At 38.3% G+C, this 72,089-nt stretch overlaps 2 non-coding genes across 2 annotated transcripts; both read left to right on the plus strand.

The window, feature by feature from the left end:
* Positions 1-34,106: 34,106 nt before the first annotated feature.
* Positions 34,107-34,244, plus strand: LOC119945327. Its single transcript, XR_005456196.1, has one exon. It is a non-coding gene; the product is annotated as a small nucleolar RNA SNORA7 (small nucleolar RNA).
* A 9,437-nt stretch (positions 34,245-43,681) lies between these two features.
* LOC119945314 lies at positions 43,682-43,820 on the plus strand. The gene has a single exon (XR_005456185.1). It is a non-coding gene; the product is annotated as a small nucleolar RNA SNORA7 (small nucleolar RNA).
* Positions 43,821-72,089: the final 28,269 nt, after the last annotated feature.

A 72,089-nucleotide genomic window follows, 5' to 3' on the forward strand; every position in this document is an offset into this window, starting at 1 on the left:
CATTGTACCAAGTAGTTGGGAAAAGACAGTGGGGCAAGTTATTACATTCAGTGAATTTGCAAATTGGAAGCCAATTCAAACTCAGTGATGCACTGGGTCACATACAATATGTAGTTTTCATAGATGCATCTTTGCAACAGTGCAAGTTATTGGAGAAAGGGCATCTGAAATGAACATAATTCATTGGTTAAAAATGTGTCGCCTTTTCAGTGGCGACCAACACTGTTTTGTTCTTAAATAAGAGTGAACTGAGGAACTGAAGGTACACAGGGAAGAGCATGGCTTTTTATTTTTCTAGTGAAATTTTAAGTTGTCTCTTCAGGGAGAAACCAATAAATACTGTAGACTGTGTACTGGCTGCAGAACACTCTACTAAGGACTTGGAAGAGTATAGAAGAAGGTATGTTATCGTGGACACAAGGAGCCTACATTCAAGTGTGAGGGCCTGAGTCCAAAACAGAGAAGTGTCAAAAACCGTAATAGGTAAAATATGTATAAAAGTGCGGTCTGAGTGCAGAAGTGCTGAGGTGATGATAAGGAAAATGTGGTAAATGGAGAAAAGTAATCGGGGAAAGCTCCTTGGAAGAGGTGAGATTTCAGAGTGCTTTGAAAAGGAGAAAACCTGTCATCTGGCTGAACTGAAGGAAAAAAAGTGTTCCAGGCAGGAAGAAGGGCTTTAGCCAGGGTGAAGGTAAGGGTGTTGAAAATTAAACTGAGTGAGCGGGTGAGTTTGGAAGAATTGGGGAGTGCTGTCCGGAGCATAGTTAGTGTAATGAGAATAAGTAGAAAGATTGTAAATATTATACCTAAGTGCTGTTGAAAGGTATAAATAAATATCAATCAGTAAATAGGATGTATTGAGCATCTGAGCACTCCCATAAGCACTTAATAAAACAAATATGATCCCTGACCTCAAGGAACTTGGAAACTTTATGGGAGAGGCCGAATCAAAAATGGATTACAGATAGGAGTAAGTATAAAGATATGTATGTAAGTACATATGTATGTAAGTCTACCAACTCTTATTGTATTGCACTCTCCCAAGTACTTAGTCCAGTGTTATTCACAAAGTAAATGTCAGTAACTATGATTGATTGAAGGGCTATGGGGGTTTAGAGAAGCAGCGAACCTTAGTGGAAAGAGCATGGGCTTGGAAATCAGAGGTTGTGGGTTCTCATCTCATCTCTGCCACTTATCAGCTGTGTGACTTTGGGCAAGTCACTTAACTTTTCTATACCTTAGTTACCTCATCTATTCAATGGGGATTATGACTGTGAGCCCCACGTGGGACAACCTGATTACCCTGTATCTGCTCAGCACTTCGAACCGTGCTTGGCACATAGCACAAAAACCGTCATTATTATTATGACTATCCATGTGCCTAGGTGACATGAAAGTGCTGATGTGACATTTTGGGGGAAATGAGAGTGGGAAGGTCTTCTGGAGGAGGTGTAATTTCCAAAAAGCTTTGAAGATGAGAACAGTTATCTGCCGGATGTGAAAAAGGAATGAGTTCAAGGCAGGATGGAGAGTGTGAACAAGAGGTCAGTGGTGGGAGAGACAAGAAAGAGACACAGTGGGTAGGCTGACTTGAGAGGAATAAATTGTAAAAGCCAAGATGTAGTGGGAGAAGAGAGAGGATATGTAGTAGAGAGCTGATTTAATACCTTAGAGCCAAAAATCAATATTCTACCGTGATAATGTGACTCAGGATTGCAAATTAATTGGGGATATGCTTTTAAAACTAGATACATTCATGCAATCATTTATTGAGAACTTACTGTGTGCAGAACACTGTACTAAATGCTTACATGCCTGATTCGTATTTTAACAACAACAACAACAAAAACAGTAGTCTCCTTATGAGTATATTAAAAAATGGTGGAATGATATGGAAATACTTTAGGCATGTAAGAAGAGTGCTGATCAAATTCAGAAAAGGTTTTCAGAAAAGTTAATTTAGTAGCAACATTCATGTTTCAACAGACTTTGCCATGAATATTTTGTCTGGTTATTTTAAGTGATTACCTAATAACAAGCTTAAATATTTCTGTAAGGTTGAAGCTAAATTAATTTCCATGGTATAGAGTAATTATCATCATGTACATATCAGCACTTCTAAAATGAATATATCATCATTCTCTGCAGCTCTTCAACTTCTTTCTGTGGTTAACACATTTTATAAAATATTTGAGTCAACCTTCTGACCCTCATGGTTGTATATCTGAACAAGCTGCAGAAAAAACTGTTAGAATCTTCATTTGTGCAGTCATTTAAAACCCATAAATCAGGTATTCACTTTGGAATGGCTCCAAGTGATCTTCTACAACACAGAGTGTACAGTTTGCTCCTTTAACACCCAACTTATTCACTGTACTTATTCACTGTATGACTTGACACCTGTCCACATGTTTTGTTTTGTTGTCTATCACCTCCTTCTAGACTGTGACCCTGTTGTTGGGTAGGGACCGTCTCTATATGTTGCCAACTTGTACTTCCCAAGTGCTTAGTGCAGTGTTCTGCACACAGTAAGCGCTCAATGAATACGATTGAATGAACAAATGAATGGTTGAATGTACCTCCTGATGCCTTGCTTAAGTCCCCCCTCCAACCTGGAACTTCCTCCTCCTTCATATATGCTAGATTCACCTCTTCCTTACTTCAAAGTCTTATTAAAATCTTACCTCCTCTAAGAGGGCTTCCCTGACTAAGCCCTCATTTCCCCTTCTCTCTCTCTCCTTTCTGCTTTGCCTGTGCAATCAGTAAATCAATGATGTTGAGTCCTTGTCATGTGCAGAGTAGTGTATAAAGTGCTTCCAGCGAATACAGTACAACAGAATTGGTAGACATGTTACTTAGAATAAACTTACACTTGGCTCTGTACCCTTTCAACACTTGATATTCATGCCCATGTCCCACCATCAGCCCCAGAGCATTTATGTACATATCTGTAATTTATTTTAATGTCTATCTCCCTCTCTAGACGGGTAGCTCGTGTCTCCCAATTCTGTTCTATTGTTTTTACTTGCCTTCGTGTTGCGCTTTCCATTCGACCTGTTGTTTTTGTCAAACCTAGTCTCTTGCTCTGTCCATGAAGACACTTAGAATTCAGTCCCCTCAAGTCATCCGATCCAGGTGTCTTACTATTTCTCTAAGAGTTGACAATAGCAGCAATTTTTAAAAAGCTAAAGCAGTGGCTGTGATTTCACATCTTTTCTGCTTCTTCATTCAGATGGAAATGTTATTCAAAATGTGCTTTTAATATGTATGATGTGCATATTAACACATCATTGACTATATTGCAGTTTGTCTTTCAAAAAAGTCACTCTTTCTAAAGGTATTTACTTAAAACCTGAATTTCCAGGATGAGTTTTTTTAGTTTCAAGCAGATTTTAGGTTTCTTAGCAACCATAGATACTTAAAGAATAGTTTCATTCTAATTGAATGAACTGCATGAACAGTCTAATACATTCTATGAAATGTGCATTAGATACAGAAAATTAATTAGTAGGCTCATCAATGAAGTCAAAAAGTGTTAATTGACCACCACAGTAATAACTACTAATAGACCATATGTTGTCAAGGAGAACATCCAAAGTAAATTGTATTTTCCCTCCACCGTATTAAATGAACATCAAATTAATTTGATATGGGCAGTTTCCTCATCAAATCAACTTTTTAGAAACAGATATGATTATTGTCCAACTAATGTTTAATCTTTACAGTAATTTTGCTTTCATTGATGATTTGTTACCTACCAAATAAAATGCTTCAAATAAGGGAATTTAGCGAGGAGCTGGGGGGATAGAAACAACTTTATTTTCCATTTTACTTATGAAATCTAATACCAGGGTTCCAGTAAAAAACATATCTGTTTTCATTTTTCAAAATCTGTGTATTACTTTCTTCATGCTTTATTATTGCCTCAAAAAAGGAGATGCATTGGGACAGAAAGAGGTTGTGAAGTGTTCATAGCTACCTTGTCATATAACTCAATTCAAAGCTTTAGCATACTGTGATCAACTCAGAAGCACAGAAATAAGCAAGTTTCATTCAAATGTATTTTACTGAAAGTATCTGAATTTTGAACAGCTGGGTTTGCTACTACATCATAGTTCTGCAAAATTAGCACTCTAGCCTGAAAGGTTTTCAGTGCTACTACTAGAGAGCCAGGAGAAAGTAGCTAAATACCTGGTAAAAAAAAAAAAAAAAAGAAATGTTAAGTAAATGAAAATATTTTGTTTATTCCTAAATTGTTCAGTTAACAACATTTTAACTCTCACCTCAATAATCTGGTTAACTTAACTTTAGGGACGTGGTCAGGGTTCATTTTTAGATTTTTCAGGTTTTTCAGCCTGTTCCAGCATTTTAAAATTGAAAATGCTATATTAACAGTCAGCAGTTATAAGGGCCTTTCCTTTTTCTCTTACCATTTTAGACACCAGAAATCTGAAGAAAAACAGAAAACGATGGTGAAGCACACTTCATATTTTCTAGTCCTCAGAATAAAACTGCAGTATCACCTAGTGGATGGAATAAGGGTCTGGGTGTCAGAAGGACCTGAGTTCTAATCCCACCCCACCAGTTGTCTGCTGTGTGACCCGGGGCAAATCACTTCACTTCTCTATGCCTCAGGTACCTCATATATATTTTCTAGTCCTATGTAAATCAACAATCCTAGGATACCATAATATCTTTCAATTTGCTTTTTCTGTGAAGCCAAAAATGTCCTATGGTGCAACTACATGAACATGTTTTATTAATTAACTCTTCAAGCTGATTTTACAGGGCATTTAGAAAGGTTGTCTAAAATCACCGGAAATAATTTTTTCTGAAATCTGACTCCTCTAGCAGTTTATTACTGGATTCTAATCCATCTATGCTTTTTTGTTTGCCAAAATGGCTTTGAGCTTTGGTCTCCCAGGTGAATGTAATATCCTTTTGCAAACCATCCTTGAATGATTATTGTAAATCTTGCTTGCAGCAGGTTTTGTTCCCGCTAGCATTTTCTTCTCTACCTGTCTATGCTGAGCTTTGTTTCTTTTCTCTTTCAATCCCCTGTTTTGTTTTGTACCCTGCAGCCTAACAGACTTTCATATATACTTTATTTCCCTGATGTCTGTTCCTCTCTGAATTGAAAGTGGAGCAGTGTGATTTTCAAACCTGGCACAAGTAATTTTGTGCTCAAATGCCAACATTAAAAAAAATCTGCAGAATCCACAGCAAACTTAAGCAAGTAACAATCACAATCATCTGGTATTTCCAGAACTGTATACTTCTGTGTACAACTGTTTTTCTCCGTAGGTATGCCTTGTCTATACTGAGAGAAATATACCACTGTGGAAGCCAACTCTTAACCAGCCTTACTCCATTTTGTTTTCAGTTTCCATTTTGCATTTATCTACCTTGTTTTCCTAAATCATGTTTCAACCACATCCTTCCTCTGCTTCCAATACCAGCCACCCCCTGTTGTCATTAAGAAAACTGGAGCCACACTTGATTGGATTCTGTTTTTGATGTGAAGGAACACCATGCCCATCACGGGCTATAACTAGCCACCTCTCTCACCTTAGAGAGATGAGGTTGAGCTAGCTTGTAGGCAACAGACTCTGCCTGTTCCCACCCACACAGAGCTGTGTTACTATTCCAATAAAACTCCCTTGCGCTGTATTGTTGTGATGGGATTTTTCAGTTGCAGTTGATACCACATATACCATGAAAATTGTGAGATACTGGATTAGTCAATAACGAAGATTGTGAATATTTCAAAACGTCTTAGCTGTCCAGTTTTCTGGGCCATTTTTCATTTAGTACCCAGTCAGGAAACTAAAGAATGAGCAACCTTCTCATAATATTTGCCCCATTCCTTCTTCCCTCCTGACCTCCATCTTTACAAGTTAACTTTCCAATTGCTTCTTCCCTTCTGCTTTATAACATACATATATCTCCCATATACTATAAAACTTACTCTTAACCCCATGGATCCTTCCATTCCTCTCCCAGCTCCTAAACTGAGTTGTCTATACATACTGCTTCCACCTTCTTTCCTCCAATTCTTTCCTTGACTCCTTCGAACGTGGCATCCGCCCCCTTTGCCTCAAAGAAACTCTTCCAAATCCAACAGTCTGTACTCCATCTTAATCCTCCTGAATGCCTCAGCTGCCTTCGACACTGCGAACACCCTCTTATTCTGGAAACATTATCTAAAACTGACTTCACTGACACTATCCATGTCTGGTTCTCCTCCTTTTTCTCTAGTCACTCATTCTCATTCTCTTTCAAGGCTCATTTCTGCATCCCCTACTATTCTTTCTCAATCTACACCTACTCCCTTGGAGAACTCATTCATTCCCATAGTTTCAATTACCATCTCTATGCAGATGATCCCCAATTTGACACGTTCAGCCCTGATCTCTCCTCTTTTCTGCACTCACATTTTCTCCTGCCATCAGTACTTCTCTATTTGGATGTCTAGCTGACACCTCAAAAATAACATTTCCAAAGGAGAACTCATCTCCACATCTAAATCCTCTTTCTTTCTGACTTCCCATTATTTTAGACAGCATCAATGCTCTCCTTACCATTGACTTTAAACTACTCCATCAGCTCTCCCCTCCTCCTATCTTACCTTCTTGATTTCCTGTTACAGCCCAGCTCGCTCACATCACTCTTCTAATGCCACCCTAACCACTGTAGCTCAGTCTCATCTATCTCACTGCCAACTCCATACCCACATCTTCCCTCTGGCCCAGACTCCCTCCTCCTTCATATGCTAAGGACCACCACTCACTCTACCTTCAAAGCCTTATTAGAATCAAATCTCCTCCAAGAGGCCTTCATTTCTCTTACTTCTCCCTCCTGCGTAGGCCTTGCACTTGAATTTGTATCCCTTAGACACTTGATATTCACCCCTCCTTTGGCCTCACAGCACTGATGTACATATCCACAATTTATTTTAGTCTGTCTCCCCCTCTAAGATGTAAGCTCCTTGTAGGTATGGGACATGTCTACTTGACTTAATTATATTGTGCTCTTCCAAGCTCTGCACACAGTAACAGCAAATATTGTTTGATAGATTTATGATTGCATGACTATTGCATTCTGCCTATGAAGCTTTCCGTTTCATTTGGACATATGATCTTTCAGCCTTTTTATAGGGATTTTCCCCAGTAACCCACAAATGTATAAACTTGATTGATGGATTTAGAAAAGAAAAGGAATGCTTAAATAAGTCTAGTGAATAATCCATATGTCTTTCATTTGCCCTCAAATGGAAGCTTTTACACCAAAATGGATTGGAAAGTGTTAGGTGATATAATCACCTAAAGTTTGTGAAAATGTTTAGCATTTTTCAGTTGAAAGAGTACCTACTGGGGAATGCTGTCCCATTTGGTGAAATTTGAATTTGGATAATTGACTTGTGACTCTGGAGGTTTGGTTCTATCTCATTTTTAAGCTGCAGAAAGGCAATTTTACTCATGAAGCTCCAAGACTCTTCTTAGATTCAAGGTCAAATAGCTCATCATGTTAATATAATCAGCTAAGCTGAACCATGGCTTTTAGGAAATTTACATGAATCAAAAAATATAAGATGACTAGACATTGTCATATGAAAACAAAACATACATACTCATTTCCCTGAATTGGCCTAGGAAGTATACACTAAATGATAATAGAAACAAATTGTTTACTGAGCCTTAAAGATCCTTTGTTAGAATAAGATTATGGCCCGATGATTGGGAGAAGAATATAATTTAGCTACACGCCTGTCAACTCTGGACCTTTTATGAACATGAAATTTCTAATAAAACCCCGAGACTATAGCTGTGCCTACTTGCTCTGAATTCTTTGAGCTCTTTGTACTAATGTCAAGACCAATTGCTTACTTCTGCATCTGAAAACTATCTTATACAACAGCCAACATTTTATTTAGCTGAAGTGCTAGTGTTGCATCAGTTTATTTGAAGTAACTGCTGACCTTTTTAATCAACTCTAGCTCTGCCCGATACATTCAAACAGTCTACACAGTCTCTAGTTCTGCATATTGCTGGGTTTCCACCTAATTTAGTCACCAGTTTATTCTTTAAATGAGACTGTAAATTTGATGTGCTCTCAGTTATTTCCTTTGGCTTATTTGACCTCCAGCAGAGTTAGCTGTTAGAATTAAACAGAGACTGCCTGTTTAGAGGGGACCTCAAGTAGAATTCTCTGCTGGGGAAGACCTTTTGTCCAGCTATATTCCAGACATTCCAGTCTTCAACTAATCTCTCATTTTCTGGTACTGATTTAGCACCAGAGGACTTTATGTCCAGGAGTGTTATTTGCAATTTCCATCTCTCCCCCTCAGTTGCTGCCACTAAGTTGGGTAATAATAATAATTATGGTATGTGTTAAGTGTTAAATCTGTTAGGAATACCCTAGTGCTAATTTCCACCAAATCTGCTTAAGTTCTACCCATGTGATTAGTTTGACATTCAATAACTCTCACTGACAGCACCCTCAAATAAGCAAAAGGAAATAACTGAGAGCACATCAAATTTACAGTCTTATTTTAAGAATAACCTGGTGACTAAATTATGTAGAAACCCTGACATATGCAGGACTGGAGAATGTATAGACTGCTTGAATGTATCAGGCAGAGTTAGAGTTGATTAAAAAGGTCAGCAGTTACTCCAAATAAACTGAAGCAACACTAGCACTTTAAATAAAATGTTGCTATTGTATAAGATGATTTTCAGATGCAGAAGTAAGCAAGGAAGTCTTTTGGGGCACTCTCTATCCTATGCAGCTCAACCGGTAGGGTGACCTCTGTTCCTTTTCAATCTCTGGCTCTCTTTCTTCTCAGAAAGTGAAAACTCTTCTGGATTCACTCCCTGTCCCCTGCCGATCCATGCCAAGTCTCTTCTTTCGACTTGCAGCTGGGGTTCATTTAGGCTATGAACATTCGATTCCTCTGAAAAGTTTGTAGGCTGCCACTATCTTGTCGCTTTCTGGAAGGTTGCTTTTGTCTTTTATAACTCCCATGTTCATGTGAACACCCAAGCGCTTAGTACAGTGCTCTGCACATAGTAAGCGCTCAATAAATACGATTGATGATGATGATGATGATGTGAAATAGTAAGATAATCTTCAACCTGATTTTCCCCTTCAGCCAGGTGCTCACCTAAGAGCAACAGTAGAAACATCCGGCTGATGTCCTGGGCTGCTCATCCTGATACCCTGCTGTGATGTTCACTGACTTTCCTCTGCCCAAATGCCAGCCAGTTGTGCACAGAGTCCTTAGAATCATCTTAGAACTTCTCAGGGTTGGGGGTTCTACTTATACTTCCCTCAACACTATCCTTCTTAGGTGTTCTTGACCAGGATTTTGCTTTGGTGAAAGGATAAAAGTTGAGCCTTCCCATCCAAGGATAGAGAGAAAGGACTTGTTGGACTACAGTGAAAACATGAAACACCAACCTCAGAAAATCAGTAAATATTAATCACTGATCCAGTGTGAGGGGGACAATCCCCAAGTCTCTATAAAAGCTGCCAAATATTCCTACCATAGTAGAGCCTTTGTCTAGCCATCTTTGTACTTCACCAGACCAATCCCAATTTTAGAGAGGATTTCTGTTTTCCAACATTCTGTTTTCTGAGGCAGAGTCTACATAAGCGATTTCATCAACCCTCTCTGCATTCCTTGTTCACTGATCTTTTCCCATCTTCACACATTTAATCAGCCTGGCAAGACAAAGGAGGAGAGGGTGTGAGGGAGTTGTTTTTATATCCAACTAATTTCGGCTGGAATTATTAGCAGAAATCTGTCTTGCAGTGAATTCAGATTCCTAGCTTTACAGCACAGAATAGTTTTCTGTTAGGAGGAGGGGCAAGGACTTTGGGAGGGGTAAGATCGTTTTAAGCAAAGAAATGGAGTCAGAAAGGTGGAAGGAGCCAAGGTAAGTCTGGATCATGATGATGAAGCTCTCCCAGAGTACTTTTTAGTCCAATCCCTATGTTGAACCCCTGTACCTCTCTAAGTCAGTAATCAAGGCATTACAATTCAATAGTGCTACTGGTAAAGAGGGCTAAAAGAAGAGGATTATAATGGGAATCCTTGAATCTTGAATCGATACCAACTTTTAATGGAATAATTGTATTAGAAAATATCTGTGCTTAAAAAGGAAGAGCTATATTTTTGCCCTATTTTAAACCTCAAGAAAGGGAAATGTTTTTTCTCCATTATATGTAGCCTGTTTTTGTGGGAGAGACAGGAAACCCATGCAGAATTCAATAAAAATGTTATGTTATTAGGAAACTGACTTCATTTATGGGAGTGACTTTTCATTCATATGCTATAATTCTTTAAGATTCTGTAGTAAGTGTTTCTGATGTGGCAGTGAGCCAAGCATGGCCTTTAAACCCGAGAATAGTTACGCCTTTATTTTTAGAGATGCTAGAAAAATATAAAAGTCATCCATAAAGTCTGTGTCTGGCAATATAATGAATATAAAGCCCAATATAGAAATACAGTCATTCAGTTTTTGTGGCAGCAGGGTATTAAAACCTTTCACCCACAAAGGCAGAATTGGGGGAGATAAATGAAGCAGTGTGGCTTAATTAAAAGAGCACAGACCTGGGAGCCAGAGGACCTGAATTTTATTTCCAGGTCTACTACTTTTCTACTGTGTGCCCTTGGTCAAGTCCCTTCACTTCTCTGAACCTCAGTTACCTCATCTGTAAAATGGGGTAGAGACTGAGCCCCACATGGGACATGGACTGTATCCAATCTGTTTAATTTGCATCTACCCCAGCACTTAATACTGTGCTGGGCACATAGTAAGTGCTTAACAAATACCAAAAAAGAGTCTTTATTATTACATTTAGCATATTTCCATTAAATCTGCATTTTATAAATTTAGCTACTTCAAATCCCAAAAGATGGAATACTAGACACGTTCTCTGTTGGGGGAGCAAAACCAAATACCCACTTCTTCAGCTTGCCGACTTTCAGAGAAATTGATTCGATCCAGTCCCTGACTCAAGTGGCTAACACTCCAGTGGTGTAAACAAGCATACAGAACTGCTAAAACCCAGCTCAATCCTATGCTTTCAGTATTTCAATCCTTCACAGATTTTGTTGACATTTGCTCCGCATGCCAACTGTATTTGAGAACTTCTGTCTACCCACATTACTGTGGTTGGTTGGAGGTTGCAGTCAGCTGGGTCATTCTGAGAATGAAGCAAGCACAGTCAGGACACTGTTCTTGGCTGTGGAGCCTTTGGCTCTCAGTGTTTGCTTCTTAATATCTCTCTATGCTATTAATCCAAGGGCCCCGTTTTTCAGGAAACGCCATTCTATATTCAACCGCATGGCTCAGTCATAGCCATTGAAACATTGCATTTGCAATGTCCCCCACCCTTCACACCAAGAAGGAAAAAGAAAAAAAAATCCACTGGATTCATTTTCTGCATATTTTTAGTCAGAGTCATTGATCCATCAAGAAAGAAGGGCAAGCTCGTTTCCAGAAACTTAAATGTAATAAATATGTGTGGGTGAGAGCTGAAACTCTCAAAGGATTAAAAGATTCTGGGAGATTGGAAGAGATTAAATAAATTGGATGAGTGAAAATGAACCCAAGACAAGGCAAGATAGCGAAAGCAAAGTGGGTTATTGAGCAGTAATGCTATTAATTTGGCAGATGCCAAATCAGATCACACAAGCCAAAGATGAAATATTTTTTGGATGATGAAGGGAACTGATAGAGGAGGAGGTAAAAAACTGATGAGGGACCCTAGTTGTGTGGTCCCTTCTTTATAAGTACAGTTTGCTACTTCATAATAGGAATCATAGCAAAGGTCTGGGTCAAATGGAAGGACTCCCTAAGGAGATCTGACATTATATTGTGGTTGAATTTTAGGAGTCTGCTATAGAGATACTTTTTCATGAGATTATTTGAGCATGATATGCATGATCACTGTAAAATAGCCACCTGGCTACTTTGTCCCATGTGGCTAAGGATATCTTCCAAGGGCTGAGGTTGTGGTGCCTTGGGAGACTTAGAGATCAGGGTCAACAACCACTTCATGAGGAAACCCTTCTTTAAGAGCAGCGAGTGGAAGACACACCTTCCAATTTCTCACCAGATAAATGATAAACTCTAGAAGGGCAATATTTTGATACTTGATTTTGTTGATAGTGGGGACAAACAAAAGAAAGTTTGTTCTTTTAATAGAATTACTGTAATATTGTCAATGTTTTCTTTGTTCACTGTACTTTTAAAGAGTTACAGTTTATATGCAATTGTCTCTCTCATCTTAAATTGTAATTCCTGAGGAGTGAGATCTGGCCTATTGCCATTCACTGTATTTCCAGGAGTACCTACAACAGTGATCTTCATACCATAGACACACAATAGATACATCATGGTAATAATGATTAATTAATTTGCTTACACTGTTTTAATTCTTTTTGCTCAAGCCAAAGAGTCCTGTTCAGATGGATTAAGGAAATGGCATAACTGCCTTCTCTTCTTCACTATATATCACTGTCTACTTAGCCATACTTTCTCTGATGTCTTCCATCTGCTAAACCCTTCAGCTGGTATTGGACCTAGTGAGAGAATGTAACTCCGCAACTGAAGAAAGGAAGCTCAATTAAAGATTCATCTTGCATAAATTTAATTTGGTAACAGTTGCTCAACGGTAAAAGCTCTACTTCCTTACAGTGATCTTGAAGCTCTTGAATCCCACTAACTAATGGCCTTTCTATTGCTTCACAAATTAGTATATGTTGTCCCATTTCTAATGTCATTAAATCCTAGTTTCTTTCCTCTGCCTTTTAATTTCAACATTCTCTCTACCTTTAAGATTCATTCATTCTACCTTATTTATTGAGCACTTATTGTGTACTACACTAAAAAGCTCTTGGGAGAGTACAATACAACAATAAATAGTCACGTATCCTGCCCACAATTAACTCACAGTCTAGAGTGGGGGAGACAGACAGCAATTCAAATAAATAAAATTACAGATATGTATGTTAGTGCTGTGGGGCTGGCCGGAGGAAAGGAAGAGCAAAGGAAACAAGTCAGGGTAATGCCAAAGGGAGTGGGAGTTGAGGAAAAGTTGGGCTTAGTCTGGGAAGACCACCTGGAGGAGATGTGCCCTCAGTAAGATTTTGAAAGGCAGATTTTGAAAGTTCTTGATATTAACCCCACGGAACTTAAGTAAGCTTTCCCTACATTCTCCCATTTCTCCAAGGGCAATTTACACTAGACTGCAAGCTCTATTGGTCAGAGAACATATCTACCAACTCAGTTGTTTTCTCCAAAGCACCCAGAGCAGGGCTTGGCACACAGTGAGCGCCTAATAAATACTCTTGATTATCACCTCTTACGGGAATACTACATTGCACAATTTACTGTGCTGACAACTGTAACTCTAACATACTTGTCATGCACAGAATTCTGACAAGAATAAAAAGTATTATTCAGTTAGGTTCAACTTATGACTCAGCCTCTAAACCCTGAATATATTAGCCTTCAAACTTTTATTTTATAAACTGTAAGTATGGTTCAGAGTCATTTCAGTGTAAAATCAGATATACAGAACAGATTCAACCAAAAAATAGTTTTCATTATTTAGTATCTGACAGCACTTAATAGCATTTTCCCCCTTCATATTGCACTTCCTATTCTTATCTTCTTTATACACTTATGGATGGTAATGAGCTTTCTTCATTTTCATTGTAAAGAGCGAAGGAATACAGTAATAATAATAATAATGATGGTATTTGTTAAGCATGTAATTATGTACCAGGCACTGTACTAAGCATTGGGGTTGATACAAGCAAATCAGGTTGGACATAGTCCCTGTCCCATGTGGGGCTCACAGTCTCAATCCCCATTTTACAGATGAGGTAACTGAGGCACAGAGAAGTGAAGTGACTTGCTCAAAGGTCACACAGCTGACAGGTGGTGGAGCGGGATTCGAACCCATGACCTCTGACTCCCAAGCCCAGGCTCTTTCCACTGAGCCATGCTTCTTCTCTACAGTAATTCTCAAAGAGCAATCTCTCATTTACAGGTCACTCTCTTTGATGATAGCCTAACATTGCTCAACATATATTTTTTTCTAAAATATCCAGTACCTTCAATCTGCTTTGTCTGATTAATCTAGTTCACCTGAATAACTACCTGTGATTTTAGACCACAGCAGTAACTTGAATTTATATATTCATTTTATTTCTGTGAACTGAGGGTACATACTATCAAGATGATAGTGCATCCTGATGAACCACATCCAGACATGAGGCAAATTATTGCCCATAGAGACAAAAACTGTACTCCGTAGGCTCTGGGTGGTGGTAAACTATGGTAGAAGGCTTAGAGTGGGGACCTTAGTATTATACACTTTGTTCCTTAATTTAAACTGGACTGGCAGGTATTTTATTTGCTGTTTCACTGTCCCACAAGGAAAATGCCTAAGAATTGGGTTCACATTTAGAAAGAAACTCAAGGAAGTCACCTCCTCTCCTCCTCTTTCCACTTAATAAGTTGGTATAAAGTGCTTACGATGGGCTAAGGACTAGGGTAGATGTGAGTTTGTTCATTCATTCTTTCAATTGTATTGATTGAGTGCTTCCTGTGTGCAGAGCACTATCCTAAGCGCTTGGAAAGTACAATTTGGCAACAGAAAGAGATGGTCCCTACCCAACAATGGGCTCACAGTCTAGAGGGGGGAGATAGACAACAAAACAAGTAGGCAGGTGTCAATATCATCAAAGTAGATAAATAGAATTATAGATATATACACATTATTAATAAAATAGAGTAATACATATGTACAAGTATACACATGTGCTGTGGGGAGGGGAAGGGCAGAGTTTATCAGAATAGACACACCCCTTGGTCCAAATCAGGCTCCCTATGTGTTTTTAATCACATTTTACAGATAAGGCAGCTGAGGCCCAGAGAGATTAACTAACTTGCCTAGGGTCCTACAGCAACACAGTGACAATGCTGGGATAAGAACAAGTCTTCCAACACCAGAAACTATGCTCTTTGTATGGAAAACCTCACTATCTCCCATTTTTCCACAGTTTTACTGCCATGCACATTCTGCAGAGTACAGTTTTCCATTCCTCCAATTCCATTAGTTGTGACCTTCTATACATTACCACATTCCCACTTAAGACTGAAGTAGGCTTCACCTTCACCACATATATGACAGGAATCTTGCAGAAATGCCAACAGCAGTTCTTGCCAACATGTGAGGACATAGTCTTTATTTCCCTCTGGAGGACTGTTGTATTGTACTCTCACAAGTGCTTAATATGATGCTTTGCACACAGTAATTGCTCATGTGCCATTGATTGACTGAGGAAGGCGTGAATGCAGTGAAAGATAAAGATACAGAATCTTACTTTATATCTCAGGAGCAGAACTTTCTATGAGTTGTTCTCCAGAGTAGAGACTACTGAGAAATTGCTACAGAGTGTTTTAAATGTCAAAATAATAATCACTTTAAAGACAAAAAACAAGGGAGTTCATTCAACTCTTTCCATGTTATTACTTTTGTGTACACAGTGGTTTTCCTTTCAATATTTTGCAGGTGGTTTCACAAGAAGATTGTATACAGTGCAAGAAACAGAGACTTTTATAATGACAAAATCATTTTCTTCTCCCTATCCATCCCTTATCATGCTCAGAACTGCAACTCCTGTCATCTCCCCATCTCAGGCAAGTATGAAGTCAGTGTTGTCAGGAGGTGATCATATATCCTACCCAGATAATGACACAATCCTTTTCTCATTTTAGCACATACTCACTTTATCAAAGAGAAAGTTTACTCCTTCCACACAGAGACTAGAATTGCACTGAACAGCCTACCATTTAGGCTGAACCATAGTGTCATATTCACTTTGCAGAAATATACAGAAATCAAAGCCAAAGTTAATTATTGTCCAAATTTTTCACACACCTTTCTATTGTTGATCTGAATATAGTTTCAAATTCATTGTCTGACAGTCAGCAACCTTATCACAATTATTTTGGTGTATGGACTTAAATACAAAGAAAATAACAATGCACACATACACTGGATACTTTACACTTCATGTTTACTTTTTCCATCAGCATCTGGCCCTGTGGGAGATGTGGTAGATTTGCCATGTAATATTTCTTGAATCCAGGAGCATAATAAAATGTTACATAAAACCTGTTCTTGAGACGTATTTTGTAGAACACATATTTACATGCTGGATTGCTCATCTGTGCAGACAATTTTAGCTGTCTTTATAAATATAGAATAATATGCACAGCTTCATCTTAGAAAAATGAAATGACCAGTCTCCCAAATGAAAATAGTTGCATTATAATACAGTTGGTGAAACAAAGTTCACTCACTGGAAATAGCCCAAGGGAATGATTGATTTTCCTTGAGAGAAAAAAAAAACTTTTACAGATACAGAACTATGCTTTCTTCCTGAAAAATTACTAGTGATATTGACTCTTTTTATGTCAAAAAGAGTCCTCAGAAATTCAGTAGATTCTAGGCATGAAATTTTGTAATTGATAGATTAAACAAGCTATAGGGAAAACTGAGTGCTATTTTACTATGTCCCCTTTTTTGAGAGAGCATGAATTAGTGACCACCAAGGCCCTCCATTTAGGAGAGTTTAGGAAATTTTCACCTTTGAGCAGTTCTCAAGATGATGTACCTGAGCTGAAATAATAGGACTGAGGGTCATCCTTTGTTGTGGATGGTTGTTGTCATCATCTTTGCTGAAAATTTGAGTAAGGCAGGTTCTTTTGGTGGGGTTAAGTTGTACCTGTTCATTTAATCTTGAAAGACTTTCATTTCTTGCCAAAAGAAATTTATGACTTTTAATGAGATGATTTCCCTTCTAGAAATGTTACCATCTCAAGAAAATGCCTTGGGTAAGAAAGCTTAATGTATTTCTCTGTGACTCTCCCTCATTGCTGAGTTGGGTAAGTACCAAAACACTTTCTATATTTCTGTATTGAGCAGATACATGTTTTTCACATGAACTGCCACAGAATTGTCTTTCCATATTACAAATGGAAGGAAGTGAAATCTGATATTTGAGGCAAAATTGAGATATGACACCATTTTTGTAAGATTGACTTGATTTGCTCTCAAGTGAAGCATTTATTTGCTTGTTCCATTATCTATAAAGTAGAAATAGCATTGTGTTTCCTATGAGTGATGTTTTCTAAAAAAAAAATGAATGAGATAATAGGATCCTTCTTCGCAGCCCATTCCTGACACAAACCTGCCGTCACCTTCTGGTGCCCGTTGTTTCCATCGATCAGCCCTTGATCGCTGACGTTATTGAGGACCTGCCACTGTTCTGTCCACTTGGAAAAGTCCAGAGGGAGCAAAGCAGAGGCTCCCTGTCCTCAAGGAGCTCCCAGTCCCATGGGGAACGGTTATTTTGTGCAGTGGGATTACATCCGTCCCCTCACCACTCGGGTGCGATGGATCTGACCCGATCCATCTTCCCTCCAAATCTGGCATTGCTGGCAGCCCGCCATGGGCATCCCTCTCTCCTCCTCATAGCCATCACCCAGCTTCATTCTCTTGCTTACTGAGAATTGGGCAGTAAGGTAAGACAGGGACTGTCGCCAAGCCGATTATCTTGTATCCACGCTTTGTATATGTAGTGCCTGGCACAAAGTAAGTGCTTATAACAAATACCATTGAAAAAAACAACAAAAAAAAAAAAACAGGTGGGCAGACAGGGGTGATCCTGGCCACTGGCTTAAAGCAGATATTCCAGGGAGAAAGCCCCTGTGGTAGAGTGTGAGAGCCAAGCCATCACAATTGTCAGCTGTGTGACTTTGGGCAAGCCACTTCACTTCTCTGTGCCTCAGTTACCTCATCTGTAAAATGGGGATGAAGACTATGAGCCCCCCATGGGACAACCTGATCACTTTGTAACCTCCCCAGCACCTAGAACAGTGCTTTGCACATAGTAAGCACTTAATAAATGCCATTATTATTATTATTATTATTTTAAGATAGCTAGCTCTGAGGTCTTATATCATTTCAGTGTGGTCATAATGTTTTGAAAAAGTTGAATATTATTAAATGAAAGTGTAAAACCCTGAACATGACACTTTCGTTAAAAATTATGCACACATATCTCTGTAAGAAATATGCTTTGAGTTTTAAAAAATACAATAAGCATTGCATTTGCTTTCAGTAAATTTTAAATTGAGAACTTAGAGTATTTGTTATCCCAAGCTAATGCAATTATTTCACTTAACTGAATATTTTGGTGAATACTGAAAGGACTAGATACAGTAGAGACAGTAACTCAATTCTCTACTTAGCTTCACTATTCGGAATTGGCTTTTTCATGATAGAGTTTCTCAATTGTGATGAAGGGGTATATACATTGTCTAAAACTCCCATAAGATTTATGAATCTTCCACAAGATATCTAAATCACCCTTGTGAAAGATTCATAGTCTTGCAGTATTTTTGCCACTGTTAGAAAATGCATTTGTTTGAAGTAGTCACAAGAGTGTGATGGAAAATGTTGCTCTTTTAGGGAAGCAGAGTTGTTACCTAAATAGAATTCCTGATGAAAAATGACTTTTATTGTTTTGACAGTCAAGGGTGCCAAGGATATTGAACACATTTTAACTTTTTAAAAATGTGGTCCTGCAGCTAGTCTTTAAATGGATCTTTATAAGGAGGCCAGCCTGCAGAATAATACTATTGTGAAGGTGTCTTTAGTATTGAATTTTGCTCCCTGAATGCCTAAGAACTAATTCATTTATATATATGTATGCACTTAAGAAGGGCATGTTCAAGCCTTTATCTACTGAAAACAACCAGGGATCTTAAACAGCTACAAATGGGAAATTTCAGATTTTATTTTCCATAAATTATTATTTGGGTAGCATTTTCCTTTCTTTTGCATAATCATTTGTTTGTTTACCCAGCCAGATTGGCGGCACTTGAATGTTCTTACCTCAACTGACTATGGTGTTTCTCATTAATTTATATTTTGGACCATGAATTAAGGTTTGTTTAAACCCAAATTGTTGTGACATTTTAATGTAATCCCAAACCCTGTCTCTGAGTCTCAAAGCTACAACCAACCTTAGATTATTATAGTTCATAATCATAATAATATATGGCTTTTAAGTGTTTACTATCACCAGACATTGCTCTATGTGCTGGGGTAGATGCAAGGTAATAAGGTTGGACACAGTCCCTGTCCCACAGAGGGCTCACAGTTTCAATCCCCATTTTACAGATGAGGGAACTGAAGCCCAGAGAAATGAAGTGATTTGCCCACAGTCGCACAGCAAACAAATGGTGGAGCTAGGATTAGAACCCAGATCCTTCCAACTCCCAGTCCTGTGCTCTATTCACTCATTCACTCAATCATATTTATTGAGTGCTTACTGTGTGCAGAGCACTGTACTAAGAGCTTGGGAGTGTACAAGAGAACTGTTCCTAGGCCATAACCACACTGCTCCTGAACAAAAGACCACCTACTGTGATTACAAATGGATAACTTAAGGATAATTGGTATTCTCGGTAATAAAATGTTACACTATAGGAACTTCAGAAGAGGTGATATTTCCTGCTTCCTCTTGGCAAAATGATAAAATCCCTAAGCTTTAGTACATCTGCCTAGTTGGTACCCAAACTGTTGTCATAGGAGGAATTTAGCTGTGCATGAAAGATTCTGCTTTACTGGATGAGATTTTTATTACAGTTGGGGACAGTGTTGTCTATTAGTGTCAGTGGATACTATTAGTGGATTTATTTTGGGACCTTTAATAAGCCGGTAACTTTGCAGTTTGTGTACTCTTGTGTGGATCCCTTTAATTTCCAGAAGAAATATCATTCTCAAATCATCAGTGAGCTTTTAAATACATGATGGTTGCCATTAATTCTTACTTTTAATTGTTTTAAGAACAGTGTGGACATGGATGAACAAATAGCAGTGCTAAAGTGTGGCCATGGAAGAACAAATAGCAGTGCTAAACTTCTGTACAGCTTCATCTTCGTATATACTAGGTTGCCTTTCTTGAATAGATTGCCAATTCTCCCTTTGGAATGCCTGTTCTTCATCCAAATAATTTATTTTCCAGTTTGAAATGCAGGATCATCTAAAGTATGCAAAGAAAAAGTCAGGCAAATTCCAGTCTTCCCCCTCTTGATAAATGTTATAAATATGGCATGGTAATTTGGGTAACAAATGAGAGACCAGAAAAATAAAATGTAATGTAAAGCTACCGTTGAATTCCTACAACTAGCATGATCCATGAGAATAAAAACTAAATTAATTTATATATTTCTTACTCTGATAAAATCACAAAGGCATTAGAAGTTAAATTTCCAGGATTCAGCAACACTGTTGACTAAAAATAGAAAGTGCAACCGTTGTGTAATTCATTAATGTTCAGTCATATTGACAGTTTAATGCTCTTATAGTCACCAATTTTCCACCTTATCAGCAAAGGAAATAAACAAGGGTTTTTCGGGGGGCAGAGGGATAGGTATGTGTTCTGTGTGTGTGACATTTAACAATGATCACCGCAAAGTACAGCATAGTTTGGGATTTTTTCCTAGGATCTGGAGGGTGCTATTGAAAATTACATCTTCATGAATGACTTTTGTGTTCTTTTTCATTCAAACGTTGATGCTCAGTTTTTAGGTTAGTCCCAAGTTTCCTTTTCTCTGGCCCTAGTAGTCAAAGAAAAATCTTTGGTTTTGTTTTTTTTCACATCACCCCCTTCCCTTGTCCTTCTTTCTTTCTGATTGAATATCCCAAACAATTTCAAGTGTTTTGTAAAATGTATATGATGTATTTTGACTTTTCAAAGTCATTTTCTCCAAAAAAAAAAAAATGGGATTCCTTAGGCAGACAGAAGAGTAAAGCCTACTTTGACAGTGTCGGATTTAGAAATAATTGTAAATTATTCTGGTAAACCTTTAGTAGAATCTGTTTATGTCATCTATCCACTGTCAACTAACTTGTGTGTTGATGAGAATGAGAATTAGTGATCCAAGCATCTTGTTTGCTGGTGCTCTCAACCACTGGGACTAACTTGATTTTAAATTTGAGTGAGTTTAAAACATGAAAGAAAAATTTCCACCTGTGTCCTTGGTTTAATCTGAAATCTTCTCAGGCACATTACCGTGCAGTGTATCCAGCAGTATGTCACCAGTAACTCTGACGGAGTTGAAGCAGGTCAGGGCTTTTGAAATTATGCTCGGAACAAATAGCCCAACAGATGGGACAAGTAGGAGGGCTGGGAGAAACGGCAGTATGGAGGTGAACCGAGGCATTGTCATGTAGAGCAGAGTTATGTTTTTAAAAAAGAGTGAATGTGAAGCCAATTGGAAAACATCTTTGATTAGTTGTCATGTGAGGGATGATTTTGTGGAAATTTATGTGAAAAGGCCATGTTGTGCTATTTTGAACATATTGGAGTTTGAATAAGAATGATTTTGGAAAGCAAAAAATATTAATTACACATTACAAATAGGTGTTTGGCTACTCATTGGGGATTCTAAATTATTGTTGTTCTTGACGGACTTTGAGAGGTAATTTTTTAGGTGCTAATTTCAAAGACCAAATACTTTTTCATTACGATGTATTCATATTCATTGTCACCTTCCTACGTTTCATTACTATGAACAACTTTGCAAATGCAAGAAAAAATACAGCCCATTTAGTAAAGGGGTCGTAGTTCATATTTTCTCAATTAAACCCTTTTTTTATAGTATTAGTTCAGTGCTTCCTATGTGTCAAGCTGTTACAAGTGCTGGGGTAGATATGATTTAATTAGGATGGACACAGTTCCTGTCCCACGTGGGGCTCACAGTCTAAGTAGGAGGGAGTACAGGTATTGAATACCCCATTTACAAGTTGAGGAAATCGAGACACAGAGTGATGTGCACAGCAGGCAAGTAGCAGAGCAGGGATTTGAACCCAGGTCCTCTGACTCCTGGGCCTATAGTCTTGCCATTAGGCCTCACTGCTCCTCAATCTAATCAAATCAATCTATGTAAATTAAAATCTCTGGGAGAAACCTAATGCTTCCTTAACCTTCCTTACCTTAAAACAACAGATCAGTAGTAATGAAAAGACTTACTAAATATACAACCATTTTCTAACTTTTGAATACACCTAGCATTTGTGGGGAAATAAATTATTTTGAAGACCTGCATTAATCATCAGAAACAAAAGTAATGATTTAAACCATTATATGTAGCAGACAATTAAATAGACAGCTTGAGAAACATAGTCGTTTGGGGCATGATTTTAAAAAAGAGAAAATAAAACAGTTTTTTGGAACTTAATCCTTTTACAGATTTCTAGTTAGTAGGTAGTGGGAAAACAAAAAAGAACGTATATGGGTCTCTCCTCCTATGCAACCAGGAAGGGAGCAATAGACCAGCTACTTAGTTAAATAAACCCCAGGAGGCCAGACCAACTAATCAATTATATTTAGCATTTATTGAGTTCAAAGCAGTGTACTAAGCACTTGGGAAAGAATAATAGAAGCAAAATGCATATTCCCCAAGCATCTTATCTAATGGAAAGGACAAGCAGACAAAAATCATTTGCAAACAGCAGGAAGAACTAGAAGAATGAAAGAGGTAGTTCATGTATATCAGGTTGAAATAGATAAATGTGATGTAATATACAAATATACGTTAAGTGCTAGAGATGAGTATCAAACAATTATTCTCTTGGCATGACTTTGAAGTTATGGAAACTCATCAGGGAATATTTCTTAGAAAAGGTGGAATTTGAAGATGGGGCTGACTAGTTTGACAGATTTGGGTTGGGAATAAGGGAGGGAATCGAAGATTGGGGCAGCAATCTGAAGCAAAAGGCAAGAGCTAAAAGGCAAAAAGAAATCTGGGATGGCAACAAGGATGCAGGTTTCTACAAACAGAAGTGACGATATTTTTAGAGGACTAGGTGTGGGAGGGAAAATGGATACTTTGGTTTTAGAAGTATTTAATTAGAAATGCTCTATGTGAGGAAGCAGATGGCATAGGTGTCAGGGGAATCAACAATTTGGAGATTGGCACACCCAACTCCTTCATATTTATGTTAAGGAAGTTGTTCATATCTCAAACGCTCGTGTATTAGGATGACTCCGTGCTTTTTGTCCTGAAGGATGAAAAAACAAAGATAGTGTGTTTCCAAATCCATATATCCACATAGGCTAGAAAGGTTATAGGTGAGGGCAATGGAATTGAAAGCCCTGAAATCCTTCCCACTCCGGCGATCTGTAGTCTGGAGTCTTTGCTTAGCACTGCCTGGAGCAGGGACCTATTATTTGTTTAGTCCTCAATTTATTCAGCTGAATGTGGTGAACAGTGTTCTCTCCTAGAGGACTTTAAAAAAGCTCTGTAAAGATGAATAAAGTAGACCTTTGAAATTCCCCTTTGATACAGATTCCTTCTAGCCTAAGCAAACCACTTTGGTAATATGGACTTTTTGTCCTGTTTTCTTGTTTCTTTATAAACTGAATTCCTATTCTGTCCTTCTAGGGTCATCCTGCCTCACATAATGTATTTATGACCCAACTGAGGAGAACTTTAAATTTCAAAAGTCTTAAAAGCTCTTTCATTCAATCTGGGTTGAAAGCTTCAATTGCTCTTCCTAAGTCATTCCATTAGGCAAAACAAGTGTTACTGGCTAAGTGCTTAGTACAGTGCTGTGCACACAAGCGCTCAATATATATAATTGAATGAATGAATGAATAACCTCACAAATCCTGTAATAATAATAATAATAATAATGATATCATTTGCTAAGTGTTCACTATGTGCAAAGCACTGTTCTGAGTGCTGGGTGGGGGGAGATAAAAGGTTATCAGGTTGTCCCACGTGGGGCTCACAGTTTTAACCCCCATTTTACAGATGAGGTAACTGGGGCCCAGAGAGGTTAAGTGACTTGCCCGAAGTTACACAGCTGACAAGTGGAGGAGGCAGGATTAGAACCCATGACCTCTGGCTCCCAAGCCTGTGCTCTTTCCACTGAGCCTTGGTGCTTTTCAGCACTTACCCACGACTAACAGTCTGTATTTCAGTGTTTTCTACCGTCTTCGTCCCCCTCCTACTCCTCTCACCAGGCTTGTGAGGAATCACAGGCCAGTTCAGCAGTGCTCTGAGTTGGAGGTCTTGGGTGATATCCTTCCCTGAACATGCCACCACTGCTGATTCTAACGTGACCGACCATCTGCTTTCATGCCAGTCTGTTCTTTCAACTGGTCCACCCCCTATCTCGAACGGATATGGAACTGGCTGCCTTCATAGCTGGAATTTTTTCCTCAGTGCCCACCGTCCCTACGTTATGGATCCTGCTGTTGAGTTGTGGTGTTCAGAGACAATGTCCATTAGGGAGAGTGCAATATACAGGTTTTCAATCTATCATATTGACTGAGTGCTTACCGTGTGCACAGCACTGTACCAAGCACTTGGGAGAGGACAGTAGACATATTCCCTGCTCACAACAAGCTTGATGATAGCCTTTATGCATTTCATTTGCTGTCTTAAGATTTGACAACAAATGTTCTTAGCTTGCAAAATACGTATTTCTGGTGAAGTTCATAAAGTTTTTACTACTAATTGCTACTCCTCATTGTGGCATTATACTGAACACATTTGTAATTATAAAGATGTCTGAAGTAGCTACAAATTATATGAACTTACACTAATTATGTACCATAATTAGAACAGGTAATTACAATGTTAGCCTATTTAATTACACAGTACAAGAATGTAATGCATACAACTTTTCTCCACATTCTCCTAATAAAGCCTGCTTTCTTGTAAGCACATTTTTTCTTTTTTACATCCAATCTACAATGAAATCAAAGGATATATTTTTATTTGAACACTTGGAAGCAACCTTAAGGTATCTAGTAAAGCAATGAATTAAATTAATTGCCCCTTGACACTGAATCTCCAATTTTTAAAGTAAATATTCAAGAAGCAACGAGTAGAGTTTGGAAGCCCTAGTCATTTCCTCACTAGACTTCTGCCTCAGCTTTCTTGTTGTTCTTCTTGAGACCAACTTTTTTTTTCCTTTTCAGTGTACCCAGTCTGCAACCTGGATCATGTTCCTAAAATGTCATTCGGCAAATGTCACTCACCAAAACACTCTCTTCCCATCAGTGAATCCCCTGGTAATTGGCTACAAAATTTGCCCCCCGCTCACACCTTTGTACCAGTCTCTTCACCCACTATACACCAATTCTCACTATTTTTCTCCGGTCAAAAATTCATCCTTTAGTCTGTCAGCTCCTTCTAGGCAAGAATCATGGTCTCCTACTGTATTGTATGTACTCCAGAACTTAGCACAGTGCTGTGTACATAATAAGTCTTCAATAATACCATTAATTGTTTGATTTTTCTCTTACTGTACCTTTTTCTCAATTCTGCTGCCTCAGATTCATTGCTTGTGCCTCTTCCACAGCCTCGACCTCCCTTCCTCTTCAGATCCACTGGAACCTATTTGTCCCCACCTTCACACTCTCTCCAAAACCTACCTCTTCCAGGTAACATATTTTCATCTGTGTCAACCCAATTTAGGTTTGTTTTTCAGTTTATGTACTCCATTTATTCTGTATGATCCACACTTTTGCAGTGAGTAGTTATGCCAATATTTTTCAGTCCACTTCCATTCTTTTACTAACATTTTTTCTTTGCTTATCCTCATGTAAATGTAAGTTACTTGTGGCATGGGGCTTTTATTGTATTCTTCCAAATGTGCAGAGCACTGTACTAAGCACTTGGGAGAGTACATTGGAGCAGTTAGACATGAATTCTGCCCACAAGGATTTTGCCAACTAGAGGAGAAGTTGTGAAAAGAATGAATGATGAATAAACAAATTATAACCACGACTGATTAGGTTTCCAGTGTGAATAGAGAAAGATTTCAGTATACCAAGATTCATATTTAGAACTTAGAATCGATAACATTTATTTTCAGAGTGGTACATTACAAATCATAAAAAATGTAATTCAATAAATACTTTTCTTTCTTTAGTATTTTTTGGTTATTAGAGAAAATCAAATTGACCTTTGTGGATCAAAATGTCATTTAATGTCGGACCGTAGTGGAAATTTCCTGTTTACTGATCTGGCTTTTGAGAGATAGGAAATCCCATCAGCTGCTGTAAAGCTACATAGAGGATGGTTATCAAAATACGTCTCAAGATTTATCCATTCAATAGTTTTCATTAATTACCTACTGTGTACAGAGCACTGTACCACCACATAAGTAAAATATTTGGTAGACATAATCGCTCAAAGAGTTTATAATATAAAAGGGGAGACATAAAATAATTTCCAGCTAGAAAGGAAGAAAAAGGGGGTGTATTTAAGAGTTAAGCGTTTATGTAATAGGAAAAATGCCGAGAGGGCTGTGAATACACGTGCTTGTTGGTGGGTCAGAAGTCCTGCAGTGGCACTTATCAAGCAATGGTATTTTTTGTGTGCTTAATGTGTGCAGAGCACAGTACTAAGCAGTCGAGAGAACAGAGTTGGTAGACACATTCCCTGCTGTGAGGGACTATAATCTGGGGAGATGAAATTTACCTAAGAAGACCTCCTGAAGGAGTTGCCGTTTCAGGAGGGCTTTGCGGATGGCAAGAGCACCATTTCAGGTCTCCCACCTTTTTCCCTTGCTTGCATTCTCCTTCGGGTCTGGTACCCCTTCCTCCTTCATATCTGACAGAACTTGCCACTCTTTCAAAACCCAGCCAAATTCCTATCTCCTCCAAGACGTCTTCCCAGACTATGTTTATTTCCCCATCTGCCCTTGCCTCTGCCTCAGCAACGCACTTAGCTGAGCATATCTTAAGCACTTTGATGCTCACCTGATCTCTAAAGTACTTAAGTAAATATTTTTATGTCTGTTATATCCCCTATCACCAATTTATTTTATATCTTTCTTCCCCTGTAGACTGTAAGGGCCTTAAGAATGGGACTCACATCCACTAACTTGGTTGTACTGAACTTTATCAAGTGCTCAGTAAATACTCTTGAGCGATTTGGATGAAGAAAGGTAATAACAGGGGGAAGGTCATGACCACCAGGTTGGTCATTGGAGAGACAGGAATAAGACTGAGGTAATAGTTTAGCTTGAGAGGTTGTGAGCTGGGATGTATTTGAAGAGTCGGTAAGCAGGAACAAGAGAGCTGTTTGAGTGCCTTAAAACCTATATCCAATGTATTTAGAAATGCAATTGCTGTACTTACCTTACTGTGTACTAGGTTAACATGAAATTCCTTTTTGTCACCTATACTGCAACGCAAACTATAACCGTTGAATATTTATTCAGGTAATTCAAAGTATAGCTTCACTTCATTAAATGAGGTGTTGAATACAATTGTGAGTTTTTTTAGGACATCACACAAGTAGGATTTTATTTTGCTGTTTGTGATGTTTCACAACTATATGGTGAAAAATGTCAGACAGCAGACTTTTCTTAAAAACCTGCTGCAGGTTATTTTTCAATCTTATATAGGCTGTTACAGATTAATTTGCTTTTTTGTAAGCTCATGCAAGGTTTTTTAATCCCCAAATTCATTCATTCATTCAATTGTATTTATTGAGCACTTACTGTGTGCAAAACACTGTACTAAACACTTGGCTTGAAGTAGAGAAAATTCAACCATTTATTCTTTGTCAATTACAATGATGCATCAGATAGTCCAAGTTCCCTGAGGGCCTCGTTAGACAACAGTTCCTTTTAATGCAATATAAATTACTCGTCAACATCCACAGTATGTATTTATAAATTAAAATTGCTTCCCCACTTCAACCAATTATATTGGTTACATACTCAGAAGTGTCTTAAAAACCTGAAGCAAACCGGATGGAGCTCCCCACTTTCAGCTTTCATGGGTGCTGTTACAACGATAGCAGTTATAGGAGTGATGGAAGCTGAGAGGCCTGTCAGTACTGGAACAACAGCAGCAAGAGAAAGAGGAGAAATGGGATTCACCATTACAGCTACAACCACTTGCTAAACATCTTCATGGTCTCAGATGAGCAATTTGTTGATAAGCAGTAGTGGAAATGTCAGTGACTCAACAGCTGTGTCAGCAGGAGCACTGGATTTTCTCAGATTTTGCTGCTGTTTTTGCAGTCTGCCTGGTGGATTATGGTTTGGTGAATCACTATGTGTCAGTGTGTGACCGTCTTGCTTCCCTCTGTCTTGTTTCCCTCAACTCTTGACAAGCCACAGGTAATTCTGCTAGTCATAAATAAATTAGATGTTTCACTATAGTCACTAGTAATATAAATCATGTGGTAAACCATGTAGAAATAAATTGCCAGAAGTCGGTTGGCAAATTAATTATATCTCAGAGCCTTCCTTTTAAAATCAATATCCTGAATGTTGGTCTTCCAGATTGTTTGATCAACAAAGAGGCTCTATCTATTTAAAAATCATGGCATTTACTTTTGAAAAATTGTGATGCAGAAGTGAACTGAAAAGGCTTTGTCCATGATCCCATTTCTCTTTATCTTAGATATCAAAGAATGATTTGGGAATTGTATTTTAAAGAGTAAATCAATTGGAGTGTAATTTGTTTTGCCAAGGGAGTCAAAAGCAATTAATTTTTGGCAGCATTTGTTGACAGTCTTAAAAAAAAAGAGGTCTCAGAAGTCCCAACTTCCAGGTCTGAGCCTGGCTTCAAAATTCAGGATGACATGAGACTAGGGAAAGATTGTATAGTTACATTGGTGCTAAAAACAGAGATAGAGGGACTCTGTTGCTGAGGATGGCAGAGAGATCTTTCAAACAGCCTCATCCTTAACCTGTTTTAAAACTTAAACACTGAAAATAATCCAGATGACTTTATACTGAAACCCAATATTTCTCTCTATTTCCCAAGACAACTACTGGCAGGAGTATAGGAAGAAAAACTAATCAATTTCTCCTCTCTTGCCCACTTCCTTTTCCCATCATGTGGCTGGCATACAGGGTAAGCTACTCTCTGCATTAGCAGAAAGTTCTTCATCTGAGATTTGGAATCCCTTGCCCCCAGAGGCATATTTAGCACTAGGGCACTAGTTTAATCTCTCTTCTTTCCTATAAAATACTTTATTATATTAGTTTCAAATTTCATCAGAAAGTGTGGTGAATGTGTGGATCAAAATGTTTTCTGTTCTTATCAATGTACTATTGTGTAAAACTTCCCTTTGTAAAATATGATTTATAGTGCAGAATTATTTTTGACTTATTAAAAGACATCTGAACAATTTCTTCATCAATAAATATTTTAAAACATGGGTTTGTCGGGTTGAAGCAGAGTTGCATTCAGAAACATCTTGCACAGAAACGTTTTGCACTCAGATCTGTACCCTATGGGTACTTGATATTCACCCAGCACTCAGCCCCTTAGCCTTCATGTACATGCCCATAATTTATTTCTATGAATTCCTACCTTCTCCTCTAGACTTTAAACTCATTGTGGGCAGGGAATATGTCTACTAGAGCTGTTTTATTTTACTCTTCCAAGAGGTTAATGCAGTGATCTGAGCACTGTAATTCCTTACTAAGTACCACTGATTGATTTTTGAATACCATTATGCACAATATTTGCTATACGCTTTTGACATATTCCACCCCTGTAAAATGTGACTATACAGCTAAGAGATGCATCATTTTTTCTACTCATCACAGTGTTGATTTTAACGTGCTGGTAACTTATCCTGTGAGAAAAGCATATTTACCTTTTTAAAGGTGCCAAGTTTAAACCACCTAGGAACACATGCCTCTTTCTAAGGCTGTAAATGGTGTAGATGAGGGCACTCAAATGGCTTTTGACTGCGAATTTACTTCTCATGTGTAAATATCTTAGAACTGTTTTATTTAGCCTAAAATATTAGGGTCAATAAATGCTCTATATTTACCTTCTCACTGAAGAAAAATATAATGTGGACTATACAGACTAACTGGGAAAAATGTTTTTAGACAATGGACTCAGTGATCAGTACCATCCCCAAAACACAAATTCAACAGGCAATTATCATAGATGGTTGACTAGGGTTTCTTTGCCACTGAATCAGGACAATTCCTTGATGGAATTTGAGATTTCATTGGCAAAGTGATATCCCAAATAATAGCATCCGCATCTCTCTCCCACATTCTGATTTGACTGTCGCTTTGCCGATTATCATGTTCATCGTCCTAGATGTCTCTGAGCACCCCACATGCACTTTGGAATTCAGTTCCTATTACTCCTATGCCTCTGTAAAGATATCCTTGGCCTTACTCCTGAAGCTGGGGATTGATGGGAGGTTCTACTGGCCTTCTAGTAGCATCTCCAGGAAACAGATGGAACATCAGCTTCTTAGTGACACCCCAAACTCTTCTGAATTCTGCTTTTCGAATGTACATTGACTTGTTTGATGCTTTGCCCTGAGGTGAAACACTGGCACTGTGATGTTGATGTTTTATCCTCCTCTAAGACAAAGTTTAGCTGCTGCACACCACATTCATGTACCCATCCAGGTGCACACACATGCATCTTCATGCGCCAACATATACTTAACCTTTCTTGGGCAATCGAGAGGCTTATGTACTTCTTTACACTCAGAATTTTCAAGCAATCAGTATAGGGAGACGTAATAGCCTAAAGACAAGTTTTTTGTTTCAGTGCCGTATTGCATGAGGGAAATGTCCTTGAGGGACTTAGCAGATTCATCGTGCTCTGGCTACGAGATTGAGTGAAAGATCTTGTTAATGAAAGTTGTTTTTTTCTCTCTGGGACCACAACATTCTTCAAGGCAAGAGTGAACTCTGTCGTACTGTACTCTCCCAAGACCTTAGTACTACTTTCTGCACAGAGTAAAAGCTCAATAAATAGCATTCATTAACTGACTGATGGATTGAAATTTGGCTATATTTGCTCTAGGTTTCAACTTTCTCAAACCTTCAGCTAACCCTGTTCAAAAATTTTGGATGGAATCATTACCTTCGGATGGTTCGACCACAGTGGAAATGACACTGGCTGTCAATTTCTCTTTGAATGACTCCTCAGCTCTGAGGAAATGACTCTTTACCCCTCCTTTCTTTTCCACATGCATTTGGTTTATGGTACCTTTACTCAGAAGAAAATCCTGGTGAAAATGAGGAAAGCTGCAAAATTTATCACAATTTGAATTACACATCTAGGGTTAAAATATAATGTCCACTAAAGCCCACCAGCAAATCATTCCTAAATTATGATCTTTCATACTTCTCTATCTTCAATCTATCTCTGAAAATGTGACTCTTCCTGTGAGTGAAATTGTTGCCACCCTTTTTCCTGCTGGGAATTTTTTTCCTATCCTCCTATTCCCCTGTGGCTCTTGCTTTTCTAATTATCACAATAAGTGGATCTGGCTTTCTGTCTCCCAGCTTGATCACTTTTTTTATGCACGATACCATCTGCCTAATAGGCTGCCTATCTGCCGCAAGGATTGTGTATTCTGCTGTTCTCTCCAGGGATTTTAGCCCATGTTTTTCAATCATTAAACCTTTCTCATGTTTAGCTGATTTGAGCAACAAGTTTTTTCTGCAACACCTAGCTAAATTTATGTGCAGAATTGTATTCTTTACTAATCTCTCTAGCATTAACATATCAGAGTGTATAGGATCCTTTCCCCTATCCAATTCACACTTGTAGCTCTCTCTAGGATTAATGGGAGATTAATGGGTATTAACAGATTCAGGGAGAAAATACACCTAAAACTCTTGTCAGTGCATCATTCTGGCAGGAGTGGATGGTAAGTATAATGAACTAAAATTACAGGGTAGTGTCAGTGCCAAATTTACTATGTGATTTTGAGGTAAATAATTGTAGTGATGCTGTTTATTTTTAGAATAACTGAAGCTTTCCTACTTCTGTTCTTTAAGTAATGAATGAAATAACTTCTTAAATGAGTGGAACAGGTTAAAGTTGGTCATTAAAATCACACGATTCATTGGTGAAAATGCCACGTAAAATGCTGAGACAAAATGTTCTTTACTACTTCAAAGAGAATGCTTTTCTTGATTTGAGAGGAAGACCTTTTGAATAAGCTTCTAGGTAGCCTTGAAAATGATCTGTATGTGTAGAAGGCAGTAGAAGCCTGATTTTGTATGTCCTTATTTTCAAAAAAGTCAGCCCCTGCAAGGTTGAGGAAGCAATGTTTTAATTTAGCAGTATGAAAACCTTTGAATCGTCAAAATCTGTTGTGCTGTTTTTTGTGCTCTGCTCTTGACTGCGGTTTATCTTATGTCCCCCAGAACATTACTGTCTTGTCTGTTATTCTACCCTTAACTGATAAGTATTTTTCTGAAAATTGATTTCTGTCCTCTGGGTGAGATAAGAGAAGTTAATTTATGATTGGAGAGGGGAAGGCCTTACTCTGGTATTGTGGAGGGAGAGGGAAGAATGAAAAAACTCCAATCGCTGGACGAGGCAGATTTTAATTAATTTTGACCCTTTACCTGATTCAGTTTATTTTAAGTGCAAGTTCATTTGCATGTTAGGGAGGGATTTAATCTAATCGAAACTGTCAATGGAATCAGGTCAAAAATTCCTGTTAAATAGAGAGATACTTAAGAGGTGGCTTTCCATTTTGAAGGGAATGCATATTTGAAATCAAGTATATGTTATGTAGCTGTGCCTCACTGTTATGGTAAAGATGAATTTGAATCCTATGCAAAAAACAAAATGCAAAATATTAGACTTCGTTAGAGTGATATATGTCATGCTGTTATTAAAAATATATATTTCTTATAGTTAATTTTATTTGAAGAATCGTGTGCCTATTTCTGATGCCTACTTATGCATGATACTATCAGAGACACAGACCTGATTACATGGTTCTCTGCGATGCCTTTCCATACCAATGATACCATTGCACAAATAACATTTTAGCTTGATGAAACTTGCAATGCCATCCTAGTAATCAAGCTTTCTCACCGGTACTGATTATTATAAGAAATGGAAGGTACTTTGGAAAAAACTTCTATTTGTATGGATCAGTATACTTGCCAGCTTTACTGCAACTGACTTTCTCACTTCCTTAAAACCAAAGTAAACTAACGTATTTTCTGACCTACGTGCCTCTCTAAACTACTTAACAGTATACCACGGTGGTACAATGATTGTATCATTGCAACAACATTCCTCAACATTGAATGAGGAGGGAATTTGAGGTGATATTGATATTCCCTGTCTTGATGCAATCAAAAGCATCATACTACTAACAGAAAGGTTATAGAGAGCATAACATGGTGTGTGGTTGGCTTGAGTGACCATAAATAGAAAGTGATTCTTGTAGGCAATCAGTGGCATTTACTGAGCACTTTATGCAGAGCATTATATTAATCACTTGAAAGAGTATACACACCCATTGAAAGCCTTACTTCCTTCCCTTCCCCACAGCACCTGTATATGTTTGTACGTATTTATTACTCTATTTATTTTACTTGTACATATCTATTCTATTTATTTTATGTTGTTAATAGGTTTTGTTTTGTTCTCTGTCTCCCCCTTCTAGACTGTGATCCCACTGTTGGGTAGGGACCGTCTCTATATGTTGCCAACTTGTACTTTCCATGTGTGGAACAGTACTCTGCATACAGTAAGCACTCAATAAATACGAATGAATGAATGAATTGAGTCACTATTTTCAAAATGATTTTTAAATGGGGGAGTGCTCACCAGCTGTTTATGTTTATAAATGTTCGAACAGGAGGAAATCAACTTAAACTGAATCATACTTCAGCTGGAAATAAGAATGAACTTTTACTAGAATGAAGGAAGTTTGGGAACCTCCATCTCTGGAGATATTTACAAAAACAACAGACTGCCTTTTCTCCTGGATACTTATGCCTGGGTCAGATAGCTATTAGAAGAAACTTCTACTTTATTCTACTAGCACTTCATGAAAATACTCACTGCCCTGACATCTGGGATTCAAAGGAAGTCTAAATGGCCTCACAGAAGCCAGGCAGCATTTGTAAAAGTCTTTTAATATGCATTCTGCTATTTTGTTTTTATTGACAAGGCTGCAGTGGAAGTAATTTCAGATTTGGGGTAGGGTGATGATTTTGTTCCCCTCTCAGGGTCACACCTGGAGAGTTTCCAGTTCTTTACCAGTCTCGGCTATGGGAGGGAGAGTCTAGCAGAGGCCTACCCATTCCATTCCTAGCTTGGCCAGTGGCTAGCGAGTGGAAGGCAATCTGCTACAAGTCAAAACTAACCAGTGTTGGGCAGCAGTGGTATGGGATAAAGTTGAGGATGGAGACTCAAGTTTACTATGCAGAAGGTGGCAATGGTGAACCACTTCCATATGTTTACCAAGAAAACTCTATCAGGGATCGATGTGTTCATGGCAGCGCTATGGGTCGAGGATGACTCGATGGCATAAGACAAGATGATTTCCGCCAAACTAGCACACTTCCCCACTTCAAAGCCCTACTAAAAGCTCACCTCCTCCAGGAGGTCTTCCCAGACTGAGCCCTCCTTTTATAATAATAGTAATGATGGCATTTATTAAGCACTAACTATGTGCCAAGCACTGTTCTAAGAGCTGGGGAGGTTATAAGGTGAACAGGTTGTCCCCTGTGGGGCTCACAGTCTTCATCCCCATTTTGCCGATGATGTAACTGAGGCACAGAGGAGTTAAGTGACTTGCCCAAAGTCACACAGCTGACAATTGGCGGAGTCTGGATTTGAACCCATGGCCTCTGACTCCAAAGGCCGGGCTCTTTCCACTGAGCCATGCTGCTTCTCTTTTCATCATCATCAGTCGTATTTATTGAGCGCTTACTGTGTGCAGAGCGCTGTACTAAGCGCTTGGGAAGTACAAGTTGGCAACATATAGAGACAGTCCCTACCCACCAGTGGGCTCACAATCTAAAAGACTTCTCTTTTCTTCTGCTCCTCCTCCCCTCCCCACCACCCCTACTCCCTCCCACTCCTCTACCCCTTTCTCTGCCCCACAGCACTTGTGTATATATTTACATATTTTTTATTATATTTATTGTATTAATGATGTATATATATATCTATAATTCTATTTACTTATATTGATGTGATTGATGCCTCTTTACTTGTTTTGTTTTGTTTTGTTCTCTGTTTCCCCCTTCTAGATTGTGAGCCCATTGTTGGGTAGGGATTGTCTCTATTTGTTGCCGAATTGTACTTTCCAAGCAATTACAGTGCTCTGCACACAATAAGCTCTCAATAAATACGATTGAATGAATGAATCTTGTGCCATTTGGAGAGGCAAACAGCATTTCCAAATGGGCCTAATGAATTTTGAAACCCATTTCTACTGGAATACCAAGATGCTATAGGTAGGTATCTGTACAAAAGACAATAAACAAAATGGAAGCAAAGATGATAAATTGAAGATAATATGTTTTACTATTTGAAAACTACTTGTTTTCAATATTTATAAAAGCAAGAAGTTGATTTTATTGAACGGCAGTTGTGCCCTTGGTAAAACAAATTTATGCAAACAATGCTGTGTTAGGCAAAGGAAAGTCTTCATCACTGACCAAGAGTAGGTACTGCTATTGATCTGCATAAATTAATGTCAAAATGGGGTTCATACAAATGAAGGACTTACACTAATCCCCGAAGACGGAAACTTAATTCTATTTAAGAGCTTGAGCTACCAAATGAAAAAATTCCTGCTTAATTTATCATGAAACATAATTATTTTAAAAATACACATGATCTTATTATTTGGTCTCTGATAAATATCTGTTATGGTACAGAAACAACATTTTGGTAAGCATCACATCCTTGGTTGAATACTTCAGTGCCCTTCTGCGTATACATATTCAGAAAGAACATTTTATTGTGTTGGCACTAAAGAAAAAATAAATTCCATGTGCCAAGTGTGGATTGTTAGAGAAAACTTGTGAGTTGTCGAAAGATGGAATAATCTAATGCTCAGAAAAAGTAACTTGAAATATGGTGAAACATCCCACCATTTAATGAAATTCCATCTAATTTCAAAGCATAATTTTTTGGGGGGATTTTTACCTTCTAGTTCTTTTTTGAGGTAGAAATGCCTATAGAGCAAGACATTTTAAATTTAGTTTTTATTCATGGTAATATTGTTAACTTTTATATTTTCTTAATTTATGATTATTATTATTATAATTCCCTGTGTTATAATTCTCTTAAATTAACATGAAATTCTGATTTCATTCACATACAGTTTCATTTTAATTTCTACTTTTGCCCCAGGAGATTTAGTACTATATTAATTAGTATTCAATACTAATTTTTTTGTTATTGCAGTAGCTTACCTAAAGACATTTTCTGGCACAACTAAGATGTGCATCTTCTATTCTTGCTCTTTTACATCTCTCTTTATCTTTTGCTTAGTGCCTCCATGCATTGCTATCCTTATGTTTTACACATTTTTTTATTCACATTTGGATTCCTTATCTTTCATCAGAACCAGGATTTTACTTAGATCATCCCAAATCTCTCCCTGCGCAATGAGAGAATTCAAATACGTTGAATGAATGATTTCAAACCCCTTGAAAGTGGGACAGGGGTGACTATATGATAGCACAAACTGATTGTGACAGCCACTAACCTGCTTCCAGCAGAGAACTGAGGATAGCTGAAGGAAGGTGGCTTGTTCTTTAGAAATTCTTAAGAACACCCTGAATTCTTTTTTAAAATGCTATGCAGGAGAAAAGTCTAACTCATTTAAAGGCTTTCTATTTTCTTTCCACAACAGGCATCTCCTTGTAGGCTCAGCGATAATTGACACACAATTAGGAGGGACTGATCAATACAGAAAGAATCACTACATGAGATTTTCAATGCAAGGACTGCATTGTCTCTCAGACCCTACTCCAATGTGAAAATTAGTTCAACAGTGGTAGTGGTGGCAGATATATTTGTCTAGGGCTGGTCTGGTGAATAGATTGTGTGTTTTGTAGTAAGAAAATCTGGACTTTGATCTCAGCTCTGCCACTAACTGTTATATGTTAAATGTTACCTGTTACATGATGTGGATATAATATTACTAAGCCTCAGGTTCCTCTTCAGTTAACTGGGGATGGTAATGCCTGCTTTCTGCTGCCATTTATATTGTACGATAAATCCAATTTATTGTAAGGATAAATCATGATCATTGATGGAAAAACACTTGGTTAAAAAAAAGTGCTACACAAATTTTTTCTCCTACAAGAGAGAGAAAAGAAACATGTGCTCTATAATCCCACAAGGCCTATAGTGGTGGCCTCCATTAATAAAATGAAATATGGCAGGAAGTTGACGGTTGAGGCATATGCAACTGTATTAGGAGCTACAAAACTCACTTTGAAAGAGCACCTACAATTGTGGAGAGGCATGTCACATGATTAGCAATAGTATATCATCCCTATTTTTAAGTCAGGTTTCATTTGTAGACAACTCTTTGAAAGCTGCCAGAAGCACAGTTGTTCAATTATACAAAAAAAAAGAATACTTGGGTTTGAGGATATAAGAATATTCTTTATTGTTATGAACCGTGTAGGAAGTTGATTTACAAGTGTAACACAGGCCTTGTGAACATTTTAAAATATGAATAGACGATAAATAGCAAACCATGTGATGTATTAATGTTAATGAGGTTCCATTTTGTTGGGCATTTATGCCATTAGTTGGTAATTGATTGAGCTAAGAAAACCAAGGGTTTCCTTTTATGAAGGAAGGTTGACATGCAAGGCCTAAATAAGTGAAGCCGAGATTCCATTTAGAAGCAGATCCCCAGTGTGCTATCATTAAGAAGAACCTTTGTTGATTTCATTTTAACCACATTTTTGAATCTATGGTTACTTGAAGGACATGAGTTATAAGTACTTGGGAGAATTTGTGCAGCTTAAAGGTAATCCCTTCACACTGTGCTGATGTTAGTCTGGTGGAACTCTTTTGCATATAGCATTTTAATAGGGCACTTATCTTAGAAAATTGTTCTACTTATACCTTCATTCAGCTCTAAAGAACAAAATCTTTTCCTGAGGAGTGATTTTTTTTTTTGAGAGAGAGTTGTCACAACATCATGACTACTACTACTCTTCTAAACTCCTGATGGGTGAAATGAGCATATTTGCCCTAGGTGACCTTTCCTATATTACTAGGCAGAGAGGGGCCGAAAAAGAGTGTTTAAGAAATGGCTGGAAGAAGGGAAGCCTGCTAGTCTCTTTCTTTCATTGCCTTTATGCCCAGTTTTTCCCCTTTCTAGTATTCTGGCATCTCATTAGAAATCCTCCTATATCTTTATCTTGTCCTTTACTACTCTAAAGTGAATTATCATTCTTTGCCCTGCATGACTTGCCTACCCATTCCATTTCTAGGTATCCAAAGACCAAAGTGGCAGGTAGTTTGAATGGCAGAGTGTAAGTTTTTTCTAAAAGCAGCTTAGTGGAAAGAGAACTTGGGAGTCAGAGGATACGGGTTCTAATCCCTGCTCTGTCACTTGTCTGCTGTGTGCCCTTGGGTGAGCCACTTAACTTCTCTGTACCTCAGCTACCTCATCTGTAAAATGGGGATTAAGACTGTGAGTACCAGGTGGGACAACCTGATTACCCTGTATCTACCCCAGCACTTAGAACGGTGCTTGGCACATAGTAAGTGTTTAACAAATATTATTATTATTATTATTATTATTATACAGCAGGATCCTCCAGACCATAAGCTCATTGTGTACAGGGGACATATTTACCAACTTGGTTGTGTTATACTCTCCCAAACATTTAATACAGTGTTCTGTGCACGGTAAGCATGTAATAAATACCATTGATTGATTGAAAATTGATAATATGCTTTGTTTCATAACATACATTGAAATAAGGGTATAATGAAGTAAAAATATAAAATGCATGGATAGCTGGAAATCCCTTCCCCATCATGAGGCTGTGGATGGGAGGGGGATAGAGATAAGTGGGATGCAGAAATATCAAAGTAGCATTTCTTCAGTCCTTAGAATGGGATCTCTAATGTAAATTTTTGGGTAAGCATGGGTGATTGTGCCATGTTGGTGCCACACTGTCTGACCCTGAAAGACTTGTCTGTCTTTGTCTGTCCTTAAATTAATTCACTGGAGATGAACTCCATAACAGAATGGTGGTAGTGTTTTGCTCTGAATCACCAGTGGAGATCTTGGTCGTGTTTAGGGTTTCTCAGCTGTGGAGCAGTACCTCTGTCTTATTCAGGAACCTCCATCATGTCAGCCTAGACTGAGGAGCAAACTGATGGAGATCCTTGTAGTTAGGAGTTTTTGTTCATATACAAGAAAAAAAATGGTGAATCTTTGGAGAATTTTGAGGAGAGGAATGCTCCTATCGGTTTTAAGTAAAATAAAATAAAAAAAAAAACTTGAAAGCAAATCAATGAGCTTCTCATAGTCTTAAAAAATTGACACAAAATATGCCATATTAAATACTTTTCAATTGTATAAAACTGACTCAATTGGGCATCTTTTCCTCTTCTCTGCATCATCATTATTAAAGTGTTAGATTGAATGCATTTCTGACCTTGGTAGAAACACATATGCAAAACTTTGGACATATATAAAAAGAGAAAAAAGGGAGGTCATGCAATAAATGTGTGTCTTAAGTCATCTTCAGGATAAAGTCTATGAAAAGAATTTGTTTGGGCAAATCTCCATAGAAAATGTGTACAGGATATCTCTCTGAAAAAAGAATTATTGTAGCATTAAATTTGAAACCAACTTCTTGCAAATTATGTAGGAGAAGGAAGTGGTGATAAGAATTGGGAAGTTTTGACTTCTATCAGAAAAGTTGACCATAAAATAATATTTATGGATAGTATTTTCATGAAAATAGGACTCTAGAATACATCTAGGCAAAAGTTTTGGAAAGTATGTATATTGAAACCACTTCCGCCAAACATGCTAGACACAATAAACATTATTAAAATTCCTTGTGAGGGAAAAACATTCATTAAAATGCAAAAACTAATTGGTAATGAACATAATCCAAAAGGCCCAGTGAATTCTTAAATGAACTTTATGGAATTAACAGCTTCAGAACACCTTGTAATTACGTTACCAGCCCTGATACTAGCACCCAAATGTCAGAGAGAAGAAATGATATTAATATTTATTATCTATATCCCACAGCTTCAGATTCACTATGGTAAGTTAAAATACTAGTGAAATACTACTGAAAGTATCAGGAAATGACCCAAAAGAAAACGTTATTGAACAACTTTAACAGTATGTCATGTACACGTATTAAAGAATTTCAGGTTTTCTTGAGAAAAAAAATCCTATATAAAATGAGCTTTGTTGCTTTTCCAAATCCCAGTGCAATGCACTCTATCAAGCCATATGTTTCCATAAATGATCATAGGTGCATAATTATATATAGTACAAAAACACCAGATTACAGCCCACATACAATGCCAACGTCTATAAGCCTGACAGTAGAATGAATATGAGAACTAAATGATAGTGAGGGATCAAGGATAACCTCACTATAGATGGGAAAGATAGGAGGAAACATGTGTTTAGGAAGAACGATAAGTCATCCTCCTAGCCTACAACTCTCTCCTCCTCTGTATATGCCTGACCACCACTGTCTTCACCTTCAAAGCATTTTGAAGGTCACTTCTCCTGCAAAAGGCTTTACCCGACTAAGCCTTCTTTTCCCCAGTTCAGTCTCCCTTCTGCGTCATCTATGCACCTCAATCTATGACCTTTGGACACTTGATAGTCTTCCCAACCCCACAGCACTTAATGTACATATCTTTAAATTATATACAGTCAATTATTCATTCATACTATGTCTGACTCCCCCTGTAGACTGTAAGCTCATTATGGGCAGGGAACAGGTCTGCCAATTCCATTTTAGTCTCCCAAGAACTTAGTACAGTGCTCTGCAAATAGTAAGCATTCAAATACAATTGAGGCCGCTGTTCAGTTGTCTTGCTATCATCCATCCCTCACACGGTCCTAGCCATCAGTGTCTCTATATGTTGCCAACTTGTACTTCCCCAGCGCTTAGTACAGTGCTCTGCACACAGTAAGCGCTCAATAAATATGATTGATTGATTGATCAGTGAAGCTGTGTTTCAAGACTTCATGGTGCATTACCTTGTCCTGTCATCTGAGATTGAATGTGACTCACAGAACTTGTTAGTGTTAGTTCTGCAAAATGAATCATAATCACTTGCATGTTTCTTATGTGTCTGTGTGTGTGTCTGTCTGTCACTTGAAGGTGATATGGATCACTTTGCAACCCAAGCCTGTGGAATTGGAAGAGTTTCAAACAGCCCTGCTTTTAGCATCATCACCTTTTATTGCATCTCTGCAGTTAGTACAGAACCTTCAGTAAGTATTTGGAAACATGCAACATACAACAAGACACAGCTTGGGTCCTTGAAGTTTACTAGCTAACTGGGGAAAAAAACAAATCTATATCACCTAACATATGGTACGAGTAAGATCACAGATGCACTGATAAAAATAAAAAAAACAATTATATGTACAGGTTATTAATGGACTCATGTGACCGGGGAGGTGAGAGACTGGAGGAGGTGTTTTTTAAGAAAAGGTTTGAGGTGAGAGGTTGTGTTTTGGTGCATATAATTGAGAAGAGAGTTTCAGGCAAGTAAACAGCATGACCTGTGGATCAGAAACAAGAGAGTTAAGACCAAGTTAGGTAAGAAGACCTTGGAAAGTGCTGGGATGGGAACCATAATAACATGATGGAGCAGCCTAAGAGTGTTAATGCAATTTAAAAATATTTAATTATTTAATAATTGATAATAATAATGGTATTTGTTAAGTGCTTACTGTGTGCCACGCACTGTTCTAAGCACTCAATAATGATGGTATTTGTTAAGCGCTTACTATGTGCCAAGCACTGTTCTAAGCATTGGGATAGATACAAGGTAATCAGATCATCCCATGTGAGGCTTACAATCGTAGTCCCCATTTTACAGATGAGGTAACTGAGGCACAGAGAAGTTAAGTGACTTGACCAAAGTCATATAGTTGACAAGTGGTGGAGCCAGGATTAGAACCCACGGCCTCTGATTCCCATGCCCGTGCTCTTACCACTAAACTACACTGCTTCAATGCCTTACACATGTCAATATTACATACCCTATCATGCAAGTATGATTCCTGTAATGAGATTGTGTAATTGCATTAGAATTAAAATGCCTTGGACCTTAAAATTATAATCAGTGATTACAATGAACCAGAAAAAGAAAAAAGTTGTGTTGCATGAGAGTCAGCTGTTTTTCTCCAGTGACACTTCAATAAAAGCAATATATTATTATTTTCCTCTGCATTAAGCCACTTCGTTTATGTTTTCTGTATTCTGTATGTTCAGTAAATATAAAGTGGAGAAATAGGTAGGGAAGTTTGGGGGAAAAAAATCTGTTGCAGATAGTCCAATAAAATTGACAAACCATATTCAAATACTTGAATTGGAGACACTCAAATTATTTTCCTATGTGGTTTACGACAAATCATAAAAGCAGAAAATGTCTTTAAAAATAGCAGGAGATATTAACAAAGGTGATAGAGGGACCCAAATTGGGATCCAAGTACAGATTTCTATGTCAACAATCACTCAGGACAAGTGAATTGCTATTAATTATAAAATCTAAAATATAAAGACCTAGGTTTTCCCCTGGTGATATGAAAAAAACCACTTTGGCTGAAATACTAATTGGGGTGAGCCCACAACAAGCAGCCCTGTTAGAGACAGTTTGTGATCCCATAAATAACGAAGAGACTTTCCAAAGACACTGCTGCGCTCCACCTGAAGCTGGTGATTGTTGGCCTGTGAGAGGAGGAGCATGGAGGGAGGTGGGACTGAACCAAGGGATCACTGCAAGTGGAGCCACAGCTGCCACACCTAAGGCAGATAAAAGGCCGTTGCTTTGAGGTTGGGGGGCACTTGAAGGAAGCATAGAGACCCAGACATGAGGAGAAGTAAGAAGGAAGCACCCTGAGAGCAGCTGAAGTGGCAGAAGAGCATATCAGTTTACCTACTCTACTATTTAAAGCACTATTTTATGCACCTTCCCATTCTCTTTTTACTCCTATTGGTAAGTTCATTCATTCAGTTGTATTTATTGAGTGTTTATTGAAGTGTTCAGAGAAGCCGTGTGGCTCAGTGGAAAGAGCCCGGGCTTGGGAGTCAGAGGTCATGGGTTCTAATCCTGCCTCTGCCACTTGGCAGCTGTGTGACTTTGGGCAAGTCACTTACCTTCTCTGGGCCTCAGTTACCTTATCTGTAAAATGGGGATTAAGACTGTGAGCCCCATGTGGGATAACCTGATTACCTTGTATCCCCACCCCAGTGCTTAGAACAGTGCTTGGCACATAGTAAGCACTTAGCAACTGCCATCATTATTATTACTGTGGACATAGCACTATACTAAGAGCTTGGGGAGTGACTCTGTGATTCTAAGCTCCTTTAGGAGAGAGAGTGTCTCTCTTATAATAAAATGTTCTTCACACAGTAGGTGCTGATTGAACACTCCTGATTGACCCGAATGGATGTTGCTTTATGCCATGAGCAACCTGCCTACAGTTAAACGTGTGGTTACTTAAGGCAGGTTCTGACCTGGGTGAAGAGTTAAAGTGATTCCAGTGAACCTCACTTAAGGCTCCAAAATATCACCCTATATTCCCTCCTCAGGGTCACACCTGGAGAGATTCCAGTACTCTATCACTTTCGACTACAGGAGGGAGAGTCAGGCAGAGGCGTTCCCATTCTATTCCTAGCTTGGCCAGTGGCTAGCGAGTGGAAGGCAATCTGCTACAATTAAAAAGTCACCTGTGCTGGGCAGCAGCATTATAGGAGAGAGTCGAAGGTGGAGACTCAAGTTGACTGCACGGAAGGAGGCAATGGTAAACCACTTCCATATTTTTACCAAGAAAACTCTGTGGCTACACTACCAGAAGGATTACGGATAGAGGTGGGACATTCTGGGAGAGATGTGTCCGTGGCATCGCCATGGGTCGAAGACAACTCGACGACATGAGACAAGACAATCCCCTGTATTGCCATTGACCTGATTCTCTGAACAAGAGGGAGCTATTTATAGCCGGCTTTCAGCTTAGGAAATGGAGGTGATTCTTGGTCTCAGCTTTCTTATCCCTTCCCAGTGAGGAATTCTGACATTTCATATCAGTAACTGAAATCAGAATCCAGGTACCTGCTCCTTCCACTGCAATCCCTTTGTCCTCAGTATTCATTCATTCAATCGTATTTATTGAACGCTTACTGTGTGCAGAGCATTGTACTAAGCGCTTGGGAAGTAGAAGTTGGCAACATATAGAGACGGTCCCTACCCAACAATGGGCTCGCAGTCTAGAATAACTGATAAACCTATTATACTGGGTGGAAGTGCTTAATACAGTGCTCTGCACACAGTTAGCGCTCAAATACAATTGAATGAAAGAGGAGAAATACCTTCTGAAACTCTCCTTATAATACTGTTTAGTATTTTAACTGTAGTCATTTTCAGCTAACCTGTTCTGGCAGACTAACAGGTTAACAATGGCCTAACTTTGTCAAATAAAGAGCCCATGCAGTAAGTATTTTTTTTCTCCAAATTCTTCAAAGATTATTCTTCGATTCACTTGTGTATATAATATGCATTGTAATTTACACTGTCCTCTTGCCTTACAAAGTAGACATAGCCTCAAAGGATGGCCACTGCTTGTTTTAACCCTACACCATCTCTTTATTTTTTAAAATAAATTATGTAAATCCTATATTTGTAGTTGGATGGGCAAAATCAAATTTTCAATGTCATATGACAATTTCAAAGTGCACATTTACAGTACTCTAGTTTCCTTGGACAGAAATGAAGAACATCATGTAAAACTAGAGGATAAACTGTTGCATAGATTAAAGAAGCAGCATGGCTTAGTGGAAAGAGCATGGGCTTTGGAGTCAGAGGTCATGGGTTCAAATCCCGACTCTGCCACTTAGCTGTGTGATTTTGGGCAAGTCACTTAACTTCTCTGAGCCTCAGTTCCCTCATCTGTAAAATGGGGATGTAGACTGTGAGCCCCACATGGGACAATCCAATCACCTTGTAACATCCCCAGCACTTAGAACAGTGCTTTGCACATAGTGAGCACATAATAAATGCCATTATTGTTATTAAGGTAGAAACATGATGACACTGAATACTGCATTAGGTGCCACGACAGTTGGTGTTTTTCCAGGGAACAAAGCGAATGTGTGAGACTTTTTCTCAGTCGTTCTTTAAAGCTGGACCACAGCCATGAAGTGTTCGGTGCTGCAAACACTAGACTGGAAAAAATCAATCCCCTGCTTCACATGAAGCCAATAAACATCAGCCAAAATAAGACCTTCCTGAACATGTTGCTTTGAGGTGGTTAACTCCTTTATTGCCAGTACTCCACTTAATAGAAGGGTGAATGCTGGAAGAATGAATTGCAACAGCAACCTAAAAGGTTAAGGTTTGTCTAGCTATCTTTGCTTCTAGGTGAACATGCTTTAGAATCAATGATGAAAGCTTCATTTGTTTCATTGCCCTAGAAGGCAAAACAAGAGTAGGCAGTAAAAGCTGGAGCAGAGTTAAACCGGGATGTCGATGTCAGATTTCAAATAAAATTGGACATTAAGTTGTTCAGAGATTGTGAACCAACTTGAGAAAAAGGGGAAAAATCTGTTTTTAATAGCCCATTTAATGGGCATCTACACTTTTCAATTGAGGCATCCAGAAAAAGGAGCCTATTTGTTTCCTAAAGGACATCTTTTCTTCCTTTCTCTCTTGTCCTTGATCACGTACCATATCAGCAACCTATAATTGTGTTCTTATGTTAAGAAACTGTCATGTGAAAAACTTCCTTTTCTTAAATGGCATTTATTAAGCACTTACTATGTGCAAAGCACTGTTCTAATTCTGAACCTCAAAACAGAACAACGTACTTGCACACTAGTCTACTGGTTCTAAGAAATGATGTAGGGTGGTTGGGAGAGGAGTCACAGCAGGGGAAAATGGGGGAGACAGCTAAACTGAGCCTGCCCAGGGTTGTTGGGGTGAAGAAGAGCAGCTGTGGATCTTCTCACTTCTTCCTGAAAATAATTTCCCAGTTGCAAGGGATTCGGGCTTTGTTGGGCCCCTCATCACAATACCCCAACCTCCCCATGACTTTTTGCTTTCTGTGTGCTTTAAGGACCCATGAATGTCTTACTGTATTTGAGGGGCCTTATTACCTTTGAGACTCCGGCCACTGAATCACAGATTTCTAAACAGCAAGAAGATCTTGTTCATTTGGTTTCCAGTGCCTTGCTTCTGGTAAGTCCTCTGTTCTCTTACCTTCAGTGTGGTCTTTCAAAGTTCTAACCTTAGGAGATTTCTCTTCCAACTGAGGCAGTTGCGTTCAGTAATCCCCCACATAGCACAGTGCAGACAGGCTTTATTGAAGATCCACTTAGAGTTGAGTTTTCAAGTCCTATGATTCGACTGGACATTATAACTTTCGGGATGGAAGAAGTTTCTTTCCAAATCAGTTCAACTAGAAATCCCCTAAATGGGACCAGAGTAGCAGGTTAAATGGGTAATAAAGGTTGAAAGCTTGAGTGCCTCCTGAAAATAAGTTGAGCTGTAATATCTTACCTAGAAAATGATGGAGTTTATTGCAGTGATTCATTTCTGTGCTTTAGATACTGCTGAAACTCTACCCAGTTACAGGATATTTTGTCACTGAAATTTGTTTTTAATTTTCCCCTCACAGTGATGACCAGGAACATAATTTATCCTTTTAACAAATCCACTTTATTTAATGCCATAGGACACTTTATGCCATTTTCTTTATTTCCCAGCCACACTGTTTCAGGATCTTATGGTCTAGCTTAAGGTGCTACATACATCAGGATTTGTGAAAATGAAAAACTTATTAGGGTTACAGGCTACCATAATCAGGGAACAAAAGATTGACTTGGGACATTTAATTTATTGTTAGATTCTTCTGGGACAGATAGTGCCCATAACAAGTGAAATGCTTAAAATTTTCTTGGGCTTTATCAGTCTGAATTGTCAGCAGTAGACTAAAGGGAGAGCTAATACTGTGGCAACTCTCGATTTTTTTTCTCTTGGAGAAAGATCTAAGGGAAGTCTACAACAAATGTGATTTTCAGCTCTATTTTGAACCAGTATATTCTTCTGCAGCCTTCAGCCACAATGGGATTCAAAGACTTTCATCAATTCTTAAATATTAGAATCTCCTCAATGGTATGTATTGCTATACATTGTTCAAATCACTCTACTTTGAACTATGCTATTTTTTATTCCTTATTAAAACAGTTAAAATCCTTTTCTAATAACATAAGTGGACATTTCCATAGCATTTAATTCTCTGCTTGTGTGTCAAGAATAAAAATGAAAGGATTTTAGACTAAAATTGGAAGGAATTTTTCCTCCTGAACAAAATTGTCGACTATTTTCAGAGGCGTTTATTTTCCTTTTGTAAGGCTTTTGCAGTAGTTAAAAAGATTTTTCTTAATAAACATGCCAATTGCTACCTATTTTGGTTATGCTCTTTCTCTTTCCGAAGCAAGCACCCTGGAACCTACTGCCTCATATTAAATGCTATCAGGCATCACTACTTGCAGTAGGTCTATATCACTTGTATACATGTTGTGTGATGTTCCATGAAATAGTCTCTTTCCACACTGAATTCTAAACAGTGTTCAGCTCATAAAACTGGTATTACTAAACTCAGCAAGAGGAGAGTCTGACTCCTCGGATTTAACTCTAAAGTTAAGTAGCTTGCACATGAATGTAGGGAAGTGTGGCTTAAGTTGAGGAAACCATGTTTTTCTGTCTTAAAGAAATCTGCTTCTGAAGTTAAGTAGTCCCTGTTGAGTATGAAAGAATAGGGCCTTGTGAGTTGCCTGTCTTCTGTCAGTGCAGGTACAGGAAGAGGGTGAAAAAAGTCAAAATAAAAGAATTCCCTTGTAATTTTTCTATAATACAGAAATATAGTTTGAAGGTAAAATTTTTTACTCTTAATGTGTTAAATTATAATTATAAATTATAATGTATTAAATTATAAGTCAAATATCAGTAGTTAGACTCATAATAAACTTAATCTAACAGCAACACATAGCTGTGACTCCGGAGAAAATTACCTAAGGTCACTTTAAGCATAGGCAATGTCTAAGACTATTAAAAACTGAGTTAAATGCACACTCTAGGAGGAAATGAAGGACTCCATACTGCATGTCAGTATTTGTTACAGGGCTAATTCACAGCCGGTGTTCTATGAAAGTGCTACATTTGCTGACCTGATCAAACACTGTAAATATGTCAGATAACAAAGGAGAAGACTGCCTTTGATTTATATAGTGTCTGTCTTCCAAAGATCGTACGGCATTTTCTCACAAATACGTTGCCATTTATTCTTGTAATGTCTCCTCTTATCTTTCTGGCCATTCAGTTTCAGTCTCCTTCACGGGCTCCTCCTCTGCCTCCCACCCCCTAACTTTGGGGCTCCATCCTCTGCCTCCCACCCCCTAACTTTAGGGGTCCCTCAAGGTTCAGTTGTGGGTCCCCATCTATTCTCCATCTAAACCCATTCCCTTGGAGAACTCATTCACTTCCATGGCTTTAATTACTACCTCTACACAGATTATACCCAAATCTCCATCTCCGTCCCAGACCTCTCTTCCTCTCCACAGTCTAGTATCTCCTCCTGTCTTCAAGACATCTCTCCTTGGATTTCTTCTAGTCACCTCAAGCTTAACATATCCAAAACAGAACTCCATATTTTCCCACTCAAACCCTGGCCTCCCTCTGACTTTCCCATCACTGTAGACAGTACCACGATACTTCCTGTCTCACAAGCCTAGACTGCATGCTCCTTGTGGGCAGCGAATATATCTGTTTATTGTTGAATTGTACTCTTCCAAGTGCTTAGTACAGTGCTCTGTGCACAGTAAGCACTCAATAAGTGATTGAATGAAAGAGAAACGGTAAAATTTGAACTCAATTTTTGTTTTTGCTTTTTATAAGAACTTTGAGAGTATGAAAACATGGAATTTGCTTCCCCTGGTTCTGCATATAATAAGACTATTTCCTTGAAGTCTTTCTCTAAATTATGAACTTGTTTAGTAGTCTGAAAAAGGACATTTCATTTTATTTTCCATTTTAGCACCACTACATTTTCTGGCACAAAGCTTAAGGAAGCTAAAGGCAATTTTGATAATTCAATATGGCACACATTAGGATAATAAAAAACTATCCAACCATCAAACCACGTGACAGATGCTGAACAATAATTTTGAGCACAGGTAGTTTTTCAGCTTGTCTACCAAGATATCAAAATATTTTGAGATCTGAAGATCTGAAATCCATTATCCTAAAGCCTAGAGTTAGCAGTAGGCCCAGAAATAAAAATTTGGACATAGCTCCAATTTCCATGGAGGAGTGTATTTCTTTGTTCATCTTTACTGAATGAGGCTTGTACAACAGGATATTATGATAATCTGGAAGATAAAGGCAGTTTATTTTTGATTGCTTCAAAGGGCCAAGATAAGCACTTGGTAGGCACATTTTTTGTAAATATTGAATATGGACAGTTGTACCTTGTGGGTAGAAATTTGTCACCTTATGTATTTCATTTTGCCTGCACTTGCGATTGGATTTCCAGTTGACTTAAAATAATTCCACGCATCAAGGGAGATAGTTTCCCCGGTGGATTTGGCCTACATAAGAAAGGGGAACTAATGGTTTGGGGACAGAGAGCCTAGTTTGAGTGTTCCTTACTGTGACTACGGAGGCCAGCTTCATTGTGGTGCTGAAGAACAAAAATAAGAAGTAACATCATTCCAATTTGTTCACTCCTTTTTTCATTGCATGTTTTATTGAAAAGTCTGTCAGCACTATTTGCTAAGAGGGAAACCTGAAAAGCCACAGATATAAAATTGTCTTTGGCAATATTTAAAGCCTTCTTGAATATTAATTCTTACAAAACTAATGAGTACTGAGAAAAATGGCAGTAGGAATAATTACCTCAAAACTGATAAAGAACCTTTGCCACAAGTTTTCCCAAATTTTCCAGACAACATATCACCAACTTCAACACCATGTTTGAAGTGAATATTGCTCAAAAATAAATCATTATTCCAATTTTACACCTGTTTTTATCAGTGCATGGCCTTTATTGAGTGATTACTGTGTTTCTAGACTGTGAACCCACTGTTGGGTAGGGACCGTCTCTATATGTTGCCAACTTGTACTTCCCAAGCACTTAGTACAGTGCTCTGCACACAGTAAGCACTCAATAAATACGATTAAATGAATGAATGCAGAGCATTATACTAAGTGCTTGGGATAGTACAGTACAACAGAGTTAGTAGATGTGATCCGTTCCCGCAAGGAGTTTACAGTCTACAAGGGTAGGCAGATGATAAAAATAGATTCAAGAAAATTCCGAATTGTCATTGAACAAATAGCTGTATTACTTAGGTATAATCGGTCACAAATTTATTGCTTTGCTTAAGAAAAAAGTACTTAAGCCTCACTACCAATACAGATGGGTTTAGCTGCATTTAGGAGATTATGGCATTACTAGCAAAATTCTATGCAGAGCATGACACCAAGAGCAACAAGTTTGGGGCTAAAATCAACTATATTTGAGGTGTCAGAACTCTCAAAAACACCCAAACGTATAACACTGATTTAGATCTACCACATTTTATTAGAAATGGATTTGCATGTGATTCTGCTTGTGATTAGAGCAAAGGAAAATAGGTTGAGAAGCCATATTTTTGCAAAACCTTCCCCTGCTTTAGGGTGAGGCAATGGAGGGGGTTCGATGTTCTCAGCTGTGTGTGGAGGCATGCGTGAGCACATATGTGTGTTATTTGGAGATTTTTCAGTTAAACAAAACCCATGAAATGCAATTTCATGAGAAGATTTTAAATCGGGATTAGAAAAAATGATTTTTAATAAATATTTTGATAGCTTTTACTCAGTTCAAAGCTAGTGGATATTGAAATGCGTGATAAATTGGCCTGCCTTTGGGGATGTCTTTTTGCACTTAATCCACCAATTGATTAACCTTAGTCATTAAATATTGCTGATAAAACTGGATATAATAAATTTCTGTAAATACTGCATGGCATCTGACTGGAAATAATTAAATATCTGTGTCCAACATAATAAATGAAGGCCTCACAATTTCCTTTATTTTAATTTTGAACATTCACCTTTCAGGAGGACAGTAATCTTTGAAAATCACTAAAATCACCTACAGGGCTTGTGATAAGAGCACTTAAACGGATTATCCATTACACACTAGCTCAAATGAGTTATCTAACAGAAATATAATCAAAGTGTCCTTCCGGGCAAGTTTCTTGCAGATTTATCTAAACTGAATTTTTTTATTTCTTCTTTTTCTTCTTCTCCCCTTGGGTCACTGCAAAATTCTAGTCTGTCTTATTCCCAGAAACATTTTATCACTGCCATGGTGTTCCCTCGACCAACGGAGCCTGAGGCTTTGAAAATAACTGTCTAATAATCATACTACAACATATTCATAAGATGCTTATTTAAAGAGGAAAGGAGAAGCAGGTGGCCTGATTACGTATTCAAGTGGATATGCATTTTCCCTGAAATATCAGAAGTTCTGGCTACAGCTATAAGGTCATTTCAATTTATCACAAATGAATTGATATTTCATCAAACTCTTCTGCTTGATGATGGCTTAAAGTAAGTAGCAGTGTGGTTACTATTTAAAATATTCTGCACGGCACCTCCCCAATACAGAATTACAAAAAAAAGGAGATGCCTGCAGTTTTTATTATTCATAATATTTGGGCATCTTCCAGGATTAATACTATATTTTATTGAAAAACCACTTGACAGAAGAACTTACGGTATTTGAATATCAAGTTTACTCAAGTCGTTGGCAAATAAACAGGAATCATTATTCATGCTACTGGAAAGATATAGTCCATTTCAAATTCAGGGGAAAGTATTTAATTAACTCCTTACAGATTTATGATGTGACAAGACATTGTTTGTTTCTTTTTCACGAGAGACCTCACAAAGCCATCAGAGGTTTAGCTCCAGCTATTAGTCACCTTTCAAAGGCACACCAGCTACTGAAGAGTTGAATGAAACAATGTGGTATCATGCTGCACGGAAGAACAACTGCATAAAATATTCAACACTCTAGCTCCACATGTGAAATGCAACAGAAAAGAAAGTCCAGAGGAAAAAAGAAAAAACACACAAGCCACCACAGGGGTGCTGTACATTAGCATCGGCAAGCCGCTCTTAAAGGCTAGAGCAAAATACAGCTGCACATGTCCCAAATGCTCATAATTTTCAAACTCATGTCATAGCTAAATAATAACCTAACCACAAAGGGATGCATTGATGTAAAGGGTAAAAGCTCTTTTAAACGCCAAAGAAAAATAGCCCTGGCTCAGAAAAAATTGATTTAACTTGGCAATTTATCAATCTTTTTTTTTCAAAACAAAGTCAGAGCCGAATGACCATGTTCCATCACTAGGGTTAATAATCTGGAGTTATTACTCTTCTTCCTGCATATTTCTAAAGAGATATTTTTCGTAAATGCTTCTCTTTCAGCAAATTTGCCATGAATGTCATTTTTAGAGTGTGTTCATTTAACCCAATATCTTTGTGACAGTTTTCTCTTTGAAGGGGTGCAGACATTCTTAAATGGATTTGTTTTTAATCATTAGATCCACAAAACTGTTAGAGCATTAAGAAATAGATGAACGTTGTTTGGAGTTTTGTTACCAATAGTCACGTATTTAAATGTCATCTGACATTTATACTTCCACTGGGTAGTAATTGGGCTATCTCACAGTAAACAGTATAGGCGATTCTGAAAACAAAGAAACAAAAAAAAAAAATGCTTCATTCCTGTAAAACAATGTTTCAGTTGGAAAGATTTACCATTAGTCCTTAGCAAATTCAACATCCTCTGGTCCACAATACTGCATTAGGTGCTGTGGGAGTTATAAAGTGAGGGGAAACAAAATGTTTGTGTGGTGCTGATTGAGTGATTGAAAAGCATGCCATTTAAATAGAGGATAGGACCAAATCAAACATATGCATCTTGATACTGCATTGTGCTTTCCAAGTACTTAGTATTATTATTAGTAATAGTAGAATGGTACTGTGCACATTGTAAGTGATCAATAAATACCACTGATTAATTGAATAAGGGTCTAAACATTTTTCTTTTTTTAAGGGTATGTTAGTGCTTACTATTTGTTGGACACTATACTGAGCTTTGGGGTAGGTGTAAGATGACCAGACACAGTCCAGGTCCCACAAGGGAATCAAAACATTAACCCCCAGTTTTACAGATGTCGTAACCGAAGCACAGAGAAGTGACTTGCCCAAGTTTGCACAACAGACCAGTGGGAGAGGTGGGATTAGAACTCAGGGCCCTCAGAATCACGGACCTAGGCTCTTTTCACTAGGCCACACTGCTTTCCCTTGAACAGTAAAGTTAGTTGAAATAAATGTGGTGAGGTGCACTTTTAATATTTGGACATTTGATATTTGCTCCAACCCCACAGCACTTATGTACATACCTTGAAATCATATATTACAAATTATTTATTCACATTAATGTCTGTCTCCCCCTCTATACTGTAAGCTTATTATGGAAAGGAACTGTGCCTGCTAATTGTGTTGTAGTCTCACAAGTGGTTAGTACAGTGCTCTGCACGTAGTAAGAGCTCAATAAATGCAATTGATTGATGGATTAATTTCCAAAACTGAGTCAGGAAGCCATGCTATCATGAGCTCGGAGTGACTGTCCCTAATTCCCTTGGAGAGATGGGAATTTAGAATTTCTTGCATGCTCAGGACTCTGTGGCAATTTGGAACAAAATATCCACAATCTGGAGTAGGAGTGGAGGTATGGGGCATCAGGATTACCGGTTCCTAGTAATTATATTATTATTATTATTATTATTATTATTATTATTATTGGTCTTAGGAAGTGTTTACTGGAAGTTAAACAATGGTATAGATAGGAGAGTTTAAGATTAGATGAAGTTTCTGTCCCACAGGAGACTTTCACTCTGAGGTTGGTGAACTGGGTATCTTATGCCATTTTACAAAAGAGAAGCAAAGGCACAGAGAGGTTAAATGAATTGCCCAAGATAACACAGCAGGCTGTCAGATTGGGAATTAGACCCCTAGGTCTTCCCAAATCTATGCTTATTGTTTCCTTTAATTTGGGATTCTTGCATATTTTAAACACTTCCATCCTCTGCCATTTTTTGTCTCTAATTTATTCCTGTTTTCTATGTGTCTGTCCCGCTACCACCTAGATTGTGAGGCAGGGACCATGTATTTTTTGTGGCTTGTACCTATCCTAGACTTTAGCACAATTCGTCACACATTGTAAATTTTATTATAACAAATGCTGTAAATAAGACAGGAAGGTACTAAGAACTGGGTTAGGCTGGGAAGGCCTTATGGAGGGAAGTAAATCCTGAATCAAGGTTACTTTCTACAGGGATGAACAAGGCAGGAGGCATTTTGGATTATTTTTAGATTATTTGGATTTTAAATGAGTTTCAATGTCATTTCTACTGATAACAAGAAGTTTTGAAATGCCAAGTCAATTCTCATCTTCCTAACTAAAAGTGCTGCCTTTCTTTTCATTACACTGTGGCTATTATTAGAGCCCCTCATAGTGTCCTGGTTTTATTTTGTTGAGTCTATTCCCCAGAATTTACCAAAACAGCTCGGCTGTCCAGATTGATTTCCTAAAGTCCTAATTGTTTGTCTGTGTCAGAGTTGCAAGAGGCCTACCTGATTTGTTCCATATTTTTTGTGGATTTTGGGGGTATTTTTTTATGCTTAGTGCTTACTATGTGCTTTATACTGTACTAAGCACTGGGGCAGGTACAAGTTAGGTTAGACATAATCCGTGTTCCACGTGGGGCTCACAGTATTAATCCCATTTTACAGGTGAGGTAACCAAGGCACAGAGAAGTTAAGTGACTTGCCCAAGGTCACACAGGTGATAAGTGGCAAACTGGGATTAGAACCCAGATCCTCCTGAGTCCCAGGGCCATGATGCTTCTTGTTATAAATAGTATGTAATAAATAATAATCTCCAAATAAAGGAAAATTATTAAATAGGGACAGTCTGTTGTGGATAGTTATGGTTCAGGATAGGATAAAGAAATGGTAAACTGTTGTGAGCATATCTTTCCAATCTTCTGGAAAATGTTTCTATCTCTATGGGCTTTGGGTGAAATCTAAAATCCTTGAATTAATCATATAGGAGCTGCTTTAGCATGATGCTGAGGTCAGGAAGTGAGCCCATTGTTGGGTAAGAACTGTCCGAATTGTACTTTCCAAGCGCTTAGTACAGTGCTCTGCACACAGTAAGTGCACAATAAATACGACTGAATGAATAAATGAATATACTCAAGAATCCATACAAAGGATTTCAACCCCTTTGTAAAATTAGCACAGTGTTTGAGATTGAGATTTTTGTCCAAGCCTGTATGCAGAAATCCTTAAATATTTCCTAGACTGTCACTGACTGCAAAATATCGAATGAAGCATAAATTAAGAAGTAGTGTTTTGAACAAGTAATATTTGCAATATTGCCAGATATGTCTTTTCACTTAAGACCAAACCACCTTCTGTACGACTGCACAGTTTAGACTGCATCTCTGACAAACTATAGTCTTGCAGTAAGGGCGTATACAGTTACTGTACAAAACAAGGACAACATTCGAACAGCATGATTTTCTGGGTTTTTATTTTTATTAGAGTGTTCACAGTGATACTCAGCCCCTCCGGTATTCTCTCACAGTTTTCACCCTCTCTCTGATTCTTATTTCCTGCCTTAACCAATCCAAATCGAGATCTAGCCTGTAAACTCATCCTCTAGCCTGTAAACTCACTGTGGGCAGAAAACATGTTTAACAACTCTGTTATATTGTACTTTCCCAAGTACTTGGGAAACAGTGTGGCTCAATGGAAAGAACACGGGCTTTGGAGTCAGAGGTCATGGGTTCAAATTCCGGCTCTGCCAGTTGTCAGCTGTGTGACTTTGGGCAAGTCACTTAACTTCTCTGCGCCTCGGTTACCTCATCTGTAAAATGGGGATTAAGACTGTGAGCCGCACATGGGACAACCTGATTACCTTGTAACTACCCCATCGCTTAGAACAGTGCTTTGCACATAGTAAGTGCTTAATAAATGCCATTGTTATTATTATTATTACTTGGTACAGTACTCTGCATCTGGACAATAACCACTTAATAAATCCCATTGATAGGATAATAATTATAGCATTTGTTAAGCACTTACTATGTGCCAATCACTCTACTAAGTATTGGGATAGCTGAAATATGATCAAATCAAATACAACTACCAACTAAGAATTTTATTTGAACAGGAAGATTTTTCACCTGTTAAATTAAAGGCCACTAATTGAAAGCACTGGATAACGGCAAAGTAGCATTAGTTGAATGTCTGGGATACAGTCAGGCGATAGCCATGTTGCATGTTTAAAGAACAGAAATCCTGTAAAAGAACAAGGGTGCAATGTGAAGAAACTAGTGGAGTTTAAAGCTTTACACAATCTTGTCCCAAGTGTCCCACAGACATCTTTTTGGCTACCACATTGCATTTTTTTACCTTACGGGCTATTACAATCATTCTTATCTATGCTTCATATGGAGGTATGAAAGAGGAATCAAAATCTCAACTCAACAAAGCCAGAATAAAAGCCTCAAGTATCTGATGTAGTCTATTCAGTCTGTTGGTATTTTTTCTGGCAGTTCACCAGTTTGTGTGGCAAAAGTGAGAAAAGGCTCATTGGCAGGTTTTCTTGTGTGTTTTTAATTACATCTGAAAAGCATTATATAACAATGGAACTGTCTTTTGCTTCAATGAAAGAAAGCATGTTTATCAGTGCCAGAACACAGGGGAAAGGATTGATACTGAAAGGGAAAATTTATCTTGAAACAACTTGTTTAATTTTTATAGGGTGAATTGTTTTAGACTTCAATTTCTCTCGTGGCTCTCATGCCAGGGTGAGAAGGAAGAGATATTGGCTTTTCTTGAGTTTGTTAGGAAAATGAAAATGTAATTTCTGGTGGAAAATTCTTCTTTTATAAGACTGAAAGGCAGTCTTGTATCTTCTAAAAAATTAACTTCCTTTTATTTGTGGCTCTGATGTAAATATTTATTTTTTTCCTACCCACATTATGGATGTGGGGATTGAACTGGACTTGTTTTTCAAACTATATGACTCCTCATAAAGCACTTCCACAACAAAACATTTTACATATAGGTTGAAAAAAGCCCAGAACTGAACAGTAAAAGTTATTCCTGGTTGGGGGAAAAAAAAAGTCCTGAGTTCTTTGTTGAATATTAACAGGATTTATAGTGGAACAGATTTATTAAAAAAAAAAAAACCCACCAAAAAAACCCAACTTTATTTTAATACTTGAGTTCACTGGAGGATTAGTTTTACCTGATTGTGATTATTATTTACCACTTCAATAACTGCAGCAATCATGTTAAATTAAATATTTTATTTGTGGAATAGATTGAATGGGCTATGGAGTGTGATATTTGAGGTTAAAGCAACATCCCAATGCATGAAATGTTTTTCTAACTAAAGTCATGCATTTGAAGGCATTATACACTTGGATTTTCTGCTACATCATGATACAGTTGTGATCTATGAAGTTACAAAAGGTTTTAACTACTATTTTGTAATTTCTATAAATAATTGAATATTTACGTTTTAGTAAATCATAAAGTAATGTGGAATGTTGCATTCTTTTTCCTTTAAATATATATATATAACTTATGATGCTTTAGAACCCAGTAAACTAATGGGATAATTGCAGAATTTCAGGATATAAACCATATTGAGGACAAAGCACTGAACTAAGAGCTTAGTAGTGTACAACAAAAGCAAGAGACACGTTTCCATCCTCAAGAGTCTTACAATCTAATGGGGAAGTCAGGGTCAAAATTATGTATAAACATTGTGATCAGGAGGCAGAACGATGATATACAAATTTATATCTATAATTAATACATCTGATCAATTTTTGCCAAAATAGCACTTTTAAATCTCCAAAGTTCTAGTTATTGAAAAATCTGACACCTAAAAAGAGAGTATCAGAATTGTCAAATTAAAAACAAACCCTTTGATTAGTTTCTAACATCAAATTACTATTTCTGTCCCCACTCCAGTCCATAATTCACTCTGCTGTCCAGATTCTTCTTTTACAAAAATGTTCAGATCATGTTTCCCCACTTCTCGAGAACGTCTAGTGGTTGTCCATCCACCTCCACATTAACAAAGACTTCTTACAATTAGCTTTAAATCACCTTGCCCCCTCCTACCTCATCTCATTGCTCTTCTACTACAACCCAGCCTTCTCGCTGGACCTTGATCTTGTCTACCTAGCCACTGACCTCTCTCCATATCCTCCCAATGGCCTGGAATACCCTCCTTCATACCTAGCAGACACTCTTTGCACCTTCAAAGGCACATCTTCTCAGATGAAGACCTCCTTTCCTCTCCCCCCACTCCCTTCTGCTTTGGCTTGACTCGATTCCTTTATTCACCCCCACTCCAAGCCCACAGCACTTATGTACATATCAGTAATTTGATTTCTTTATGTTAATGGTTGTCTCCCCCTCTGTAACCAGAAATTGAAAATAAAGCACTGTGAATAGGGCTTCATTTCAGAGAAGCAGCATGGCTCAGTGGAAAGAGCATGGGCTTTGGAGTCAGAGGTCATGGGTTCAAATCCCGGCTCCGCCATATATCTGTTGTGTGACCTTGGGCAAGTCACTTAACTTCTCTGAGCCTTAGTTCCCTCATCTGTAAAATGGGGATTAAGACTGTGAGCTCCATGTGGGTCAACCTGATCACCTTGTATCCCCCCAATGCTTAGAACAGTGCTTTGCACATAGTAAGTGCTTAACAAATGCCATTATTATTATTATTAAATTATTTGGTGATCTGCTTAATTTGAATGGCTCCTACTCAAGAAGTTGAATAATTCTTCAGCTACGAGGCCAGTTAGATTTAGTCTCTAGTCTTCCCTACAAGAAAAAACTATTTTGGCAACTGGAGCCAGTGGGTTCTCTATTCACCTACTGCTACATTTTTAGTCAAATAGAAGCCCAAATGAGAAGGGTACTTAAACTCATTTATCCAAGAAATCTCAAAAATAAGCACTAGTCTATGTATTCAGAGCTTGCCTGTAATCAGCATATTGTCATTATTAGTATTATCATTACTCCTATTATGGTATACGTTAAGTGCTTGCTTTGTGCCAACCTTTGCACTAAATGCTAAGGTAGATACAAGATAATCAGCTCAGAGCAGATGATAATTTCTGATAATCAGGTTGAAGATAATTTCTAGATCCTCCTGATTTCCGGTATCCCACGGGAGTCTGTTTATCACAACTATGACTTGCTGGGAATCATGGCAGGTTCTTAACTCCAGTAATGATAGATATAAAGATACTTATATTGATCCTTACATTTTTTGGTGTCAGAACAGAAAGGGCCAAATCATTATTTATTGTGTAAAGTATGTGGTAGAATGGAACTTTATTTGCACCTCTGACTCTGGGTGGGGCTTAGGGGTGGAGGAAGGAGAAGGTACAGAGAGCTAGCCATCTTGGGGACCTGGAAGACCGTGGTCTAATGCATCGAAATGACCCTGGGAGGACCTGAGTTCTAATCCCACACCTGCCATTGTCCTGACGTATGCGGCTGTGTGACTTGGCCAAGTCACTTTACTCTAGACTTCAGTTAACTCATCTGAAAAATGGGGATTAATACTGTGAGCCCCATGAGGGACTAGGACTGTGTCCAGCCTCCTTAGCTTTCCAACCTGATTATTTTTGTCTACTCCCGTGCTTTTTACCGTGCCTGGCACACAAGATGCTTTTAACAAATTCCACTAAAAAAAAAGAGAAGGATAGAGAAATAAGGAGACTTGTACAGATGAAGGAGCCAAAGTAAACAAAAACCTGTTATTAAATATTTAGTGATATCTATGGAAAAAGGGAAGAACAAACCAACCAATCTGTAAAAAAAATAATGAAATGAATAAAAAATCCATTATTGTTCCTTATAGAAATTTAATAATACTTTGGCTTCCCAGGAATGGGGATTATTTACAAGATATTATTAGAGGTTTATATTGTAATGGGCACAGTTAATTTCACAAAACAGTATTTTTCATAATACAGCACCTTTTCAAGCCAATTATCTTTAAAAATGATAAATTATAGACCTCCCCAAATCCCTGTGTAAATTTTGTGCAGTTGATAGATAGGAAGATAAAGTCACTTCAGGAATGAAGAATGAAGAGAACCCAGAGTTGAGAATTGTATTTCCATGATCTTGGAACTTTCTTCATATAATAAATAATAATGGTATTTGTTAAGTGCTTACTTTGTGCCCAGCAATGTTCTAAGTGCTGGGGTAGATACAAGGTAATCAGGTTGTCCCACGTGGGGCTCACAGTCTTAATCCCCATTTTACAGTTGAGGTAACTGAGGGACAGAGAAGTTAAGTGACTTTCCCAAAGTCACAAAGCTCAACAAAGCTTTAACATGTAAAACACTTTCTAAATTGCACTGTTTAATGTCAAAGATCAATTTAAAAAAACAATCTAATGAGGAGCAGAAGTAAACTGATCTGTAGGTCTGCTTACTGTCATCACAGGACATTGTTTAAAATTTGATCTCTTCCCATAGTTGCAAATCCTGTATATGGAGGTATCATTTTTGGCACCACCTTCTAGCATTTCCTGTTCGTATGCTTTTAATGAATTCCATCTGGCCGCAGTGAATGTTTCTCATTCTAAATCCAGTTTTCATCATGGTGTTTTCCTGAAGCTATTGTATTTAATATCTCTTTCAAGTATGACTTGAGAAATGAGACTAAGATCTCAGCTTTATTTTAAAAAATTACACAGCAGATGTTCAGTACGTCATGCTTTGAATAGTGTTTTTTTCATCTCTGAAAATGGACAATTAAATACCAAGGAATGGTACTACAGATTACCTTATTTTCAAATTCAAAAGCAAACATCTAGCTGTCTTTAATGTAGACTATCTTTGTAGGTTTGCTGCATTTATCCATAAAATACTTTCATGTTTTAGGCAATTAATTGTGTTGTTAAAGAAGAGGGCAAGTCCTCAGGCAAATCAAATGTGTTTAGAAACTTTCAAAGAATGTTTGTTGTTTTGTGGAAAGAGAGACTAAAACGGTTCCATGTCTGTTTTCTTAAGGGATTTTGCAACCACTAACCAATACCCAGCTCTCATATCTTTCTGTTGATCCTTCCTTTGGTAAAATAAAATGATGCAAAACTAAGTTTTTATTTTTTTTTTAAAGAAAATGGAGTGGTTGATTACATGATACTAACTACTCTAAATCAATCAAGTAATCATTTATTGAGCAATTACTGTGTGCAGAGCACTGTGCTAAGTGGGAGGCCTTCCCAGACTGAGCCCCTTCCTTCCTCTCCCCCTCGTCCCCCTCTCCATCCCCCCCTTCTTACCTCCTTCCCTTCCCCACAGCACCTGTATATATGTATATATGTTTGTACATATTTATTACTCTATTTTACTTGTGCATATCTATTCTATTTATTTTATTTTGTTAGTATGTTTGGTTTTGTTCTCTGTCTTCCCCTTTTAGACTGTGAGCCCACTTTTGGGTAGGGACTGTCTCTATATGTTGCCAATTTGTACTTCCCAAGCGCTTAGTACAGTGCTCTGCACATAGTAAGCGCTCAATAAATACGATTGATGATGATGATGATGATGATAGGATAAGTAATTGGGTTAATGTGGTAGCAGTTTGGATGGAGATGAAAGGGTGGATTTTAGTGATGTTGTAAAGGTTGAACCAACTGGATTTAGTGATAATTGAATATGTAGGTTGAGTGAGAGGGATGTGAAGGATAACACCAAGCTTATGGGGTTTGTTAAAGCGAAGGTGGTGGTGTTTTCTACAGTGATTAGTAAATCGGGGGAGGATGGAGTTTTCAAATCAATATGCTGCGAAATACCCTTCTTCAAAAATGCACCATCTTGTTATTCTGCCATGATACCCACCCAAAAAGAAGTCCTGTTGTGGTTTTTTGTTGGTGATTTTTTTTTTTTTGCTTTGTTTTCTTTTCTTGTTTGGCTTTTAAACTGTCCTTCCTGGGTGATTCATTCATTCAGTTGTATTTATTGAATGCTTATGATGCGCAAAGCACTATGCTAAATGCTTGGGAGAGTACATAATTATGGACACAATTCCTGGCCCACAGGGTGTTGAGGGTCACAAAACATCCTGGTTTATGCTAGGAATCCTGCAAGTTATGTCTAATGATGACTGTGATATTTGTTAAGCCCTTATTATGTACCACATGCTGTCCTAAGCGCTAGGGTAGGTACGGGATAATTAAGGTAGTCACAAACTCCGTCCCACATGGGTCTCACAGTCCAAGGAGGAGGCCCAAGGATATCGTCATCTGTATTCCCAGAGTTGTGGCTGGTTCCAGAACACCCAGCACTATTAGCAAGGTAAAGGCTGGCCTCAGTAGTATAGGGAGGCTCTCCCTCCCTTTTCACCAAGAATTGGATTTTCTTGGCCCTAAACCCGATCCTATTCGTGCATGGATTGGGCTAGACTACTCACTGACTGACCTATGAATAAAACACCCTTGAACTAAACTTCCAGGTAATCCCCAAATAGAGTAACCTTCCAGTAAAATTGGTGTTCGTTGCTTAGCTCTAACTTACAGCAACAAATGGGGTCTGTTGAAATCTAGAGAAGCAGCGTGGCTCAGTGGAATGAGCATGGGCTTTGGAGTCAGAGGTCATGGGTTCAAATTCTGGCTCCACCACTTGTCAGCTGTGTGACTTTGGGCCAGTCACTGAACTTCTCTGGGCCTCAGTTACCTCATCTGTAAAATGGGGATTAAGACTGTGAGCCCCCCAGGGGACCACCTGATCACCTTGTAACCTCCCCAGCACTTAGAACAGTGCTTTGCACATAGTAAGTACTAAATAAATGTCATTATTATTATTATTTATTATGGGCTGTACAGGAAAAGCTGAACATCTTGCCTGTGTGTCAGCTGAGAATTTTCTTTTAAGACTTCTGTCATAATGGGATTCACAGGCTGAAGGGATGGACTGAATTTTTCTCAAATGTCATCTCATAATCTGCTTGGAGTCATGGGAATGAAGCAGCTATGCTTTTGAGTCCTATGATTCCATGACGGTTCTATAGATATGAGCAGTAATTTTCTAACTGTTTTCTGTGTGTGACAAAATATTTTCAATTTCATGGTAAACATATATTTTTATGTTCAGAAATGTGTAATTTCTCTTGGGGATTCTGTTTCAGATTAAACCTAGAGAACAAATGATTCAAAGATATTTGTGACCAGAGATGTTTGTTGATTTTTGTTAATTTTATTTTATTTTTTTTAGGAAATGCCAAATAAAAATCCCCAGCCCCATGTTGTGGCCTGGGGGCCAGATGGCATGAGTTCTAATCTCAGCTTCACTGCTTGCCTGTGAACCTGGGGAAGTCACCTCACTTTCCCTGTACCTGAGTTTCCTCAGTTGCAAAATGGGGATTCAATACCTGTTCTCCATCCTACTTAGACTGTAAGCTCCATGTGGGACAAAAACTTCAATAGCCTGATAAACTTATATCTGTCCCTGTAAATAGAAAGTATGAAAGTATGGCCATTTGCTGTATCCTCAAAACAATCGATCAATCGTATTGAGTGCTTACTGTGTGTAGAGCACTGTCCTAAGCACTTATAAAACTAGACTGTAGATGCGTATATAGCTATATTGATGTGTATATAGCTATAATTGTATTCTGACAGTATTGACACCTGTCTACTTGTTTTGTTTTGTTGTTTGTCTCCTTCTAGACTGTGAGCCCACTGTTGGGTAGGGACTGTCTCTATATGTTGCCAACTTGTACTTCCCAAGCGCTTAGTACAGTGCTCTGCACACAGTAAATGCTCAATAAATACGATTGATTGATGATTGATTGATAGAACAGTGTTTGATACATAGTAAACACTTAACAAGTGTCATAAAATGCATATCATAAGCTAGCCATCTGGTTTTTTTGTCCCCATATCTTTAAATGCTCAAAGCATGGAGCTTGAACAACATCTTCCAGTTCAACCTTAGAAGTCAGAAAAAAATATTTCTACCTCAGCCTGTTTTTTTTTCTAAAATGGAAAGAAAGTAACGCAATGATTAAGAAAGATTTCTAAGGTATAAAAGGAAGGAGAAGAGTGCTAAGGCTGTTTCTACAGATAATAATTCATCCATATTTGAGGGGAATACTCATTCAGTTGCATTTATTGGCATTTACGGTGTGCAGAGCACTGTACTAACTGCTTGCCAGAAGTATAAGTGAACAAAGGAGGTTTAACGGAACTAGTATATAAGAATCAAGAAAATAGAAAGCTATTCAATACTATACATAATCCCTGTCTCACAAACCTGTAATCTGGGCTTTATCCTCATCTTTCTCACTCAACTCACATATTCAATCTGTCACCAAATCCTGCCAGTTCAACTTTCAAAATATTGCATGGCTAAGTGAACAGAACACAGGCTTGAAAGTCAGAAAGACCTGGATTCTAATCCCAGCTCCACCACTTGTATGCTGTGTGACCTCAAGTCACTTAACTTCTTTGTGCCTCTGTTACCGCATCTGTAAAATGGGGGTGAAGACTGTGAGCCCACTGTGGGACAAGGACTGTGTCCATACTAAGTAATTTGTATCTATCCCAATGCTTAGTACAGTGCCTGGCACATTGTAACCACTTAAAGGTCATTAAAAAGAATTCACTCTTTACTCTCCATCCAAACTACTACCACATAAATCCAAGCACTTACCTTATCATTCATTCAATCATATTTATTGAGCGCTTACTGTGTGCAGAGCACTGTACTAAGCACTTGGGAAGTACAAGCTGGCAACATATAGAGACGGTCCCTACCCAACAGCGGGCTCACAGTCTAGAAGGGGGAGACAGACAACAAAAGAAAACATATTAACAAAATAAAATAAATAGAATAAATATGTACAAGTAAAATAAATAAATACATAGAGTAATAAATATGAACAGATATACATATATACATTGAGCCACGCTGCTTCTCCTGCTCCCTTTACTCTCCCGCCTCCCTGCCCAGTATATATGCATATATTTATAATTTTATTTATTTCTATTGATGCCTGTTTACTTGGTTTGATATGTCTTTCCCCCCTGGACTGTGAGTCCTCTGAGGGCAGGGACCGTCTCTTTATTGCTGTATTGTACTTTGAAAGCGCTTAGAACAGGGCTCTGCACACAGTAATCACTCAATAAATACAATGGAATGAATGAATGGATGAATGAATGAATAATAATAATGCTAATAATGGCATTTATTAAGCGCTTACTATGTGCAAAGCACTGTTCTAAGCACTGGGGAGGTTACAAGGTGATCAGGGTGTCCCGGGGGGGCTCACAGTCTTAATCCCCATTTTACAGATGAGGTAACTGAGGCCCAGAGAAGTTAAGTGACTTGCCCAAAGTCACACAGCTGACTATTGGTGAAGGCAGGATTTGAACTCATGACCTCTGACTCCAAAGCCCGGGCTCTTTCCACTGAGCCGCACGGATGGATGGATGGATGGATGGATGGATGAATGAATGATCCTGCCTTGATTACTACATTATCTCCTAGTTAACCTCCCTGCCTCCTGTGTCTCCCCATTCCAGTCCATACTTCACTCTGCTGCTCAGATCATCTATCTACTAACTGTACATATCCATCATTCCTCAAGAACCTCAAAGGGTTGCCTGTCCATCTCCACATGATTCAGAAACGCTTTACCATCGGCTTTGAAGCACTCAATCACCTTGACCCCTCCTACCTTACCTCGCTGATTTCCTACTACAAACCAACCTGCGCACTTTGTTCCTGTAATGCCAACCTAACCACTGTGCCTCAGTCTTTTCTAATTCGCCACTGACCTCTTAGCCACATTCATTCATTCATTCAATCGTATTTAATGAGCGCTTACTGTGTGCAGAGCACTGTACTAAGCGCTTGGAAAGTACAATTTGGTAACAGATAGAGACAATCCCTACACAACACTGGACTCACACTCTAGAAGGGGGAGCCAGGAATGCCTTCCCTCTCCATATCTGACAACCACTCTCCCCTCCTTCAAAGCTTTATAAAATCACATCAACTTGAAGAGGTCTTCCCCAACTAATGCCTCATTCCCTCTTCTCCCACTCCCTTCTGTATTTCCCTGCACTTGGAGCACCCTTTAGTCACCCATCCCTCAACCCCACAGCACTTATGTGCATATCTGTAATATATATTAATGTCTGTCTCCCCCTTTATACTTTAGAGTTCACTGTGGGCAGGGAATGTTTTTATCCATTGTGTTATTTTGTGCTCTCCCAAGTGCTTAGTGCAGTGCTCTACACAGTCAGCAATCAATAAATATGATTGATGAAACTGAGAATGAGACAGTGATTCTCAAGGCCACCATATAATGTCAAAGGGTATGAGGCCCTCCAGAGTACATTGGGCCCCAAATAATTTCCTTATTAATCGATCCTATTCACCTGTGCACACGCTCAGCTTAGCTCCCTTGATTTCTCCTGTAGCTACTAAGCTAAGGAAGTGTTACATTTGCCTGGGACAAGTGAAGAGAAAGTTATCCTGAAAGCTCAGCGACTGCAGTGTTATTGTACTTATTCTTGTTTAGCTGAATAACCTCAGAACCCAATCTGAGGTCTCTTAGACTACAACCAATAGCACATGGTCCTGGCTGTTTTTAGGAGAGTAGCTCACTAGCTTCATGTGGTATTTCTCAAATTCATTTCTAACAAAGCAATTCCAGCAACTTCACCTGGTTACTTGGTAAATAGTTATATGAAAGCCGAATGTACATCATCAATGACAATCTCAGCCTTCTGTAATATTAATAAGAGTGAAGGATGGCTCTTGGTTCTGACTGCTAAATAAATGCCCTTAGAATCAATATACATTCTCCCAAATTTATAATGCAAGTACGAAAGAAATGACATTTTGATGTTTGTCTTTCAGTCTATCGCTGACTTCCTTTTAGAAGTCTAGTAATATTAGTGACCCAGTAATTTTTTTTGTTGAAACTGGTTTGAAAATAAGCCAACTGAGAGTTTATTTCATGTCAGACAGTAATTATAATTGCCTGCTATCTTAACTAGGTTTAAAACCTAATACCTGATGGTCACTTCAAGCTGTTCCAGTCTACATAATTTATGTAATAAAAACTCAACTTGCAATGGCTGTGCACTGTCATATACACAGCCTACTAGTAGTTTATGATTCACCTAGAAGGCAGAATTCTTCTAAATTGGTCCCTTCGATCTCTTCTAAGATTGAGGTTAAATGGAACTGCTATATTCCTAGCTGAATTATCGTCAATCCTCCTATTCATTTTGTGCTGTAGACACACCAAAATTGTGTGTTAATGAAAACAGCATTCATTAAGCATTAGTGTGTGTTTTAAGGACTGGAGTAAATAAAGTGTAATTAGATGAGGGTCACAATTGAAATGGGTATATTTAGAGCATTGAGAGTGCAAATAAGATCAACAATAAATGGAAAATTAAATAATCCAAGATAATGATGAAATAAATGGATGACAGTGGAGTCTCTGGTTAGGAATGATGTAAAAGATGAGATCCTACATTTGAGAACCAAGAACCTCAATTTATAATCAAAATGATTATAATGTCAGTGGAGTGTGCAGTGCCACTTGCACTGTTGCCCCTACCAGTTCTATTTCCATTAGAGAGTGAGTAAAGTGATCCACTAGAAGCGCAGGGTACAAAAACTTCTCACTCTCGGCTTCAAGGCTGTCCATCACCTTGCCCCCTCCTACCTCACCTCCCTTCTCCAGTCCTGCCTGCACCCTCCGCTCCTCTGCTGCTGCTAACCTCCTCACTGTACCTCATTCTCGCCTATCCCGCCATCAACCCCCCGGCCCACATCCTTCCCCGGGCCTGGAATGCCCTCCTTCCACACATCCGCCAAGGTAGCTCTCTTCCTCCCTTCAAAGCCCTACTGAGAGCTCACCTCCTCCAGGAGACCTTCCCAGACTGAGCCCCCTTTTTCCTCTCCTCCCCATCCCTCCCGCCCTACCTCCTTCCCCTCCCCACAGCACCTGAATATATATTTGTACAGATTTATTACTCTATTTTACTTGTACATATTTACTATTTATTTTGTTAATGATGTGCATATAGCTTTAATTCTATTTGTTCTGATGATTTTGACACCAGTCTACATATTTTGTTCTGTTGCCTGTCTCCCCCTTCTAGACTGTGGGCCCGTTGTTGGGTAGGGACCGTCTCTATATGTTGCCAACTTGTACTTCCAAGTGCTTAGTACAGTGCTCTGCACACAGTAAGCACTCAATAAATACGATTGAATGAATGAATGAATGAAGTTTATACAATGGCATTTTTTTAAGTCTGGCCCATTTACAGCTCAACTAACTACAATATAATACTGATGCTCTACCTTAGCAGTATAAGCCAGGTCACTTGATTAAGAGAACAGAAGTCCATCCATTGGTCAAAAAGCAGGCCTCAATTAAATGGTTGCATTATTGGTGACATCAGAGGAGCCTTCCCCACATTTTAAATTTTCTAAAGAGAAACTCCAGGCCAGTTTAGCAATTGCCTTGCCCCTGCAAAAGTGGGCCCTCCCTCAGTCAATACGACCTGATGCAACGGATAAGGCTATTTAGGAATATGTTAAAGAGAAGACACATGGACCAAATTTGGGGGATACCCTTTGAAGTCCAATGCATTTGGCCTGCCACCTGATTATACTAGGCACAAGGGGACATAACTTCAGGAAGTGGCTGGCTGACTCTGCAGTTCAAGAATGAGAGTTGAGGCATACTGTGCAAAGAAGGTATTTTATCTCCTTCCCACTAGAAAGGTGCACTGTGTACTGCTCCTGGATGTGAGGAGAGATTTGGGCAAAATTTTGCATTTGTCTTTATTGCATCATCATATCTACAGTCAATGGGATATGATGTTCATTTCATGTGTCCTTTTTAATCATTCTCTAAAATGCATTTTGCAACCAACCTGAGTCTCAACACAGGTCATCTACTATTGAATGAGAGTGAAATTATAAGGAAAATTAGAATTTGTTAGGCTTCTGTTTTGAATGCAAGGATCCCTCTAAGGGCAAGTTTCCTGAGATAACATTCATCCCTGCCTCCCTTGGGTAGTCAGATTTACTGACTGAAACTTCATTCTTCTTCCTTAAATTTTCTTCACTAGCAGCTGCCTGCTGAGCTTCACCTTCCAAGGAGATGCATACCCTACATTTTGGAATGCATATGCATCATATCCGTAAGTGTCTCCTGTAAAAAAAATCGTTCCAACCCAATAAATCAAAGCAATAAGTAAGTCAATAAATCTTTTTGCTTTGCTAACATTCTTAATCTTCCTGAGAAGGAACCACTAGCCCTTGTCTCTATCTTTAGGATCTCTGAAACTGTCATTCCTACTTCTAGAAGCACTTTAGGTCCAGTCCTAGTGTTGTCATTAAAGTATTTGACCTCATGCTAGGTCCTACCGTGGGCTTGTTGGGCCTCTCCTCACCTAACTCCACGAGTAATCTTCTGTGGGCTCAATTTTTATGGCTTAAACCATTATCCGAGAAAGGGAAATGGTGAAGAAAAAGAAAATCCTATTTAAAACACAAAACTCCATCTCTGTAAATCCTGTTCCCATGTTTCCTGTGATACCTTATTTGTTTAAAATACTTCATTTACATTCTGTTTAGCATTTAGATTCTTAATAGTGTGGTGAACTTCTGCAATGCCTGAAGGAAGAACTTGTCCCTTGAGATACTAGAGGCATTTTCCTGTTTCACCAGACTATGTATTCTTTACAAGCCTAGTAGTCTGCTCTAATTATTTCATAAAGGGGTCTGAGCAAAGCTTTGTCTCAGATACTCAATATCAGAGTGGCAATTTTACCCGGAAGGAGCCGAGAGCCGAACAAGCCTGCTTAAGAATGGAAATCTCTCCCACAGGATAGGAGAGGAGGCTGAATTTCCGCATATTCTCTCTGGTTTGTCCTTCGAGGGAGTCCTTTTCCTTGTATCATGTTCCACCTAGCCCAATACTTCATTTAGGCATTGCTGTATCACTCTTTGTCAAGTGATTTGTGCTTTGTTCATCTATTCAGAGAATTCCTTTTGAGTGGCCCGTATGTGCAAAGCACTATGCTAAGCACTGGGAAGAATACATTGAAGGGTAGCTAGGACATGGGCTATTTGAACCCCTCATGGGGTTCAAAATCTAGTGGGGGTGTTGAAGGAATGGTGACTGGCACAAAAGTAAAGATCGAAGCAGCATAGACTAGTGCAAGGAGTACAGGACATGTCTGGAAGTCAAAGGACCTGGCTTCTAATGCTGGCTCCACCACTTTCTGTTTGACCTTGGGCAAATCATTCACTCCACTGTTCCTCAATTTCCTCATTTGTACAAAATGGATTAAATCCTACTCCCTTCTATTTAAACTGTGAGTCCCATTAAAGATAAGGACTGTGTCCAACCTGACCAGCTTGTATCTATCCAAGCATTTATTAAAGTGCTTGGCACATAGTCATCACTTTATTGTTATTATTATCATGATTATTATTCTACATGAAGACAAGTCAATAAAATGCAAGGACAACAAAAAACCCAGTAAGAACTCAGGGCTGCCTGCAACTCCATTCCCGACATTCTAAAATGTGTACGGTGCCTGCCATTTCTGAGGCATTTCCCACCGTCCTCAGGCAAGTACAGTTAGAAGATGAGTTTGGGAAGAATGAACAGGGTGAGCTAAAGTATAATAATAATAATAATAATGGTATTTGTTAAGCGCTTACTATATGCATTTATTTAAATGACAGGACCTTAAGATTATTTCATATACTTTGTTCTACTCTGGTCAAAAATGGTGACTACAGGTTCTGAAGATCTGCATGCATTTATGGCTATATAGTACGTATATATACAGATAGAGATCTTATAAAGAAAGTTGACAATTCAAGGCGTTATAAGAAAAAGAAAACAAATATGTTATTTTTCTGATCTAGCACTGGGATTGGTAAAAGCCTTGGAGAGCTCTGCTTATGCAAACATGAACGTGAACAAGATTTTATGTTGGCAGTAGTGCTGTGGGTTTCCTCAAGTATTCATGATGTTCCCTGATAAAGTATTCTGACATTGCATTCAGGGACCGAGTAAAAACCTTTGTATGTAGCAGGCGGTGGAGGCGACTGACTTAGGCATCATGTTAAAAATCAACTCCCTGCAAACTTTTGCAAATGCAGTGTCTATTTCTGGAGCAGAGATTTTCTAGAAGTATGTTTTAATTAGTTTCAGAAATCCCCTTGATAAAATAGTCTTTAGACATGTTTGAAGAAAGTTCAGAACTAAAGCCAACAATAAAAAATGGAACTTGTAAAGAATCCAACCATAGATCACAAAAATACTTCCTTTGAATGACACTTGGAATCTGGGATTCGAGCCAGGAAATAAAAGCATTTCATTTATGTAGTTTCAAGAGCAAAAGATCAAATGTTTTTCATAATCTATCATGATAAAAGTTATTTTCTTGATAGATAATGTTTCCCCCCCTTTTTCAAAAAAATTAATGAAAAAATGCACAAAGAAAACTATGGAAATTCCCAGTGTGATTATTGGAAATGTGAAGATAGGGTCAAATTCTACCTACAGTAAAGACTATTAGGTATAGTTCTTCCAGATATGTATTGGTGCTTCTCTATATGTATAAAAGTTTTAATGTTATTTTAAAAAAACTTGAATCTAAGAGGGAAATATATTGTTTGATTTTTTCACTACAATGGCCAGCATGATCGGGACATTTCTTTTTTAATTTTTTTTCTGTTTGGGACATAGTTGTCCTCTG

The sequence above is a fragment of the Tachyglossus aculeatus genome, chromosome 24, assembly GCF_015852505.1.
Source record: "Tachyglossus aculeatus isolate mTacAcu1 chromosome 24, mTacAcu1.pri, whole genome shotgun sequence".
Taxonomy (NCBI): domain Eukaryota; kingdom Metazoa; phylum Chordata; class Mammalia; order Monotremata; family Tachyglossidae; genus Tachyglossus; species Tachyglossus aculeatus.